General features: G+C 41.4%; 1 protein-coding gene across 1 annotated transcript; it reads left to right on the top strand.

The window, feature by feature from the left end:
• Positions 1 to 15,899: 15,899 nt before the first annotated feature.
• On the top strand, positions 15,900 to 66,925 carry LOC117518366 (phosphatidylinositol 4,5-bisphosphate 3-kinase catalytic subunit alpha isoform-like). The gene is made up of 26 exons (XM_034179476.1): positions 15,900 to 16,231; positions 16,606 to 16,683; positions 20,728 to 20,834; positions 22,227 to 22,395; positions 22,555 to 22,681; positions 23,217 to 23,426; positions 31,572 to 31,666; positions 31,794 to 31,949; positions 38,087 to 38,332; positions 41,749 to 41,834; positions 42,966 to 43,071; positions 51,020 to 51,172; positions 51,319 to 51,453; positions 51,661 to 51,785; positions 52,043 to 52,124; positions 53,159 to 53,323; positions 58,796 to 58,899; positions 59,032 to 59,203; positions 59,597 to 59,703; positions 59,792 to 59,913; positions 63,499 to 63,577; positions 63,678 to 63,848; positions 64,375 to 64,492; positions 64,879 to 65,030; positions 65,325 to 65,487; positions 66,695 to 66,925. Exons 3-26 carry the CDS (start codon positions 20,779 to 20,781, stop codon positions 66,800 to 66,802), a joined length of 3,207 nt encoding a protein of 1,068 aa, XP_034035367.1. The 5' UTR covers positions 15,900 to 16,231; positions 16,606 to 16,683; positions 20,728 to 20,778; the 3' UTR covers positions 66,803 to 66,925.
• The last annotated feature ends 5,164 nt before the right edge of the window (positions 66,926 to 72,089 follow it).

The raw sequence follows: 72,089 nt of genomic DNA, 5'->3' as shown, positions 1-72,089 counted from the left end.
AACTGGTACACGCTATCGTATACGACGGTCCAGAGCATCCCAAACATGCTCAATGGGTGACGTGTCCGGTGAGTATGCCCGGCCATGCAAGAACAGGGACATTTTCAGCTTCCAAGAATTGTGTACAGATCCTTGCAACATGGGGCTGTGCATTATCCTGCTGCAACATGAGGTGATGTTCTTGGATGTATGGCACAACATGGGCCTCAGGATCTTGTCACAGTATCTCTGTGCATTCAAAATGCCATCAATAAAATGCACCTGTGTTCTTCATACCATAACAGACGCCTGTCCATACCATAACCCCACCGCCACCATGGGCCACTCGATCCACAACATTGACATCAGAAAACCGCTCACACCACACGACGCCAACACACGCTGTCTGCCATCTGCCCTGTACAGTGTGAACCGGGATTCATCCATGAAGAGAACACCTCTCCAACGTGCCAACGCCAGCGAATGTGAGCATTTGCCCACTCAAGTCGTTACGACGACGAACTGGAGTCAGGTCGAGACCCCGATGAGGACGACGAGCATGCAGATGAGCTTCCCTGAGATGGTTTCTGACAGTTTGTGCAGAAATTCTTTGGTTATGCAAACCGATTGTTCCAGCAGCTGTCCGAGTAGCTGGTCTCAGACGATCTTGGAGGTGGAACATGCTGGATGTGCAGGTCCTGGGCTGGTTAGTGGTTACCACTGGTTTGCGGTTTGTGAGGCTGGTTGTATGTACTGCCAAATTCTTGGCAGAACGATCATTCTAATCAAGCCATAATAACTTTTTTATATTGTCAGGATCGAATTAGGATTCTAAAATTTGATTTTACTTACTTGATTGTTTTGTGACACATTTTTTAATTAATCAAATGGTTTTCCTTCCACTCTAAAACACGGTGAATAATTAAATTACCGGGGGATCCTCTTGATGGAATCTGGTCTCCTATGTGACGGTTTGGATTCTGGATTAGTTTTGGTTACTCTGATTGACATAAATGCCAACTCCCCCCCCCCAACTGCCGCAATAATTTGATCAATTTCTCAATATGTTTTCACCTGATCTCCACAAAGGCTTGTGGAATTATCAGTCTTACTTAGAGGTAGAACCAAATAAATACTGGTATTGATCAGGATCCAGGTGTGGTTATGGATCATTTTTTGATACGCTTATTTATATTGATGGGCCTTTTTTTTGCATCTAACTTTTTGATCAGTTTCTGAAAAAGTTTTCTGCTGATCTCCACAAAACCTGGTGGAACGACCAATCTTACTGACAGGCAGAACCACATAAATGCTGCTTTGGATCGGGATCTGGATATGGAGATGTAAATTATGGGTCTTCTTATTTTTGATAACCAGACATGCTGAGGTGGGCTATACATACAGGTGCATCTCAGAAAAATTTAATATCTTGAATAAAATTCAATATTTTTGTCAGCTATTTCAAAAATTGGATATTTTGCATATTCTAAACTCTACATATAACTAAATGTTTCAAGCATTTTTTTTTTAATTTTGATCATTATGGCCACAGCTCTATTAACATTTTTTTAAAAACAAGTAGGAAAAAACCCATATCTTATAATATTACAATATTGTCTGTTTATGGGGCTGTAGACCACAATTATCCAAATTAAATATATAAAAAAAAAAAAAAATGCTTGAAACATTTTAGTTTATATATAATGAGTCTAGGCCCTGTGATAGGCTGGCGTCCTGTCCAGGGTGTAGCCCGCCTCACGCCCTATGACTGCTGGTATAGGCTCCACCCCCCACCCCGTGACCCTTAATTAGTGTAAGCGGGTATAGAAAATGGATGATAATGAGGCTTAGTGCTCTGCACTGTTGTCTCACAAGAAGGTTCTGGGTCCCTTCCCACCTGATCCTTCCTGTGTGGTGTTTGCGTTGGTTCCCTCCGTGTGCTCTGGCTTCCTCCTGCTTCCAAACACATGCAGGTTAAATGAATTGGTGACTTTAAATAGACTGTGAATGTGTTTGTCTGTCTATATGTGGCCCTGCGTCAGATTAACAGTCTGTCCAGGGTGTACCCCGTCTCTCCTCTTGTGACTGCTGGGGTATGCTCCAGCAGCCCTTTGACCCACTTGGAATACGTGGGTATAAAAAAAAGAATATCTAGAACAAATATAATTTTCACTTTCTGAAATACCTGAAAATTAGTGAACTTTTTCAGCGATATTTAAATTTGTTTTAGATGCACTTGTTTATTTCGAGGGCAGCATGGTGGCTGTTGGTGGTCACTGTTGTCTCACAGCGAGAAGGTCATGGGATTGATTCCCACCTCTGGTCTTTCTGTGTGGCGTTTGCGTATTCTCCCCGTGTTTGCGTGGGTTCCTCCGGGGTGCTCCGGCTTCCTCCCACATCCAAAGACATGCAGGTTAAGTGGACTGGAACAATTTAAATTGTCTGCGGTGTGTGTGTGGGTTTTGAGTGTGTTTGTTTGTTTATGTGAATCCTGTGACCCTATGACAGACTGGCGTCCTGTCCTGCTCACGCCCTATGACTGCTGGGATAGGCTCCTGCAACTTGATCTTGGATTTAATTCAACCAATTTCTTAAAATTACACTGATCATACTTTACTTTCATTTACCTGAAACCCGTTTGTGAAATAAGTGGCAATCCCCTCGGTGGTGAGGAAACGTTTCTTGGTCAATTCCCGGACAGGATTCTGCATCCAAGGCTGATCCCGAGACAACTGTGCATGGATTTGTTTACTGTGGGAAAAAACGTTGCCCAACAACAAATACATTGCCCTTGACAGATCCTTAGCCTGTCCGATGCCTGGGAAATTCCAACCGATTGGGGTCTGAGGAGCTGCTGCAGCCTTGGATTACGACCCATCACTTCCTCCACCTGATTCCCCATTGTGAACTTCTTGTTTCACCAGAACGCTGTTAACTGACTCCTGTTCAGGCTTCCTGTTGAGCCTTCGTGGCTACAGTAGTGGCCACGTTGTGGCTGTATATTACCCAAACAGGTACTTGAGCCATTACCTAGGTGTCATAACGCAGACAAGGGGTTGGATTTTGACACGTGAAAAACTCCTATACAGCTTGGGGTGACATAAACTGACATTACATTTAACCCCAGTTCTCTTTTCCCAGGTTTTCTCAGCCTCGGCTAAAGAATATGTGCTCTCTGAGTACCTTTCTAGTTGCCACATGTCATCATCAGCTGTGCAGAAGCAAAAGTTCTTATATCGGTTTCAGGTTGCAGCCCGACCTCTGATCAGACCTCTGTGAGGCGCACAGCTCTCCAGGGTCTCTGATTTGAGTCGCAGCATCTATAAGCTGCAGAATGGAACCTCGATCCTGCTGCTGCTGATGCAGCAGCAAGCAGCAGCACCGGGACAATCGCTCTCCCCTTGTGCAATCTGCAGATATCACTGCCTTAGATTTCTCTCCATCCGTGCGCAACAGAGCGCTGGCAGCCTGCGGGTAGCCTCCTTACCTGGTAAGCGGGTGAGATAATGGCTGCTGTCCCCGTAGCTGATGGGCGCTGAGGCGTAAGTTTCTGCAGAATTCGGCACTGTGATAGTACGCGGCATCCCCGCTCTTCAGCTGCAGCGCCATCATCGCACTTGCATCTCCTTTTTCCAACTCTCCCTCTCCAAAAAAAAAAAAAAAAAGATCCAGGCGGTCAGACGGGATGACAGCCAGCAGCAGTAGCAGCGGCGCCAGCTGAGGGGGTGATTTTACGCACAGGAACGAAACCTACGCAGAAAACCACACCATTAAAGCGCACACATCCCAACTGCAGAATAAAACATAGGCTGGATATCACGTTTTATGCTTACAAAAGAGTGTCCCTGCAGGGGAATTTGAGTTTTTTTTTTTGCGATGTGTTTGCCCCGGTGCAACCTTTTTTTCTGGTTGTGTACGGTCCGTTTTCCGATGCTGCCGCCGCTGATTTGCCTGGGTGGCAAATCATGACACAGTGAATAAATATGTTACACTTCTGTGGCACACTCTGAAGCAGCCGCCTCGGCCCCACGCTTCCGAATGCTGGTCCCGAGAAACAGCTTTGGCAGGCAAATTTCTATCACAATCAGAAGGTAGATGCACCTGCATTGCAGTGGCGGCACCACTGGAGGTGGCGCTCAGGGGCCAGAGCCACCCTAAAGACAAAGTATAGGCGGCCCTGCACCTAATCACTATCTATCTATCTATCTATCTATCTATCTATCTAGCTATCTATCTATCTATCTATCCATCTATCTATCTATCTATCTATCTATCTATCTATCTATCTTTCTTTCTTTCTTTCTTCTTTTCTTTCTTCTTCGTTCTTTCTTTCCTTTCTTTCTTTTCCCATGATAGAGTGTCAATGAAATTATTACACAGGTCACAGAAGTCCAAGAATACAATAGGATAGAATAAATAGCCTTATTGTCATTGTACCAGGGGGGTGCGTACAATGAAATCGGGGGTGTTCTCGTAGAGCGGCTGGTACACCACAAAAGAAACAAGACATCTTATACACCACAAAAAAAATGTTTTAAATATGAACTATGTACTGTTACTATAATATACAGTGAGGAAAATAAGTATTTGAACACCTTGTGATTTTGCAAGTTCTCCCACTTAGGGCCCTGTCCCACTGGCGTTTAGGAGGATTTGCGCATGAATGAGGAGACAAAAGCTGAGCGTCTGCAACAAAGGTGGGCGGAAATGACAAATGTCCCGGGGTGGATCAGCGAATACATGAGGAAGAAAAAGCGGATATAAACAGGGAACAGAAGCGAAGGCGACTGCGGAGGCCGCCCCCATGAGGGGCACAGTGGCCGTGATGCACTCGCTTCATCCGTGCCCACTCTGTCTGCATGTGCGACATACCATTTGCGACCGTGATGTGGCCGTGCTGGGCACGTGTCATATCTGTTTTGCACGCTGTCCCGGTCCGCTGCCAAGCCGCGCCAACCCGTCGGTTGCGGATATCAGTGGATGACAGGGGATATGCGGCACGTTGGTCGTGTATGTCCTGCGTATGTCTCCAGTATGTGTTCAGGCAGTGATGCGGATCTCATCCGCAGCAGGATTTTTGAGGCCGCATCAAAATCCTGGCTGCGGACATTCGTGATACAGATGATCATGGACGTGTTCGGATGGCGGCCGACTCATACAGGAATGTTACACGGTTATTGCGGTTGTTTGGCGGATGTGGGCCACTTTTGTGCGCATTCCATCCGCAAATCCTCCTAAACGCCAGTGGGACAGGGCCCTAAGAAATCATGGAGGGGTCTGAAATTTTCATCTTAGGTGCATGTGCACTGTGAGAGACAATCTAAAAGAAAAAATCCCTAAATCACAATGTATAATTTTTAATAATTATTTGTATGTACTGCTGCAAATAAGTATTTGAACACCTACCAACCAGCAAGAATTCTGGCTCACTCAGACCTGTTAATTTTTCTTTAAGAAGCCCTCTTATTCTGCACTCTTTACGTGTATTAATTGCACCTGTTTGAACTGTTACCTGTATAAGAGACACCTGTTTCACACACTCAATCAATCACACTCCAACCTGTCCACCATAGCTAAGACCAAAGAGCTGTCTAAGGACACCAAGGACAAACTGTAGACCTGCACAAGGCTGGGATGGACTTACAGGACAACAGGCAAGCAGCTTGGTAGAAGACAACAACTGTTATGATATTTACTAGAAAGTGTTAGAAAACACAAGATGACTGTCAGTCTCCCTCGGTCTGGGAATCCATGCAAGATGTCACTTGTGGTATAAGGATGAATTCTGAGAAAGCTCAGAAACTACACAGGAGGACCTGGTCAATGACCTGAAGAGAGCTGGGACCACAGGTCACAAAGATTACATAGTAACACATGATGCTGTCATGGTTTAAAATCCTGCAGGGCAGCAAGGTCCCCCTGCTCAAGGCAGCACATGTCCAGGCCTGTTTGAAGTTCACCCAGTGACCATCTGGATGATCCAGAGGAGGCATGGGAGAAGGTCATATGGTCAGATGAGACCAGAATAGAGCTTTTTGGAATCAACTCGCCCTCTCGGCTGAATTCCTTTGTTTCACATGCTGCTCGAGACGGCGCGCGTTGCTTTATCAACATTTTTTCTGGACCTGTGAGGAATATCCGAGTGGACACTTACAAATGGTTTTCAACACGGAGGTGTTTTTCCTGTCGCGACCCCCCGCGGTCGGGTCCGGCCCGACATGCGACTCTGCCCGCACGTTCTTTCATTACAAAATGTCCGTTAACAATGGAATGTACGAATAAACTCCTCATGCCAACTTCTGCTGAAAGTTCTCTGTTCTCTGATGACTTCCTGGGTCAACAGAGCCTGAAATGTGGAAGTTTTTCAACTTGAAACGGTGAGACGCTGCCGCCTCGAAGCGCAGATCGGCGTCAGGCACCGTGGGCCATCCTTACAGCGACACTACCAGACCAAAATCTCTCATCAGCCGTTAAAATTTTTACTGAAAACTTGCTGAATTTATCGAATGGTGTCCACTCAGTTGTGCCTACAGTTTTGAAAAAAATTTTGATCAAACAAAGCAGCAGTCTGAGCCATTCCTAAACAATGAAAAAATGACGAGAGGGTGGGCCACTCCTCACTCAAAGACTGCCCACAGGCGAATGACGTAACCGACAGGCGTGAAAAAACTCTCGCATGCCCACAAGGGTTCAAGCATGTCTGATGTAATCACACGTGATTCAAATTCATATGGTTTTTGAAAAAAATAATAAGGTCGGATACTTTTCTAATAGACCTCGTATATATATATATATAAATCCCAATTCCAATGAAGTTGGGACGGTTGTGTAAAATGTAAATAAAAACAGAATACAATGATTTGCAAATCCTCTTCAACCTATATTCAATTGAATACACCACAAAGACAAGATATTTAATGTTCAAATTGATAAACTTAATAATAATCTGTAACTTGATAATCTGGTTATTGGCGACTCTGTTTTGAGAAATGTGAAGTTAGCGACACCAGCAACCATAGTCAATTGTCTTCCGGGGTCAGAGCAGGCGGACATTGAAGGAAATTTGAAACTGCTGGCTAAGGCTAAGCGTAAATTTGGTAGATTGTAATTCACGTCGGCAGTATTGACACCCGGTTACGCCAATCGGAGGTCACTAAAATTAACATTAAATCGGTGTGTAACTTTGCAAAAAACAATGTCGGACTCTGTAGTTTCTCTGGGCCCCTCCCCAATCGGACCGGGAGTGACATGTTTAGCCGAATGTTCTCCTTGAATTGCTGGCTGTCTGAGTGGTGTCCAAAAAATGAGGTGGGCTTCATAGATAATTGGCAAAGCTTCTGGAGAAAACCTGGTCTTGTTAGGAGAGACGGCATCCATCCCACTTTGGATGGAGCAGCTCTCATTTCTAGAAATCTGGCCAATTTTCTTAAATCCTCCAAACCGTGACTATCCAGGGTTGGGACCAGGAAGCAGAGTTGTAGTCTTACACACCTCTCTGCAGCTTCTCTCCCCTGCCATCCCCTCATTACCCCATCCCCGTAGAGACGGTGCCTGCTCCCAGACCACCAATAACCAGCAAAAATCTATTAAGCATAAAAATTCAAAAGAAAAATAATATAGCACCTTCAACTGCACCACAGACTAAAACAGTTAAATGTGGTCTATTAAACATAGGTCTCTCTCTTCTAAGTCCCTGTTGGTAAATGATATAATAATTGATCAACATATTGATTTATTCTGCCTTACAGAAACCTGGTTGCAGCAGGATGAATATGTTAGTTTAAATGAGTCAACACCCCCGAGTCACACTGTCAGAACGCTCGTAGCACGGGCCGAGGCAGAGATTACCAGCAATCTTCCATTCCAGCTTATTAATTAATCAAAACCCAGACAGAGCTTTAATTCATTTGAAAGCTTGACTCTTAGTCTTGTCCATCCAAATTGGAAGTCCCAAAAACCAGTTTTATTTGTATTATCTATCGTCCACCTGGTCGTTACTGTGAGTTTCTCTGTGAATTTTCAGACCTTTTGTCTGACTTAGTGCTTAGCTCAGATAAGATAATTATAGTGGGCGATTTTAACATCCACACAGATGCTGAGAATGACAGCCTCAACACTGCATTTAATCTATTATTAGACTGTATTGGCTTTGCTCAAAAAGTAAATGAGTCCACCCACCACTTTAATCATATCTTAGATCTTGTTCTGACTTATGGTATGGAAATAGAAGACTTAACAGTATTCCCTGAAAACTCCCTGCTGTCTGATCATTTCTTAATAACATTTACATTACTCTGATGGACTACCAGCAGTGGGGAATAAGTTTCATTACACTAGAAGTCTTTCAGAAAGCGCTGTAACTAGGTTTAAGGATATGATTCCTTCTTTATGTTCTCTAATGCCATATACCAACACAGTGCAGAGTAGCTACCTAAACTCTGTAAGTGAGATAGAGTATCTCGTCAATAGTTTTACATCCTCATTGAAGACAACTTTGGATGCTGTAGCTCCTCTGAAAAGAGAGCTTTAAATCAGAAGTGCCTGACTCCGTGGTATAACTCACAAACTCGTAGCTTAAAGCAGATAACCCGTAAGTTGGAGAGGAAATGGCGTCTCACTAATTTAGAAGATCTTCACTTAGCCTGGAAAAAGAGTCTGTTGCTCTATAAAAAAAAGCCCTCCGTAAGCTAGGACATCTTTCTACTCATCACTAATTGAAGAAAATAAGAACAACCCCAGGTTTCTTTTCAGCACTGTAGCCAGGCTGACAAAGAGTCAGAGCTCTATTGAGCTGAGTATTCCATTAACTTTAACTAGTAATGACTTCATGACTTTCTTTGCTAACAAATTTTAACTATTAGAGAAAAAATTACTCATAACCATCCCAAAGATGTATCGTTATCTTTGGCTGCTTTCAGTGATGCCGGTATTTGGTTAGACTCATTCTCTCCGATTGTTCTGTCTGAGTTATTTTCATTAGTTACTTCATCCAAACCATCAACATGTTTATTAGACCCCATTCCTACCAGGCTGCTCAAGGAAGCCCTACCATTATTAAGCTTCGATCTTAAATATGATCAATATATCTTTGTTAGTTGGCTATGTACCACAGGCTTTTAAGGTGGCAGTAATTAAACCATTACTTAAAAAGCCATCACTTGACCCAGCTATCTTAGCTAATTATAGGCCAATCTCCAACCTTCCTTTTCTCTCAAAAATTCTTGAAAGGGTAGTTGTAAAACAGCTAACTGATCATCTGCAGAGTAATGGTCTATTTGAAGAGTTTCAGTCAGGTTTTAGAATTCATCATAGTACAGAAACAGCATTAGTGAAGGTTACAAATGATCTTCTTATGGCCTCGGACAGTGGACTCATCTCTGTGCTTGTTCTGTTAGACCTCAGTGCTGCTTTTGATACTGTTGACCATAAAATTTTATTACCGAGATTAGAGCATGCCATAGGTATTAAAGGCACTGCGCTGCGGTGGTTTGAATCATATTTGTCTAATAGATTACAATTTGTTCATGTACATGGGGAATCTTCTTCACAGATTAGGGTTAATTATGGAGTTCCACAAGGTTCTGTGCTAGGACCAATTTTATTCACTTTATACATGCTTCCCTTAGGTAGTATTATTAGACGGTATTGCTTAAATTTTCATTGTTACGCAGATGATACCCAGCTTTATCTATCCATGAAGCCAGAGGACACACACCAATTAGCTAAACTGCAGGATTGTCTTACAGACATAAAGACATGGATGACCTCTAATTTCCTGCTTTTTAAACTCAGATAAAACTGATGTTATTGTACTTGGCCCCACAAATCTTAGAAACATGGTGTCTAACCAGATCCTTACTCTGGATGGCATTGCCCTGGCCTCTAGTAATACTGTGAGAAATCTTGGAGTCATTTTTGATCAGGATATGTCATTCAAAGCGCATATTAAACAAATATGTAGGACTGCTTTTTTGCATTTACGCAATATCTCTAAAATCAGAAAGGTCTTGTCTCAGAGTGATGCTGAAAAAACTAATTCATGCATTATTTCCTCTAGGCTGGACTATTGTAATTCATTATTATCAGGTTGCCCTAAAAGTTCCCTAAAAAGCCTTCAGTTAATTCAAAATGCTGCAGCTAGAGTACTGACGGGGACTAGAAGGAGAGAGCATATCTCACCCATATTGGCCTCTCTTCATTGGCTTCCTGTTAATTCTAGAATAGAATTTAAAATTCTTCTTCTTACTTATAAGGTTTTGAATAATCAGGTCCCATCTTATCTTAGGGACCTCGTAGTACCATATCACCCCAATAGAGCGCTTCGCTCTCAGACTGCAGGCTTACTTGTAGTTCCTAGGGTTTGTAAGAGTAGATTGGGAGGCAGAGCCTTCAGCTTTCAGGCTCCTCTCCTGTGGAACCAGCTCCCAATTCAGATCAGGGAGACAGACACCCTCTCTACTTTTAAGATTAGGCTTAAAACTTTCCTTTTGCTAAAGCTTATAGTTAGGGCTGGATCGGGTGACCCTGAACCATCCCTTAGTTATGCTGCTATAGACGTAGACTGCTGGGGGGTTCCCATGATGCACTGTTTCTTTCTCTTTTTGGCTCTGTATGCACCACTCTGCATTTAATCATTAGTGATCGATCTCTGCTCCCCTCCACAGCATGTGTTTTTCCTGGTTCTCTTCCCTCAGCCCCAACCAGTCCCAGCAGAAGACTGCCCCTCCCTGAGCCTGGTTCTGCTGGAGGTTTCTTCCTGTTAAAAGGGAGTTTTTCCTTCCCACTGTAGCCAAGTGCTTGCTCACAGGGGGTCATTTTGACCGTTGGGGTTTTACATAATTATTGTATGGCCTTGCCTTACAATACAAAGCGCCTTGGGGCAACTGTTTGTTGTGATTTGGCGCTATATAAAAAAAAAATTGATTGATTGATTGATTGATTGATAAACTTCCAGGTTTTGGAGCAACACATTCTGCCATCCAAGCAATGTCTTTTTCAGGGACGTCTCTGCTTATTTCAGAAAGACAATGCCAAGCTACATTCTGCACGTTACAACAGTGTGCCTTCATAGTAAAAGAGTGCAGGTACTAGACTGGCCTGCCTGCAGTCCAGACCTGTCACCCATTGAAAATGTGTGGCGCATTATGAAGCCCAAAATACGACAATGGAGACCCCAGACTGTTGAACAACTGACGTCATACATCAAGCACAAATGGGAAAGAATTCCAACTACAGAGCTTCAACAATTAGTGTCCTCAGTTCCCAAACACTTATTGAGTGTTGTTAGAAGGAAAGGTGATGTAACACAGTGGTAAACATACCACTGTCCCAGGTTTTTTGAAACGTGTTGCAGGCATCCATTTCAAAATGAGCAAATATTTGCACAAAAACATTAAAGTTTATCAATTTGAACATTAAATATCTTGTCTTTGTGGTGTATTCAATTGAATATAGGTTGAAGAGGATTTGCAAATCATTGTATTCTGTTTTTATTTACATTTTACACAACGTCCCAACTTCATTGGAATTGGGATTATATATATATATATATATATATATATATATATATATATATATATACGAGGTCTATTAGAAAAGTATCCGACCTTATTTTTTTCAAAAACCATATGAATTTGAATCACGTGTGATTACATCAGACATGCTTGAACCCTCGTGGGCATGCAAGAGTTTTTTCATGCCTGTCGGTTACGTCATTCGCCTGTGGGCAGTCTTTGAGTGAGGAGTGGCCCACCCTCTCGTCGTTTTTTCATTGTTTAGGAATGGCTCAGAGACTGCTGCTTTGTTTGATCAAAATTTTTTTCAAAACTGTAAGGCACAACTGAGTGGACACCATTCGATAAATTCAGCAAGTTTTCAGTAAAAATTTTAACGGCTGATGAGAGATTTTGGTCTGGTAGTGTCGCTGTAAGGATGGCCCACGGTGCCTGACGGCGATCTGCGCTTCGAGGCGGCAGCGTCTCACCGTTTCAAGTTGAAAACTTCCACATTTCAGGCTCTGTTGATCCAGGAAGTCATCAGAGAACAGAGAACTTTCAGCAGAAGTCGGCATGAGGAGTTTATTCGTACATTCCATTGTTAACGGACATTTTGTAATGAAAGAACGTGCGGACAGAGTCGCATGTCGGGCCGGACCCGACCGCGGGGGTCGCGACAGGAAAAACACCTCCGTGTTGAAAACCATTTTGTAAGTGTCCACTCGGATATTCCTCACAGGTCCAGAAAAAATGTTGATAAAGCAACGCGCGCCGTCTCGAGCAGCATGTGAAACAAAGGAATTCAGCCGAGAGGGCGAGTTGATTCCAAAAAGCTCTATTCTGGTCTCATCTGACCATATGACCTTCTCCCATGCCTCCTCTGGATCATCCAGATGGTCACTGGTGAACTTCAAACGGGCCTGGACATGTGCTGCCCTGCAGGATTTTAAACCATGACAGCATCATGTGTTACTAATGTAATCTTTGTGACTGTGGTCCCAGCTCTCTTCAGGTCATTGACCGGGTCCTCCTGTGTAGTTCTGAGCTTTCTCAGAATCATCCTTACACCACAAAGTGACATCTTGCATGGATTCCCAGACCGAGGGAGACTTACAGTCATCTTGTGTTTCTAACACTTTCTAGTAAATAATCATAACAGTTGTTGTCTTCTACCAAGCTGCTTGCCTGTTGTCCTGTAGTCCATCCCAGCCTTGTGCAGGTCTACAGTTTTGTCCTTGGTGTCCTTAGACAGCTCTTTGGTCTTGGCTATGGTGGACAGGTTGGAGTGTGATTGATTGAGTGTGTGAACAGGTATCTTTTATACAGGTAACAAGTTCAAACAGGTGCAATTAATACACGTAAAGAGTGCAGATGGACCTTTCAGCATTGATGATGCATCACAAATGTGTAAGTTGCCCATGCCATGGGCACTAAGACACCCCCATACCATCACAGATGCTGGCTTTTGAACTTTGCTCTGGTAACAATCTGGATGGTCTTTTCCCTCTTTTGTCTGGAGGACACGACGTCCATAGTAAGTCCCTTCGGCTGCTCCCTTATTTGCACTCGGGGTCGCCACAGCAAATCCAAGGTGGATCTGCATGTTGATTTGGCACAGGTTTTACGCCGGATGCCCTTCCTGACGCAACTCCACATGGCAGGGGTGGGATTTGAACCCAGAACCTTCCGAACTGAAACCAAGTGCATTAACCACTTGGCCACCACCCCTGCAAGGACACGACGTCCATGATTTCCAAAAACAATTCGACATGTGGACTCATCAGACCACAGCACACTTTTCGACTTTGCATCTGTCCATTTCAAATGAGCTCTGGCCCAGAGAAGGCAGCGACGTTTCTGGATGTTGTTGATGTTTGGCTTTCGCTTTGCATGGTAGAGTTTTAACTTGCACTTGTAGACATAGCAACAAACTGTGTTAACTGACAACAGTTTTTCTGAAGTGTTCCTGAGCCCACTCGGTAAGATCTTTTACACAATGATCTCGGTTTTTATGCAATGCCACCTGAGGGATCGAAGGTCATGGGCGTTCAATGTTGGTTTTCGGCCTTGCTGCATACATGTAGAAAGTTCTCCAGATTCTCTGAAACTTCTGATTATATTATGGACTGTAGATGATGGAATCCCTAAATTTCTTCCAATTGAACATTGAGAAACATTGTACTTAAACTGTTGGACTATTTTTTCATGCAGTTGTTCACAAAGTGGTGATCCTCGCCCCATCTTTGCTTGTGAATGGCTGAGACTTTTGGGGATGCTCCTTTTATACCCAATCATGTGTGTCCTCAGTTCCCAAATGCTTATTGAGTGTTGTTAGAAGGAAAGATGATTTAACACAGTGGTAAACATACCACTGTCCCAGCTTTTTTTGAAACGTGTTGCAGGCATCCATTTCAAAATGAGCAAATATTTGCACAAAAACAGTAACGTTTATCAGTTTGAACATTAATACGAGGGCTGTCAATAAAGTATAGGTCCTTTTTATTTTTTTCAAAAACTATATGGATTTCATTCATATGTTTTTACGTCAGACATGCTTGAACCCTCGTGCGCATGCGTGAGTTTTTCCACGCCTGTCGGTGACGTCATTCGCCTGTGAGCACTCCTTGTGGGAGGAGTCGTCCAGCCCCTCGTCGGAATTCCTTTGTCTGAGAAGTTGCTGAGAGACTGGCGCTTTGTTTGATCAAATGAAAGACGTGTGGACGGGTCCGCGCGTCGGGACGCAGCCGGCGCGGTGCGGCGGCACAGGAAAAACACCTCCGTGTTGATAACCATTTGTAAAATCCAGGCGGCTTTTGATGGCTTTCAGTGGAGTGAGTATATGAGAAATTGTCTAACAGCTGGACATGTTCCAACTTGTCCTTAAGGCTTCCAACAGAGGTTTTTCCTGTGGCGGAGCGTCGCAGCGGCTGCGAGCTGATGCTGCAATCCGCCCGCACGTCTTTCATTAAAAAAATCTCCTTTAACAGTGGAATATCCGGATAAAATGCTGAAACCGACTTCTTCTGAAACTTCTCTGTTCTCTCACGATGTCCTGCATCAATAGAGCCTGAAATGTGGAGGTTTTCAGCTTGAAACAGGCTGACGACGGCGCCTGAGAGCGCTGCGCGACGTCCCGCTCTGTGGGAAGTCCTTAAAGCGACAGTATCACCTCAAAATTTCTCATCAGCTGTTAAAATTTTCACCGAAAACCAGCTTAATTTTTCGAACCGTGTCCACTTCGATGTGTCTCACAGGTTTAGAAAAAATTTTGATCAAACAAAGCGCCAGTCTCTCAGCAACTTCTCAGACAAAGGAATTCCGACGAGGGGCTGGACGACTCCTCCCACAAGGAGTGCTCACAGGCGAATGACGTCACCGACAGGCGTGGAAAAACTCATGCATGCGCACGAGGGTTCAAGCATGTCTGACTTAAAAACATATGAATGAAATCCATATAGTTTTTGAAAAAAATAAAAAGGACCTATACTTTGACAGACCTCGTATCTTGTCTTTGTGGTGTATTCAACTCAATATAGGTTGAATTGGATTTGCAAATCATTGTATTCTGTTTTTAATTTATATTTTACACTTTACACAATGTCCCAACTTCACTGGAATTGGGGTTGTGTGTGTGTGTGTGTGTGTGTGTGTGTGTGTGTGTGTGTGTGTGTGTGTGTGTGTGTGTGTGTGTGTGTGTGTGTGTGTGTATATATATGTGTGTGTGTAAGGTTGGGTAGGATTACTTTGAAATATAATCCAAAAGTAATCAGATTACAAGTAATCCAAATGTATGTACATACATGTAATCCACATGTATTCTTTTAAAGTAATCCTACCCAACCTTGTATATATGGAGGTAGATTGGATTGGTTGTTGTACCATGGAGGTGGGGGGGGAGTCCGCTGTGGTAAATAAATAAAAGTAAATAAATATAAGTATTGAGTATAGAAGTAATGGAAGTAATAAAGATACCCGAAAATAAATGTAATAAATGTAACGAAATGTAACTGGAACACAACTTTAATATAAAAGCAGCGAAACCATAACTGAAATAAACAATAACTGAAATAAAGCCATAACTGAAATAAATGGATAAAGCTAAAGTAAAAATAAGTACATTTAAAGTTAAATAAAAGCCTAAGTAACTAAATATAAAGCTAATGAAATAACTGAATTTTCCATTCGTGTTGTAATATAAATTAAAATATTTTTAAGATAATCTGTTTTACTTCAAAACATTACTTATGACATAAAGTGTTTTGTCCAAACTGGATATCCAATTCTTTCTTTTAAGACAGAGGAGGAATAACGCATCAAATCCTTAAATTTGAAAAGCCTTAACCAGAAAATGCTTGTTTGATAAATGACTCGATGGCGATGGTTGGTTATCGAATAATCAATCGTTCGTCTGGAGGCCCAGCCGCAGAGCAGCGTGGCTGCTGCTGCTTTGTCGCAGCCGCTCGGCTGACTGTCTCTCAGTTTGAGCCCCTGACTGGACACGGACACAAACTAATTATCTTTGTCTTCTGCTTGTTAATTACCAACAACACAACGGCAGCGGATAATTTATTGTCGGGTGGAGTAGCGGGTCTGCTGTCAGCGTGAACAGGCGCAGAGACTGTGAGAGCCGAACGAGAAGAACTCGCTCTGCCAGCCGCCGGGAGCCGCCAGCTCCCCGGCCGCTGGCACCGAAGGAGCCGGCTAGCTAGGTAGCTAGCTGGCGGGCTGGTGTTGGACCATCCATTCAGCAAGAAAAGGTCGGATATGTCACATCAGCTCCACTTGTATCTTTTACCACACAAATTTTCGTGAATTTTCAATTTTCAGCATATTAATGACAGGCTGTTAGCAAGCTAACCTGTCCCGAGGATGGCTGGCGAAACAGAACAGAAAATGTAGAATTTATTTTTCATCTTACTTCGTAGTCTAATTATTGGTTTTCGTCACTGCCTTCAAAATCCTCTACGGATTGTTTTTGTATTTGCTATCCCTGAATTGTCATTGCCAAACAGCTAACGTTAGCTAACCTACTGCTAGCCGGTGTGGAGATATAATACACACAAATATATATATATATATATATAATGCACAACAGTGTTTTAATTTTCTGTCACTCTAACACTTATTTCAGTGACTGTGTGAACTGAAGATGGATTGAAACATGGAAGCTGGAACCGTCCCATCAAAATAAGAGAGCTGCTCCTCTCAGGTTAACATTACCAATATTCTCTCTCTCTCTCACAAAGTGCTGCAAATATTATTAAAAAAGTTTTTTTTTAATTCATTGTATAATCAAGAATTAAAAAGACTAATTTGGGCTCACATTGCCACACTGTCCATATTCAAATATACAGTAGTGTTTATCAGAATATGTTGTCTATGCAAACTAAAATATTTTAAAATACTTGTCTTGTTTGGGCACACAAATGATTTCACCTTGGCTATTTTTACCGAGCTGTTCTTTTTAGTGGTTGTTGTTGTTTAAAAATATGTATTTCTTTAAATTTATGGAACCATATTGAACCACCTACATGCTAGTTTTACACAAGTTCTGGTCTTGCATGTGCGTCTTGAGAATTTCTAATTTAGAATGTTTTCATTGTTAAATGAAACAACTGCATTAAATGGTGTCGTACTACCCAGGCAGTGCTATTGAAGAAGCCGATGTTAGCAAACTGACATTAAGCTTGTCTCCCATTAGCAATTTTTTTTGATAGCCAGTTGTCTGTGATTTTAACAAAATAAATAAAAATGGGATAACCCATTGATGCCTGAAATCATGTAATCTGTGCTTAAACTGGGTGGCTGGTCACTAGAGGGTGCACCCTGCCTCCCCCTCAAATTATTGAGAAAAGTAATATACTCACTCACTCATCTTCAACTGCTTACTTAAGGGTCATGGGGGTGGGGGGTGTCGCTGGAACAGAAAAGAAATACTGGACAACATAATTAATAAATAAAAAATAAGTATGTTTTTTCAGAGTATAAATGTGCCTGTCAGTATCAGTATGCATTTAAATGTGTTCCAACCTTCATTGTTTTTATTGATGTCTTTTCATTTTGGTTAACAAGAGTAAAGCCCGCTATCCACCGCGCAAATGAAAGTCTATGGAACGTCGTAAACTTTTCACAATCATGCAACCTGAGACTGATGTGTTTTATTTTATTTTTTTATTTTGACCATATAACTTTCTTTCAGGGGCGCAGCTATATTCGAGATGATAATAATGATAATGAAAATGTGATTTGACAGTGAGTCTCTCAAATAAGAAGTACCTTGTTTTCTGCAGTATTTATCGCTTTGTTTTTTTTATTCCCCCCCCCCAGAGGTTGGGAGGTCTTGCGACTTAGACTTATCCCCTAGTGCTACTTATATCCAGACAAATCATGCATTTATTGTTAATAATAGTAACAATAATTAGAATCACTATTTAAATAGGGCTTTCCCAGGAATCAAAGCACTAACAAAATAAACTGTAATAATAAAAGAATAAGCAGAAATAATAAAGGATTATTAACTGAGCGAGAGGTCTGTATGGGCAAATATCAGACTGAGGTGTAAGTACGGACTGAGCGTTGGTGAGGTCTGTGTGAAAAACACTAAGGTCTGATATCCCCGTACAGACTGAGCAAGCAAGATAAATAGTTTTATTATATGGTTGTTTTATATATATATAAACACACAAACTTACAGTCTCACCTGAATATACTGCTGATGGTGTTGCACTTTCTTCACGTCCATGACTTGCTCACAGATGGTCCGGTTGTTAGCTGGTAAGCTTTCAATATGTGTGTGTTTTTTTTCTGATGCTGTTATTTATGTATCATGTACATGCCCAACTTCGTTTTTCTAATTGTGCTTTTAGCTTCCTGGTTTGTAACAGAAATATGCATTGCGGACAGATTGTCATGGAAACTGGTCCGGATATGGGAAAATATCCGACCGGTAATCAGTCAATCAGTGCGCATAGCATCGCAGCCATATTATCAGTTATCAAGTTCATACACCCTACACCACCGTACACCCTTCGGCCTCGGTGTATGGTTTTAGTCAGGGTGTAAAAAGCCATATTCATTGGTGAACAACTTGATAATGATTTTATCATATACCTATAAATGATAAATGTTGTATGGTTTTCTAAAGGGTGTAAAAAGCCATATTCATTGGTGAACAACTTGATAACGATTTTATCATATACAGTGGTCCTTCATTTATCGCGATAGGCGAAATCTGCGAAGTAGTCAGTGTTATTTTTTACAATTATTATAGATGTTTTAAGGCTGTAACACCCCTCACTACACACTTTATACACTTTTCTCAAACAAGCATTAACATTTTCTCACTTTTCTGTCCTGTGTAACCACTCAAAGTTCAAACGTTAGTAGAAAAAAAGTAGAACGTTTTCCTATAAATAATTATGATGGCTTTTAGAACTAACAAATTTAATTTTAACGATCAACCTACGAGGTTAGACACGTAAGAAATTATGAATAGTGACTCACCAGTATTTCACAGTTCCTCTGACCACGCCTCTTCGTCGTGGCGCCGCTCCGCTCCTGATTGGCTGATTACTCGGGTGGTATGAAAAATATTATCCATCCGCGAAAAGGGTGTATTACTATTTATTCTTTAGTGTTTTATCCAATCTTATTGGCGTATCATTTATAGGTATATGATAAAATAATACAGAGTGCACTTCAACAATAGACAAAAATCCCACATTTAAGAGCTGATGATACAGAAAACAGGTGTGACTTATACTCCACTGCAATTTATCCTCTGGTATGACTTATACCTCAGAAAGTACAGTACTTGTTTCTAGTTGACTAGTCATCTTCGTACAATTGTGAGCATAAGTGTTTGGGATGTTATTTCTTTCTTTCTTTGTTTTTTAGTCATTTTTGATATGTGGCCACTACTGAATTAGGACTGCAACTGATGATTATTTAATTATCAATTAATCTGTAGGTTATTTTCTCTACTGTATTAATCAATTAGTTATTTGGCCCATAAAAAGTCAGAAAATGCTGAAAATGTCTTTCAGATTTTCTCAAAGTCCAAGATGTTGTCTTCAAGTGTCTTGTTATATTCACAAAACAAAGATGTTCAGTTTACTGTACGATAGGTGTTAAGAAACCGAAAAATCCTAGGCAGCTGAGACATCCCCTTATAGTCGAGTTACAATTCTCCTTTCCAGAATTTGTGGCCAGTTTTGGAAATGCACAAGCTTCTGATTTGATTTATCCTTTAATATTGTGTGGTACATGTGGTGGATGTAAACTGACAAAATATATATTTTATTTCGTCAAACACTTGTGGCTCAGTCTTTCAGGTTGACAAACATGGACTAGGCAGGTTTATAGTTAAAAACTACTGTTGATTGATTTTCTGCAAACTAAGGATTTAATTATTTCACCATTGTCTGTATCCTGGTTTTGGAACTAACCATCACAACAAGGTAGTTTTTGTTCTTTGTTTTGATTGATCTTGTAAATTGCTGTGATTATTTTTTGCTCAAATCAATCACTGTTTCATGAGTAAACTTAAAACCACTTTGTCTTGTAATATAGTACAACTGGAAGCATATTGGTTGTTAGTGAGGCCGACGTGGGACTTTGAGGCCTGAGATTTATGGCCTAGTTGTAATTGTTTCAGTTTTCAAAGCAAGCTTGTGTCTCAGCCAGCATCCACCCTCGCCTACTTCCTGTTTTTTGAGGACGCTTCCTCTTTTGTCCAAAAGTGCTTTGCAGCATCCTGATCAGGGTCACAGATTAGAGATCTGCCTCAGTGTGTGCTTTGTTTTAAATTCTTTGTGAGTGAAAATTTTGTTTCCTCCTCATTAATATGACAATAATGCCATACTAATAAAAATAATAATGGCAATAATGAACTAATTAATTGCAATAAAAACACTGAACCCAGAAAAACATTTTCAGCTTGTGGCAAGCTACTTTTTTATGACAAAATAAAGCCAACCAAATGTTTTTGTTTTCGTTTTTAAGTTGATAAATACATACTTCACATTATATCTGTAATACTACTGGGTTGGGTTAAAGTGCAAGTGTACCACAATTGTTACTTTATTCATGTGCTTTTCAGTGAGTGACTCAGTAGCTCGGTGGATTTATTTTTATTTATTTATTTTTTTATTTTTTCTCCTCAGCGGTGCCAACTTCATGCAATGGCAAAAACTACTTATTTTGACTACAGTTCTTTTATTTTACATATGCTGGACCTGTGATTTTCTTTCAGGTTGCACTCTGCAGCTAATCTGTGTGACTGATCAGGGAGACAAACAGGACGATGCCTCCCAGACCGTCCTCAGGGGAGCTATGGGGCATCCACCTGATGCCTCCGAGGTATTTAGTTTAGCATAAATGTACAGTGTGCACTTTTTAAAATTATGTATGCAGTTGGCGATTAGGGGCAGCCTCGCAGCGAGAAGAGCTGGGCTTCAAAGACCACCATGCCTGCTCTCCGTGTCCATCTGGTGTTTGGTATCCAGTGTAAAACCTGTGCCAAAACAATGTCCAGATCCAAGCCAGAGTCACTGTGGCAACTCTGAGCAAAGCGCAACAACCAAAATGAAGAAGACAGATTGAGATGGAGATTATATGTATAGTAGATGTGCACAAGTTTTTATGTTTTATTACATCACCTGAGCTGCTGACATTTCCATGTGGCCAGGCTGTCCTCTAGGCCTGGAAGAGCACCTAATTGCCTATACGAGTATTTTGATTTTAAAAAGTGCACATTTTCTTAGTGTTAATTGCTCAGCCATATGTTTTAATTGTTAGTGTATTTCATTACAATGTCATATTGATTGCAAAACCAACTAGAGCACCACGCTCATAGAGCACAAACCTCCGCCAAGTTTCCAATTCCACAAATTTTTACCTTGGAGAAAAATTTCCAAGTCAAATTCCTGTTAGAAGTGGCTTTTCATAAGCTAAATTAGATGTGATCAAATGTCAGGATTATGTATTTAGTTTATGCACTTGAATCAAAGTTTTTTGTGGTGTTGTCAGGTTTTTTTTATTTTTTACTTTTTCGATATCTCAATTGTTTTTGAGATCATTTTCACAGAACATTGGTTATCTATGCTATGCACAATTTGTCATTGTTTTTTGGCACTTGGTTTACAACTGATAACTGGAAGATGGATGGATGGATGAGCTTTGTCATTGTCATTACAAGTGCAACAACAAGATTACGTCCACACTCAAATTTCCACAGACAGCAATTAATCCACAGTTATTACTTGTTTACTGTAATAATGGCACACATCAGAATTAAGACAACACATATACATTTGACATTGTTTATGTGCACTAAACTTGAAACAGTCCATTTCCGAATTGAGGCGATGTGAGTGTGTGGTAGCCGCTGCAACAGGAGTTGCCAGCTTGGGGGGCTGGAGTCCCAAGCTTGTTCAACAAACTGGCATAAAATTGGAACCTCCATCCAATTTGGTGGCATAGGTTAACCCATAACAAAAAAATGAGTGATTGAGGTACTTTTGATTGAGATAAACTAAGTAAAAATTTCATAATGATATATGAGAAATCGTGGGTTACAGGCTGTTCACAAACAAACAAACAAATAGGGACATAAACAAAGTCTTCTCCAACTTTGTTGGCGGAGGTAACTAGTTTAAATAGAAAATGCTACAAAGAGGCATATTATGTTCAAATAAATAAAGTAAAAGCAAGTTGGACATGCCATTGCATACTGATAGTCTGTGTCTGCAGGATCCTGGTGGACTGTCTGCTGCCCAATGGGATGATCCTGACCCTGGAGTGTCTCCGTGAGGCTACATTAATCACCATCAAACACGACCTCTTCAAAGAGGCCCGGAAATACCCTCTCCATCACCTGCTCCAAGAGGAGACTTCCTACATTTTTGTCAGTGTGACACAGGTAAAGGGATTCTATATTAATTATTAATCTGAACATGTCGATTATTTGGAGTGTGATAGAATGTTAAAAAGAATCCCCACCCCATCAGCGTTCATAAAAACAAAGTGGTACAGTGTAAAAGGTGTTCTTTTATACCCCCCCCCCCCCTTCCTTTTACAGGAAGCAGAACGAGAAGAATTCTACGATGAGACCCGCAGGCTGTGTGATCTCCGACTTTTCCAGCCCTTTCTCAAAGTCATTGAGCCGGTTGGCAACAGAGAGGAAAAGATCCTTAACAGGGAGATTGGTGAGGGCTTCATCCCTTATTTTTTTGGTGCTGGTTGTGTTGCAGTTGTATTTGCTTGTTTCTCCATTTTTTTGAGGTAAATTTCTGGGCCTGTGGGCCACGTTTGGCTTGCTCTCCCTTAGTTTTGACCTGATTCGGTAAGATCCCTTTGAGTTACTGATTTTAAATGTGTTTTAAAAGATAAAATGGGGTGCCTGCGCATCCAGAGATCTGCCAGTGATAAGGACAGTGTTAAAACAAAGCAAAAGTGTATAAAATGCATAATCAAAGTAAAAGTTAGAAATAATTGTAATCTTTATTTGGAGAAATATCACCCAGTCTCAATGTCAGATGTTAAAGGTTTTTCAGAACTCTCGATACTTAAATTTGGAACAGCAGGAATATAGCTCATTATCCGCATGGAGAAATGGAAAATGTACAGTACTCCGGGTCCTGTGTACCAGGATTGGGAACCACTCTTTTAGGGAATGGTGTGAGTGGGGGGAAAATCATTGACCAGTCAAAAACCTGTTGACTTTGTCTTGTACTGTGTCAGGCTTTGCAATTGGTATGCCAGTGTGTGAGTTTGATCTGGTGAAGGACCCTGAGGTTCAAGACTTCAGGCGAAACATCCTGAATGTTTGCAAAGACTCTGTGGAGCTGAGAGATGCCAGCGGGCCTCATAGCAGAGCACTGTATGTTTACCCACCCAATGTGGAATCCACACAGGAACTCCCAAAACACATCTACAGCAAACTTGACAAAGGTAAGTGATTACATCTCATTAAGTGCTGCAGCTCATTTTTCAAATGTCGAGTGTCAAAATAGAAGTTCAGCTTTTGTTACTTGTTGTTTAAGCAGGTCAGCTAAGTAGGAAGGTGCTAGTCCATGAATAATTTTATAGACCAGTAGCAGAACCTTAAAATCTGATCTCACAGGGACAGGAAGCCAGTGAAGAGATGCCAAAATGGGAGTAATGTGGTCAGTCTTTCTGGATGATGTCAAAAGTCTGGCTGCAGCATTTTGAACCAATTGGAGAGTCCTAATGCTGGACTGCGTTAAAACAGAAAATAGAACATTGCAGTAGTGCGGTCTAGAAGAAACAAACGCATGAATCAGGGTCTCAGCATCAGCCATATACAGGATGAGATGAATCTTCACTATATTTCGCAGGTGGAAGAAAGCAGTCCTTGTAATATTTCTAATGTGGAGGTCAAAGGACAACGTAGGATCAAAAATTACCCCAAGGTTCCTCACTCTGTCATTTATGAGAGGACAGTCCATTGAGTTTATCCTCTGATTGATTAAAATTGCTCTTTGTAGTTTGCAGATATTGCCATGTACAGTAGTGTTCAGAATAATAGTAGTGCTATGTGACTAAAAAGATTAATCCAGGTTTTGAGTATATTTCTTATTGTTACATGGGAAACAAGGTACCAGTAGATTCAGTAGATTCTCACAAATCCAACAAGACTAAGCATTCATGATATGCACACTCTTAAGGCTATGAAATTGGGCTGTTAGTAAAAAAAAAGTAGAAAAGGAGGTGTTCACAATAATAGTAGTGTGGCATTCAGTCAGTGAGTTCATCACTTTGCGGTATTGTATCACTTCCTGTTCCGGAGCACAGCGGTGTTTTTCTGTATCTGTTAGCTGTTTAATCTGCGCAGTTAGATTGATCTAGTTATCTAGATTACGATTTGTTTCCCAGTGTAATCTTCACGTGCCTTAACTAAAGCACTCCTTCTGCTGAATCACCTCTAAATTATTTACACATTATTCACTTTGCGTGTTTTTAGGAATCCGCTAGCTTAGCGCAGCTACTAGCTCTTAGCCGATTTAGCATGGCGGCTTCTCCTGTCTCTCCCGCACTTTTCTGCTCTGGGTGTGAAATGTTTAGTTATTCCTCGGCCTCCTTTAGCAGTAACGGTACTTGTAATAAGTGTAGCTTATTCGTAGCTTTGGAGGCCAGGCTGGGCGAATTGGAGACTCGGCTCCGCACCGTGGAAAATTCTACAGCTAGCCAGGCCCCTGTAGTCGGTGCGGACCAAGGTAGCTTAGCCGCCGTTAGTTCCCCTCTGGCAGATCCCGAGCAGCCGGGAAAGCAGGCCGACTGGGTGACTGAGGAGGAGGCATAGTTCTAAACAGAAGCCCCGTGTACACCGCCAACCCGTTCACATTTCTAACTGTTTTTCCCCACTCGACGACACACCCGCCGAGGATCAAACTCTGGTTATTGGCGACTCTGTTTTGAGAAATGTGAAGTTAGCGACACCAGCAACCATAGTCAATTGTCTTCCGGGGGCCAGAGCAGGCAACATTGAAGGAAATTTGAAACTGCTGGCTAAGCCTAAGCGTAAATTTGGTAAGATTGTAATTCACGTCGGCAGTAATGACACCCGGTTACGCCAATCGGAGGTCACTAAAATTAACATTGAATCGGTGTGTAACTTTGCAAAAACAATGTCGGACTCTGCAGTTTTCTCTGGGCCCCTCCCCAATCGGACCGGGAGTGACATGTTTAGCCGCATGTTCTCCTTGAATTGCTGGCTGTCTGAGTGGTGTCCAAAAAATGAGATGGGCTTCATAGATAATTGGCAAAGCTTCTGGGGAAAACCTGGTCTTGTTAGGAGAGACGGCATCCATCCCACTTTGGATGGAGCAGCTCTCATTTCTAGAAATCTGGCCAATTTTCTTAAATCCTCCAAACCGTGACTATCCAGGGTTGGGACCAGGAAGCAGAGTTGTAGTCTTATTTGTTATTATCTATCGTCCACCTGGTCGTTACTGTGAGTTTCTCTGTGAATTTTCAGACTTTTTGTCTGACTTAGTGCTTAGCTCAGATAAGATAATTATAGTGGGCGATTTTAACATCCACACAGATGCTGAGAATGACAGCCTCAACACTGCATTTAATCTATTATTAGACTCTATTGGCTTTGCTCAAAATGTAAATGAGTCCACCCACCACTTTAATCATATCTTAAGTCTTCTATTTCCATACCATAAGTCAGAACAAGATCTAACAGTATTCCCTGAAAACTCCCTTCTGTCTGATCATTTCTTAATAACATTTACATTTACCCTGATGGACTACCCAGCAGTGGGGAATAAGTTTCATTACACTAGAAGTCTTTCAGAAAGCACTGTAACTAGGTTTAAGGATATGATTCCTTCTTTATGTTCTCTAATGCCATATACCAACACAGTGCAGAGTAGCTACCTAAACTCTGTAAGTGAGATAGAGTATCTCGTCAATAGTTTTACATCCTCATTGAAGACAACTTTGGATGCTGTAGCTCCTCTGAAAAAGAGAGCTTTAAATCAGAAGTGCCTGACTCCGTGGTATAACTCACAAACTCGTAGCTTAAAGCAGATAACCCGTGTTAGTTGGCTATGTACCACAGGCTTTTAAGGTGGCAGTAATTAAACCATTACTTAAAAAGCCATCACTTGACCCAGCTATCTTAGCTAATTATAGGCCAATCTCCAACCTTCCTTTTCTCTCAAAAATTCTTGAAAGGGTAGTTGTAAAACAGCTAACTGATCATCTGCAGAGGAATGGTCTATTTGAAGAGTTTCAGTCAGGTTTTAGAATTCATCATAGTACAGAAACAGCATTAGTGAAGGTTACAAATGATCTTCTTATGGCCTCGGACAGTGGACTCATCTCTGTGCTTGTTCTGTTAGACCTCAGTGCTGCTTTTGATACTGTTGACCATAAAATTTTATTACAGAGATTAGAGCATGCCATAGGTATTAAAGGCACTGCGCTGCGGTGGTTTGAATCATATTTGTCTAATAGATTACAATTTGTTCATGTAAATGGGGAATCTTCTTCACAGACGAAAGTTAATTATGGAGTTCCACATGGTTCTGTGCTAGGACCAATTTTATTCACTTTATACATGCTTCCCTTAGGCAGTATTATTAGACGGTATTGCTTAAATTTTCATTGTTACGCAGATGATACCCAGCTTTATCTATCCATGAAGCCAGAGGACACACACCAATTAGCTAAACTGCAGGATTGTCTTACAGACATAAAGACATGGATGACCTCTAATTTCCTGCTTTTAAACTCAGATAAAACTGAAGTTATTGTACTTGGCCCCACAAATCTTAGAAACATGGTGTCTAACCAGATCCTTACTCTGGATGGCATTACCCTGAGCTCTAGTAATACTGTGAGAAATCTTGGAGTCATTTTTGATCAGGATATGTCATTCAAAGCGCATATTAAACAAATATGTAGGACTGCTTTTTTGCATTTACGCAATATCTCTAAAATTAGAAAGGTCTTGTCTCAGAGTGATGCTGAAAAACTAATTCATGCATTTATTTCCTCTAGGCTGGACTATTGTAATTCATTATTATCAGGTTGTCCTAAAAGTTCCCTAAAAAGCCTTCAGTTAATTCAAAATGCTGCAGGTAGAGTACTAACGGGGACTAGAAGGAGAGAGCATATTTCACCCATATTGGCCTCTCTTCATTGGCTTCCTGTTAATTCTAGAATAGAATTTAAAATTCTTCTTCTTACTTATAAGGTTTTGAATAATCAGGTCCCATCTTATCTTAGGGACCTCGTAGTACCATATCACCCCAATAGAGTGCTTCACTCTCAGACTGCAGGCTTACTTGTAGTTCCTAGGGTTTGTAAGAGTAGAATGGGAGGCAGAGCCTTCAGCTTTCAGGCTCCTCTCCTGTGGAACCAGCTCCCAATTCAGATCAGGGAGACAGACACCCTCTCTACTTTTAAGATTAGGCTTAAAACTTTCCTTTTTTGCTAAAGCTTATAGTTAGGGCTGGATCAGGTGACCCTGAACCATCCCTTAGTTATGCTGCTATAGACGTAGACTGCTGGGGGGTTCCCATGATGCACTGTTTCTTTCTCTTTTTGCTCTGTATGCACCACACTGCATTTAATCATTAGTGATCGATCTCTGCTCCCCTCCACAGCATGTCTTTTTCCTGGTTCTCTCCCTCAGCCCCAACCAGTCCCAGCATTAGACTGCCCCTCCCTGAGCCTGGTTCTGCTGGAGGTTTCTTCCTGTTAAAAGGGAGTTTTTCCTTCCCACTGTAGCCAAGTGCTTGCTCACAGGGGGTCGTTTTGACCGTTGGGGTTTTACATAATTATTGTATGGCCTTGCCTTACAATATAAGGCGCCTTGGGGCAACTGTTTGTTGTGATTTGGCGCTATATAAAAAAAAAAATTGATTGATCAATTTTGTGGAACAAACAGGTGTGAATCAGGTGTCCCCTATTTAAGGATGAAGCCAGCACCTGTTGAACATGCTTTTCTCTTTGAAAGCCTGAGGAAAATGGGATGTTCAAGACATTGTTCAGAAGAACAGCATAGTTTGATTAAAAAGTTGATTGGAGAGGGGAAAACGTATACCTAGGTGCAAAAAATTATAGGCTGTTCATCTGCAATGATCTCCAATGCTTTAAAATGGACAAAAAAACCAGAGACGTGTGGAAGAAAACAGAAAACAACCATCAAAATGGATAGAAGAATAACCAGAATGGCAAAGGCTCACCCATTGATCAGCTCCAGGATGATCAAAGACAGTCTGGAGTTACCTGTAAGTGCTGTGACAGTTAGAAGATGCCTGTGTGAAGCTAATTTATTTGCAAGAATCCCCCGCAAAGTCCCTCTGTTAAATAAAAGACGTGCAGAAGAGGTTACAATTTGCCAAAGAACACATCAACTGGCCTAAAGAGAAATGGAGGAAATATTTTGTGGACTGATGAGAGTAAAATTGTTCTTTATGGGTCCAAGGGCCGCAGACAGTTTGTGAGACGACCCCCAAACTCTGAATTCAAGCCACAGTTCACAGTGAAGACAGTGAAGCATGGTGGTGCAAGCATCATGATATGGGCATGTTTCTCCTACTATGGTGTTGGGCCTATATATCACATACCAGGTATCATGGATCAGTTTGAATATGTCAAAATACTTGAAGAGGTCATGTTGCCTTTTGCTGAAGAGGACATGCCCTTGAAATGGGTGTTTCAACAAGACAGTGACCCCAAGCACACTAGTAAATGAGCAAAATCTTGGTTCCAAACCAACAAAATTAATGCCTCGCAGATGTGAAGAAATTAAAAAACTGTGGTTATACAACTAAATACTAGTTTAGTGATTCACAGGATTGCTAAAAAAGCAGTTTGAACATAATAGTTTTGAGTTTGTAGCATCAACAGCAGATGCTACTATTACTGTGAACACCCCCTTTTCTACTTTTTTTTTTACTAATAGCCCAATTTCATAGCCTTAAGAGTGTGCATATCATGAATGCTTGGTCCTGTAGGATTTGTGAGAATCTACTGGTACCTTATTTCCCATGTAACAATAAGAAATACACTCAAAACCTGGATTAATCTTTTTAGTCACATAGCACTACTATTTTTCTGAACACTACTGAATGTTACTAGATCAGTGGTTCCCAAACTTTTTCTGCCAGGCCCCCCTTTGGCCAATCAAAATTGTTACAGGCTCCCCCTACCCCTGACCGTATGCATCAACATGTAAATGTATGACAAACACACTCGGTCACAAACTGCTATTGTTTATAGAATAAACCTCGATGAAACTTTGAACTTTTGTAGAAATAATAACGACCACAGCTTTTAACTGTTTTTTTAAATTCTGAATGTCTGAGGATGAAGAATTCCCTGTGAATAAAACATTGAATATCTTGAATATGTTTTCTTCCAGCCCTGCAATAAGGCTTGTTTTGTGTCACAGATCTTCCCCAGTCTTGGGTGCAGCTGTGAGACAGCTACCCTCAGTTCATTTTCAATGTCAAGTTTTGATCTATACTTTGTCTTGATGGAGGCAACAGCAGAAAAACCTATCTCACACAGGTAGGTTGTGGCAAAAGGGAGGAGTGTAGTCAAGGCTCTCCTGTCCAGCAGTGGGTACTCCTTCTCTACCCCAACCCAAAATGCAGACAATATCTTGGACTTGAACTCCAGTCGCGTCCTTGAATCTGAGGTGACATCAATGAACTGCTCTTCCTCTGCTGTGCTAAAGTCATCAGGTGGAGTTGCACTGAAGGGGTCTCTGATCCAGTCATATTTTGATGAACCTTGCACTGGAAAATACTTTTGGAAATGTGTTCTAAGGGCAGAGATGTGATTTTTCATGCATGGGATCACTGTGTTCTGCAGCTTGTTCAAATCAGTGAATGACTTCAAGCTTTCAAATGTCTATATTCCCCCCGTAACTCGCTGCTCCCACATCCCTAATTTTCTTGTGAATGTGATTTTATCTGCCAGCTATGGGAGGTGTGTCTTAGTGCCCTGCATCTGCAGATTAAGTTCATTAAGTTTTTGAAACATGTCACTCAGGTATGCAGGCTTCATGAGGAAGTTATCTTTAAACTTGTGGGCAAGCTCACTACCCTCCTCCTCCAGGAAGATTTTGATCTCATCCCGCAATTCAAACACCCTGGACAAAACCTGCCACCGGGACTCGCTGTGGAACAGTACAGCTGCGTGGTCGGACCCCATGTCCTCACACAATGCAGAGAAAATCCGGGCTTTGGCAAGTTGTGTTTTGATGAAGTTTACCGTGGCAGTAACATCGGTCATAACATCATTCAGCTCAGGACTCAGCTGTTTGGAAGTGAGCGCCTCTCGGTGTATCATGCAGTGTGTCCACTGCACATCCGGGGAGACGCACTTGATGAGCGCCTGCAGCCCTCCCCATCTCCCAGCCATTGCTTGAGCGCCGTCTGTGCAGATTCCCACACAGTCCTCCCATTTTAAATCATCTTTCAAGTAAGTGTCAGTGATATTAAACAACTCATTGGCCCTGTATTTTACAGGTTTACAGAAAAGCAAATCCTCACTATGGATGAATCTGACATATGTTATTAATGAACAGTCCTTGTTGCTATCCATGGCTTTGTCCACCTGCAGAGCAAAACAGTTGTCTCGTAACTTGTCGTTGAGCTGCTCCTCCATATCTTTTGACGTCATAGATGTGCCTTGCAGTGGTATTGTTTGATAGAGGTATAGTCTTTAGTTTATCGGCAGTTGTTTCATCAGTCATTGTGGAAACCATATCAATAGCTGCAGGCAATATTAATTCCTCAGCGATGGTGTGTGTTTTTTTTTATATTTTACAACTCTGTAGACTACTTTATAAGAGGCAAGTTGCGCATTTGATGTAGAAACCGCTGTGTTTGTAAACGTATTCTGTTGTGCACGACAGCTGAGAAGTTTCTTCCTGAAGAACTCCACAGGCTTGTGTGTGTGTGTGTGCAGGATGTAAGGTCTCTAAGCTTGTTTGGCTTCATGCTGTCCGAAGCTAGCACTTTGAGGCACAGCACACACTGTGGTCTCGCTTCATCACCCACCGTTGTACGGGTGAAGCCGAGGGCGAGATATTGTCTGTTGCGGTGTCATTGTTGCCCTTATGTTTCCCTGGAGGTCCGCTGACGTTTGCCATGGTTTGTTAGCTGTCCAACACAAAGTATATTGTTTGTATTTAGCCTTGTCGCCGCCGCTCCCCCCCCCCCCGCAATGGTGCCGCGCCTCCCCAAGGGGGCGCACGGCCCACTTTGGGAACCACTGTAGATGATGTCTAATTTGACCTTGACACGACCTGTGTTGTAAGAGCACAGTCCACTCAGTTTATTCACCAAGACTGATCAGAATTGCTCTTTGCATATTGAAGATATCACCACAGACAGATTGTTTCCACTTTGCAAAAGTGTTTTAAAAAAGTCACAGTTGGTAAAGTAATCGGATAGCGAAACGTTCCAGAAGTGTGTAAAACTGCTTAAAAAAACAAACAAAAAAACACAGCACTTGGAAAAGAAAAGCAGGACTAAACATTGTAATGAGAGTTTTATGTTGATTAAAATTTAGTTAGAATCTTCTCTGCCTTTTTTTTAGGTCAAATTATTGTTGTGATTTGGGTGATTGTATCGCCTAACAATGACAAGCAAAAATACACACTGAAGATCAATCATGACTGCGTGCCTGAACAGGTGAGAACAACATACCATGGGAAAAGACTGAAAATTGAATAAAAACTTTTCCCATTCTTTTAATTCTCACTTTTTTAGAAAAATGAATTATCTGCAAGAGCCTAAGTTGTCATGTTTTGTGGTAAAGGTGATTGCAGAGGCCATTCGTAAGAAGACACGCAGCATGCTGTTGTCCCCAGAGCAGCTAAAGATGTGTGTTCAGGAATACCAGGGAAAATACATCCTCAAGGTTTGTGGCTGTGAAGAGTACCTGCTGGATAAGGACCCCATCAGCCAGTATAAGGTACGAGACAAGCAAATGCATTCTTGGGTCCTTAAAGCAGAGAATCAATCTGTAAATCACACATAGCAAATACTAGGCAGTGTATTTGGAATTTCACTAATATTTTATAAAACACAGGAATCACTTTGTCCTTATAAAGCAGTCTCACTATAAAAATCTAACACGCCCCAAACTAGCCTCTGGAGTAAAAAGTAACTTTCTTTAGCCACAGTCACATTAGCGGCAGAATGAGCCAGAATGCCGTTGGAATGAAAATTCCACATACATTCCGGAACAGTCGAGGTGCATTCCAAACTGTTGGAGCCATTCCTGTGTCCTGCCTGAATGTTTAGGTACCTTGACACTTGTGAGTCCAGCGGAACACAGCGGGTTGCATTGGCACGACGAATTGAGTGGCAGTGCAGGGGTTAAATGCGTGCAAGTGTCAAGGTGCCTTTTTGTCATGCTCAAAACATCTGAGGTGCAGAAATACCGAATGCCATTTGAAGTGTATTCTGACTGCATTCCAAATATTCCTACATCATCCCAGCAGCATTCTAAACATTCTGATCGCGTTCGAGGGTGACAACGAAGAGGTTAGCCACGCCAAATCCAGCTAGAATGGTCCTTTGCCACAGCGCACTGTAGTACAATTACTAATAGCTACAGACTAATGATTTTCATCACATCATGACATCTTCACAAATGCCACAAATTACTGCCCTTATATCAGCAGGTGACACAATATGTATGTTGAGGAATATATTGTGTTTTCAAATCCATATATGTGAGATAGGAGTATTATATGTCCATAATTTAACCATTACTTAAAAAGCCAAATATGATCAATCTATCTTTATTAGTTGGCTATGTACCACAGGCTTTTAAGGTGGCAGTAATTAAACCATTACTTAAAAAGCCATCACTTGACCCAGCTATCTTAGCTAATTATAGGCCAATCTCCAACCTTCCTTTTCTCTCAGAAATTCTTGAAAGGGTAGTTGTAAAACAGCTAACTGATCATCTGCAGAGGAATGGTCTATTTGAAGAGTTTCAGTCAGGTTTTAGAATTCATCATAGTACAGAAACAGCATTAGTGAAGGTTACAAATTATCTTCTTATGGCCTTAGACAGTGGACTCATCTCTGTGCTTGTTCTGTTAGACCTCAGTGCTGCTTTTGATACTGTTGACCATAAAATTTTATTACAGAGATTAGAGCATGCCATAGGTATTAAAGGCACTGCGCTGCGGTGGTTTGAATCATATTTATCTAATAGATTACAATTTGTTCATGTAAATGGGGAATCTTCTTCACAGATTAAGGTTAATTATGGAGTTCCACAAGGTTCTGTGCTAGGACCAATTTTATTCACTTTATACATGCTTCCCTTAGGCAGTATTATTAGACGGCATTGCTTAAATTTTCATTGTTACGCAGATGATACCCAGCTTTATCTATCCATGAAGCCAGAGGATACACACCAATTAGCTAAACTGCAGGATTGTCTTACAGACATAAGGACATGGATGACCTCTAATTTCCTGCTTTTAAACTCAGATAAAACTGAAGTTATTGTACTTGGCCCCACAAATCTTAGAAACATGGTGTCTAACCAGATCCTTACTCTGGATGGCATTACCTTGACCTCTAGTAATACTGTGAGAAATCTTGGAGTCATTTTTGATCAGGATATGTCATTCAAAGCGCATATTAAACAAATATGTATGACTGCTTTTTTGCATTTACGCAATATCTCTAAAATTAGAAAGGTCTTGTCTCAGAGTGATGCTGAAAAACTAATTCATGCATTTATTTCCTCTAGGCTGGACTATTTTAATTCATTATTATCAGGTTGTCCTAAAAGTTCCCTGAAAAGCCTTCAGTTAATTCAAAATGCTGCAGCTAGAGTACTGACGGGGACTAGAAGGAGAGAGCATATCTCACCCATATTGGCCTCTCTTCATTGGCTTCCTGTTAATTCTAGAATATAATTTAAAATTCTTCTTCTTACTTATAAGGTTTTGAATAATCAGGTCCCTTCTTATCTTAGGGACCTCATAGTACCATATCACCCCAATAGACCACTTCGCTCTCAGACTGCAGGCTTACTTGTAGTTCCTAGGGTTTGTAAGAGTAGAATGGGAGGCAGAGCCTTCAGCTTTCAGGCTCCTCTCCTGTGGAACCAGCTCCCAATTCAGATCAGGGAGACAGACACCCTCTCTACTTTTAAGATTAGGCTTAAAACTTTCCTTTTTGCCAAAGCTTATAGTTAGGGCTGGATCAGGTGACCCTGAACCATCCCTTAGTTATGCTGCTATAGACTTAGACTGCTGGGGGGTTCCCATAATGCACTGAGTGTTTCTTTCTCTTTTTGCTCTGTATGCACCACTCTGCATTTAATCATTAGTGATTGATCTCTCCTCCCCTTCACAGCATGTCTTTTTCCTGGTTCTCTCCCTCAGCCCCAACCAGTCCCAGCAGAAGACTGCCCCTCCCTGTGCCTGGTTCTGCTGGAGGTTTCTTCCTGTTAAAAGGGAATTTTTCCTTCCCACTGTCGCCAAGTGCTTGCTCACAGGGGTCGTTTTGACCTTTGGGGTTTTTACGTAATTATTGTATGGCTTGCCTTACAATATAAAGCGCCTTGGGGCAACTGTTTGTTGTGATTTGGCGCTATATAAATAAAATTGAATTGAATTGAATAATTCCGTAAGGATTGCCATCACAGCTGTTGATCGAATATTTATAATGTTGAAAGAAAAAGGTACATCTATTTGTATGACCTCGCTTTTGCAGCCAAATACTCATTAATGGGTATTTATACAGGAACCTCACAACATTCACACAGAGTACTGCGGCTACCTGAGGTGAACCGGACGTTGGGTGGTATTTGAGCGGCAATCGCACCACACTCGCACGGCATTCAAGGTGCATTCTTAATATACTTACTGCCTTCTAACAGCGTTCTAAGTATTTCTGCTGTGTTCCAACTACATTTAAACTGCATTCGGGAAGACACACGGAATGTGCAATAACCATTCAAGGTGGGTTCGGTGCACATTCTAAAGGTGCCTTGACACTTGCACGCATTTAACCCCTGCACTGCCGCACAACTCGTTGTGCCAATGCCACCCACTGTGTTCCCAGCTAAATGAAACACCTCTAATCGCTTCCGGAATCACAGAGGAATCTACAGCTACAGGTTTTTTTTTTTTTCCCCTCTCTCTCGTGCGCTTTTTGAAGTGGAGAATGTATTTGGAATAGTCTAAAAGGTAATTATTTGTAATATTTATATTGTAATGGCTTGGTAAAACAGTTGCATGTTCATTCCTTCTTATGAGTATCTGTAAACTTATGTTTATGATAGATTTAACATCTCGCTATAATCGTTCAGATGAGGTGCGCTGTGGTGTGGTGCGCTGACACAATGACTCGCCGTGACACTCTGTTTTTTAATTGCGCATTGTTCACGTGAAGTTCACATAATTAATGCGTGCCAGAGATTTTGAACATTTCAGAATTTTCTTTGCACACTTGCATGAAGCCACGCATGCTTACCTGTGCATGGATAAAATTTGTTCAAGTGTCAAGGTACCTTTTTAAGTATTCGAACGATATTCTTACCAGGGCTGTAGGATTTGTCTGTCTGTTTGAATCTCCCTCCCGAATATGGTGTGAATGTTGATTTTTGTGTGACGGGGGTTTTTTACTTTCTGACAAACTCACTTCTGGGACTTCACTGTAAGTCAACAGTTGACTCTTAGGATATGATTGATGGGTCAGTGGCCCAATCAACTTTTATTTAGCCATGGCAATAACCATCATTTGCTGTGCATACATTATGCATCATTGTGCAGATTTTGGGGGGGGGACTTGTTTCTGTGTAGGCTCTCAGTTGTCCAGGTGGTTTCCATAGTAGAGAAGCTTGAATCTTCGACTGGACTGGGTTGCTTGACGCGAGGACATTTCGCTTCAAATCGCAGAAGCTTCCTCAGCTAAAATTCTTGCTCTGGAAGTCTGACTTCTGTCTGACTCTTGTAGAGACGAATAAAACAGAAGCCAACAAAAGCTTGAGTTTTAAACCTAACCAGACCCCTCCTACTGAGAAGCAGACTGCTATAGGCTAGTGACTAAACAATAGCTCTAATTAGCAACGATTGTGCTCTAGTTAGCACTCTCCTAATGACAGGACAGCTGTCCCTCTAATGATGGGATGGATGCCTTTCTGATGGCTCCCTTGCTGACTCTCATGATGATGTGAATGACTCATTACCATGAACAAAAGACTGAAACTCCTTTGACCAGAGTACCCCATTGTAAACAGGGGATAAAGCGTGTCTCAGACCCCCTCCCTGGTTAACGCTGGGTTTCAAGCGTTTCACAGAGAATGCCTCCTTGACCCCTCTCGAACAACATTTCTTCTCTCTGGCTAATATTTTAACTTCCTTGTTCTCAAACGTGTGGTTAGTGTCTTTTAAGGTGGAGATGAACTGCAGACTGAGGTCCACTGGCACCCTCTCTGCGGTGCTGGTATAGCCTTTTGTGTAAAGGTTGCTTAGTCTCACCTATATAGTGTTCATTACAGTTTTCCTGACATCTGATAGAATACACTACATTGCTCTGTTTGTAACTAGGGATCATGTCCTTAGGGTGAACTAATCAGCCAGCAAGGGAGTCAGCAAGGGAGCCATCAGAAAGGCATCCATCCCATCATTAGAGGGACAGCTGTCCTGTCATTAGGAGAGTGCAAACTAGAGCACAATAGTTGCTAATTAGAGCTATTGTTTAGTCACTAGCCTATAGCAGTCTGCTTCTCAGTAGGAGGGGTCTGGTTAGGTTTAAAACTCCAGCTTTTGTTGGCTTCTGTTTTATTCATCTCTACAAGAGTCAGACAGAAGTCAGACTTCCAGAGCAAGAATTTTAGCTGAGGAAGCTTCTGCGATTTGAAGCGAAACGTCCTCGCGTCAAGCAACCCAGTCCAGTTGAAGATTCAAGCTTCTCTACTGGGGGGGGAAACTGATGAGAAATCTTTTTTCTTTCTTTTTAATGTGGTGAAAACAGTGTACTTTTTATGGGGTGGTGGTGGGGGGTGATATTGCCTGCACTTGTTTAACCTCTGGAGCGCCTTAATGACCTTTAAATGAGCATGCATGATTCAGCACACAGTGACATACTTTTCAAACATAAAATGGTGTAAAACCTATGAATCAGGAATTTTTTCATCCAGGTTTTAACTTTCAGGGGCCAGATTTGAAAATAATTAGATTAAACTCTTTTGCAAAAAAGATGATTATTAAAATTGTCATATAGTGTAAAACCAGTGTTAACCTACTTTTTTCTCTTTTCATGTATTTGACATTTAAATCAAATTTCAAATTTATTAATTTATATAGCGCCAATTCACGACGGGGTCGCCTCAAGGCGCTTCACACAACACAAATTGAAAAAGTAGAACAAAATGAATTAAAAGAATAAAAACATAAAAAGTAAAAAGAATAATAGAAAACATGCAATAACAAAATACTAGTGATAAAAGAGGGAAAGATGTGTCTTCAATCTAGATTTAAAAATCTCCACAGAATCCAACTGCCGTATCTGTGCAGGGAGATCGTTCCACAGAGCTGGGGCACGATAAGAAAAAGCTCTGTGACCCGCACTCTTTTTATTCACCCTAGGAACACAGAGCAGTCATGCACCCTGTGAACGCAAGGCCTGAGCCGGTACGTAGGGGTTAACCAGGTCAGCCAGGTAGGGAGGTGCCAGTCCGTGAACAATTTTATTTTATTTCATTGGCCAGTAACAGCACCTTTAAAGTCCGATCTTAGAGAGACAGGAAGCCAGTGAGGGGATGTCAGAATGAGTGTAATGTGGTCAAACCTTCTGCTTTTTGCCATTTAATGTTAAATATCTCCAAGCTCTTTGAAATGCAGAGTTTTGTGATCGAGTGGACTGTGGAAAAAGTCCCCTGTGAGGTGGATAAGAGTAGAAGATGCTTATAGTGTTACTGTTTTCTCTGCTGGAAAAGCACCAGTTGACATCATTTGGCAACACTTGCCAAATGATGTAACTCCAGTGTAACTCCAGTGCCTCTGTGCTGACTTTTTTTTTTTTTTTTTTTTTTTTTTTTTTTTTTTTACTGTTCCATGTGTCTCCCTCTAGTATATCCGGAGTTGCATCATGCTGGGCAGGATGCCAAACCTTATGCTAATGACGAAGGACAGCCTGTACACCCAGTTGCCTACAGACAGCTTTGTCATGCCTTCATATTCTCGCCGCATCTCCACAGCAACATCGTACATGAATGGTGAGGCGGCAGCCAAGTCGTTGTGGACCATCAATGGAACGCTACGAATACGAATCCTCTGTGCCACCTATGTCAACGTCAATATACGGGACATAGACAAGGTTGGGAAGTCTGACGTGTAGACAAAAAAAAAAAAATCATCAGATATGCTTTGTTTGGCTAAAACTGTAAGATTTATTTTTTTGGAATCAACATTTCATGTAACCTTTACCAAAGGAAAGCAAATCTGTCAGCACATATTGTAGCGAGGGCAGCAACTAATCAGTTTTGTAGTCAATCTGTTTTTTTTTTTTTTCTGTTAATTTAATGATTTTTTTTTTTTAGTTTATTATTTTCTGCTTCATTGATTATCCTTTAGTTGATTTAACAGTAAATCATAACCATAAACTCTGTCAGTAACCGTTAAACTTGCCTTCAAATATTTTTGTCAGGTTTTTTTTAACAGATTTTCAAAATCTGAAAATATAAAGCATTTAAAATACTAAAACTAAAAAAAAAAACAGTCATGTAAAAACATGAAAATGGTATTTGAGTGTCTCACACAGCATGGTGATGACATAGCGAAGAAAGAGCAGTTTTACAAACATATTTTAAACTTTTCTTTCAAAGTCTGCTATGAGTGGCGCTGTGCATGTCCTTGCTGCAGTTAAACCAAAACCACAGCTGCAGACCCTCATCCCATTAACAACAAACACTAACGCTTTAAAAAACAAAATACACCTTAAATCTCTTTCTGAGGATGACTTGACGTAAAATATGCTCCAAAGCCTTCTTACCTCTCAATCTGGTTGAGCTTTCCCCATAAATACACAAATTCTTGATTGTTCCTGCTCAGAGACTGCAAACCAGCGGCACATCCAGATGGAAAGAGGGTGATGTGGGGGGGGAACGTGCCCTCCACAATACTTCTTGATTAAAGGTCCATTTTTGAAGGCATTTTCATACTGTACGACGGCATTTTAGGGCCACGTTGAATTTTTATGTAGACTTTGAGAATAAAGTCATAATATTACGAGAAAAAACTCGTAATTGTGAAAGAGAGAAAAAAGCTTGATTCCGGAAATGAAACATTGACAGCACACAAAACAGCCTCTGTGACTCCTCTCTGTTGCGCTGCATCCATGCCAAACATTTATAAAACGGTTTTGCTTGTTCATAAACCCAAGTTTGAGGCACTGGTTAGTTAACTACTTCTAAGGCCGTTTCCAAAAAAAACCTAAGGCTGCTTTCACATGATAGCGTTAGTTTATGTTAGCTGTGCTGATGTGTGTCGACCAGGAAACTTGTTTTTTCTCATAAAAATACAACTTTATTCTTGTGAAATTATGACTTTATTCTCGTAATATCACGACTTTATCCTCGATGTCTAAAAAAAAAAAATTTGCTGTGGCCCTTAAATGTCGTCGTATCATACTACTACTACTGATGATGATGATGATGATAATTAATTTTAACAACTAACAACGTTTTACTATAGTTCTGGACTAAGTTTGACTGAGCTATATAAGGATAAGTTTAGTTAATTTAACTTTTCTGCATAATTAAAGTGGGATGTGAAGCAATATCTTTTTTAAATGTAATTTAATGTCTAAGATCAGCATTACTGGGTCTGTTTGGAGTTCTAGTCTTAAAATCAGGTTAGTTAGGATGAGGGAAGCCAAAAATATGAAAATGATTACGGATCTCCTGGTCAGTAATCTTATCGAACAAACATGTAGGTTATCAATTTTGGTTAATGACAAAGAAAAGGTGAAAATGTACAAAAGAAAATACAAATACTGTATTAAGCAGTACAACTTTAAAAATCCTCCAGAATGCATCCCTGGACATCAAAACCCCAAAATTTTCAGTCCCCTGGTGACAAAAGTCCACTTCCACCAAAAAAGAGCCCCTCTGCCACCACCACCATTTCAGGTCCTGGCTACAGATTAGATTAGATAGAACTTTATTGATCCCTTGGGAGACTCCCTCAGGTCTGAGATTTTAATTGCTATTGGATAAGGTAAAAGCTGTGGAAACGCTGTCTCCTTAAAATGTATTTATCCTGAAGTATTTAAATAATGTGTAGCTGAAAGTCTTTCTATAATATGATGCTGCATTAGAAAAGAAATATAATCTTGTTCGGCAGAAGAACAATTTGCTGTTTTCTTAGCTGTCTCCACCTTGTTTTACTTTAAACTCTAGGACGAGATCGCAAAAGGGTTTCTTTGAAAAGGTAGATGGTGAACATCTTATGATTTGGCTGTGAAAAACAAAATTCAGTCTTTTTTTTTTTTTCTTCCCATTAATCCCTGCATTAGTTGGTTGGACCATAAAATGTTGAAAAATCAATCAATCAATCAGTTTTTTATATAGCGCCAAATCACAACAAACAGTTGCCCCAAGGCGCTTTATATTATAAGGCAAGGCCATACAATAATTATGTAAAACCCCAACGGTCAAACGACCCCCTGTGAGCAAGCACTTGGCTACAGTGGGAAGGGAAAACTCCCTTTTAACAGGAAGAAACCTCCAGCAGAACCAGGCTCAGGGAGGGGCAGTCTTCTGCTGGGACTGGTTGGGGCTGAGGGAGAGAACCAGGAAAAAGACATGCTGTGGAGGGGAGCAGAGATCGATCACTAATGATTAAATGCAGAGTGGTGCATACAGAGCAAAAAGAGAAAGAAACAGTGCATCATGGGAACCCCCCCAGCAGTCTACGTCTATAGCAGCATAACTAAGGGATGGTTCAGGGTCACCTGATCCAGCCCTAACTATAAACTTTAGCAAAACGGAAAGTTTTAAGCCTAATCTTAAAAGTAGAGAGGGTGTCTGTCTCCCTGATCTGAATTGGGAGCTGGTTCCACAGGAGAGGAGCCTGAAAGCTGAAGGCTCTGCCTCCCATTCTACTCTTACAAACCCTAGGAACTACAAGTAAGCCTGCAGTCTGAGAGCGAAGCGCTCTATTGGGGTGATATGGTACTACGAGGTCCCTAAGATAAGATGGGACCTGATTATTCAAAACCTTATAAGTAAGAAGAAGAATTTTAAATTCTATTCTAGAATTAACAGGAAGCCAATGAAGAGAGGCCAATATGGGTGAGATATGCTCTCTCCTTCTAGTCCCCGTTAGTACTCTAGCTGCAGCATTTTGAATTAACTGAAGGCTTTTTAGGGAACTTTTAGGACAACCTGATAATAATGAATTACAATAGTCCAGCCTAGAGGAAATAAATGCATGAATATTGATCAGTGTTTTTCAAAGCCCAAGTTGACGTCCACGAATGTCCATAACCCAAAGATACTCAGCTTATTGTCAGAGAGGAAGGAATGAAACGAGAGAATATTCACATTTAAGAAGTCTGACATCTGAGAATTAGGACAATAAATCATTGATTACAAAAATATTTGCAAATTAATATAATTGATTAATCTTTGCAGCCCTAATTGTAGTGCATGCTGTCTTGAATTATTTTATATAATAGTGCATGATCTTTATAATTACTAAGCTTGATGCATTTTGTTTTTGTCCTTGTAGATTTATGTGAGGACTGGTATTTACCACGGAGGTGAACAGATGTGTGACAATGTCAACACCCAGCGAGTACCCTGCTCAAATCCCAGGTACCTGACCCGCTTTCATAAAGACACCTTCTTTAATTGACTTTCACTTGAATAAAATATTACTCGAGATTATCTGCACTGCTAATTTAAGTAGTTGTAGAGAGTTAGGCTACGTTAACAGTTTAGTGCTGGCTAGTAACACTAAACAGTACTATTAAATTACCACATATCTTCAACTCCTGGGTGTCCTTTTTTTTCTCGAGCTGGAGTCATTGTAACACATCAGCAGTTCTTCCTCTTGAAATTCAATTTGCTTAATGTCACTTTATGAAAATACATTTTGTTAAATGTGCTTCTTGAGTAAACACAGTGGAGTAGGAGTTGATGTAATATTGCACAACATTTGCTTTTCTACCAGGAGGTTATAAAAGGAAGCAATGGAGTGACGTATCTTGAATTGGAATTCATTTGGTATTTCATGTGTGATTTGCTCTAGCAGATTATACAGCCCCACGGTGGGGCGGAACAGAGAATGGATTTTATTCAAAAGAAGACCTGACATGTCAACTATAGTTTGTCAAATAGCACACTGGAGAATCCAGTTTAGATTTCATGTCTTTCTTGGATGAAAACCCTCCTGTGTGCCACACCACCATGAAGCTGAATGCAATGGACTAAATTTACAGTATGCACAGTTTCACAGTCACAGAAGCCTGTAACTCCTTCAGAGTTGTCATGTTTGTTGTGTCTTGATGGCAACTCCAGACAGATTTACCAAGCTGTGCTATACTAGTTTGTTTTTCTTGATGATTGATTTAAAAGAAGTCCAAGACATATTGAGTGAATCGTAAATGTTCTTGTAGCCATCTCCTGACTTGTTGAAGGAAAACTGGCTGGAAAAGTGACGATTTATTCTTTTATAATTGTTAGTTTGACCAATTCCGGATGGTGAAAATAGGACCATGTATAAAAATGGTTGTAATTCCATAATGATAAAGCTGAAATTTTTTGTTAAATCCCTTGAATTAAAGCTGAAAGTTAACAATACAAGCACATGTTGATTGTTTCATTTCACACCATTATTTTGATGGTCAGAGGCAAAATGATTTAAAAAGACATCACTATCCAAATACATACGCTCCTGACTGTATATGTGACACCACTGTTGTTTTGCTCTTCATTCTTTTTCAGGTGGAATGAGTGGCTGACGTATGACATGTACATCCCAGACATCCCTCGTGCTGCCAGACTCTGCCTGTCAATCTGCTCTGTCAAGGGTAGAAAAGGAGCAAAAGAGGTGAGAAACGTGGACTCGACCTCTGTGCACCTTTATTTCTGGGGTTACATTTTCACTTTGATTGCGCTTTGCTGCAAACAGCATCCAAAAAAAAAATGAAAGGCCCTTTTCAGTCAAGTTAAAAGTTGTTTTATCACAGTTTTTATGCATGAATATAGCAGCCAACATATTTGTGTGTGTGTTGTGAAGATTTAGTATCAATGGCAACATCAGCATGCGGAATGATCCGACTGAAGTCTGACTAGTTCGGATGCTAAATGGAGTGGCAGTTTTCATTCACGTCAGCTACTAACGCTGTGCCGATGTTAGCACACGATCTCACTCACATCTGTGTCAGCCTGTCTGAGTATGTGTCCAGCTTGAATGGGAGCTGTGGTGTCGTCTTTGGGTCTGTTTAATTACTAATCAGCTGTGGTGGCTGAAGACGTCAGTGGAAATGAGCACCTTAAGGGATTTTTTTTTTTTCATCCATGATTGACTAAACAGTGATACAGGTGGTAGCCAAGCGGTTAAGTGCGCTTTATTCCAGTATGGAAGGTTCCTGTTTCAAGGTCACCCCTGCCCATTCTCTGTGTAATATGGAGTTGTGTCAGGAAGTGCATCCGGCATAAAATGTGTGCTAAATCATCACCCAGATCCACCTTGGATCTGCAGTGGTGACCCAGAGTGAAACAAGGGAGAAGCTGAAGGGACTTGAGTACTAATGTTGCAGTGACGTATTTTGGAGAAAACGCCCCCGCATCACTTTCGTGTATTAAAGGATTGGAATTGAGAACTGGCTTCACTTGAGAACCAAGCTGGAGGATGTTTGCACTTGTTCCGCCACCAACAAGAAGAAAAAAAAAAACATTTTAAAAGCAGAAAGTGTTTTCTGTAGTTAATTCATTGATGTTACAACAGTCCCTTTATTCACACCGGCATTCATCGAAGCCATTCTTTGTCTTTCTGCTACCGTACTTTATAAGCAATAGATGCCGGTATGCTCAGTGAGAAAATGCATTATTAAAATAAAAAACAAAATATTTTTTTCCTTGTTGTTATGTGACATCTTGCAGCCGCTTCTGAGGTCGGAGAGGTGGGTCTATGACATGTTGAAACTTCACAAGATGACACCTCTTTCATGACATTTCATAGGAAAAGAATTAGGGATGCACCGAGCCACAATTTTTCACTTCCGAGCCAATCCCGATACCTGAATTTGGATATCTGCCGATACTGACACTTTTCTGATCTGATACCAGAGCTGTTTGCTTTAATATTATTATTACTATCATCATTATTGTTGATTTTATATGAGGGTTTTCTTAAAAAGGAGACTTCAGAGTTGAGCTACAATTTGCCAGAAGGTGCATGTTGTATGGCTGGGGGGACCTGGCTGCATTTTTGTTTGTCTTTTGTCCTGTCTTTTGTTTTTCCTTCCAGGTGGCTTGCATTTGGGACTGAGTGGCTGTGTAGCTGAGTTTATCAGGACCTCACCCTGATCACCTGAGGCTGATCACCTGCGGCTCGTCAGGACTCACAGCTGTGGTGCATCTACATGGATTGGAACATGGTGGCATTTAAGACTGGAGTACACAGTGTGTATTTGCCAGACACGACCTTGTGACCAGACGGGTGAGATCGTCGTCTTGGGAGCCATCTCATCATCAGTGGATGCAGAGAACGTCCAGGTTTGATGCATGGTCTGTGAAAGAGGAGGGAGTGAGGTCTCACGCTCGTCAGCACACTTCCTGCGGTACGTTAGATTTTGTGACTAACATTTATACAGTCAGTAAATGTGGTGTCCCTTACACCTTATTATATTGAGCTGTATGTTGGTCGTGTAATCAGCTTCCACTGCAGTGGAGTTTTGTGAACTGGGTGTTCCATGCCTGCAGGGTGGGAAGCTGATTAGTAATTAAGCCAGGAAGTGTTTGCTGTTTGTGCACCTTTGAGCGTTCTCTCTGTGTGTTGAGTGTGGACTCACATAATGATTCCTTCTTTCACAGACTCGGTTTGTCGCGGCCACCTGGGGGGTGTCGGCGGGGTCCTTGGGTCCGAATTGGTTCTGGCTGTGGACCGTTAGCGCTGCTGGGAGCGCACCGCAAAACCACCACGCCAGACCGCGCACTTTATTCACAGCACTGTTATCCTTTGTACCGTGCTCTGCTTATTTTATACTGGGTCCTTCAAACGCTGGACGGTTCTCCGGGCTGCGTCCGACACATAACAGTGCATCTAAGATGAAAGCCTAGATTTGATGTTTTTAAGAATTAAGCACTTTTTTTTATATAGACTTAAAGAGAAAAGACAGCTCTCTCTGACTGTCTGTCTCCTTCTCAGTTTTCAATTTCAGTGGAGTTTTATTGATATGGGAGACATATGTTTACAACCCCTGGCAAAAATTATGGAATCACCGGCCTCGGAGGATGTTCATTCAGTTGTTTAATTTTGTAGAAAAAAAGCAGATCACAGACATGACACAAAACTAAAGTCATTTCAAATGGCAACTTTCTGGCTTTAAGAAACACTATAAGAAATCAGGAAAAAAAATTGTGGCAGTCAGTAACGGTTACTTTTTAGACAAAGCAGAGGGAAAAAATATGGACTCACTCAATTCTGAGGAATAAATTATGGAATCACCCTGTAAATTTTCATCCCCAAAACTAACACCTGCATCAAATCAGATCTGCTCGTTAGTCTGCATCTGAAAAGGAGTGATCACACCTTGGAGAGCTGTTGCACCAAGTGGACTGACATGAATCATGGCTCCAACACGAGAGATGTTAATTGAAACAAAGGAGAGGATTATCAAACTCTTAAAAGAGGGTAAATCATCACGCAATGTTGCAAAAGATGTTGGTTGCTCAGTCAACTGTGTCTAACCTCTGGACCAAATACAAACAACATGGGAAGGTTGTTAAAGGCAAACATACTGGTAGACCAAGGAAGACATCAAAGCGTCAAGACAGAAAACTTAAAGCAGTATGTCTCAAAAATCGAAAAATGCACAACAAAACAAATGAGGAACGAATGGGAGGAAACTGGAGTCAACGTCTGTGATCGAACAGTAAGAAACCGCCTAAAGGAAATGGGATTTACATACAGAAAAGCTAAACGAAAGCCATCATTAACGCCTAAACAGAAAAAAAACAAGGTTACAATGGGCTAAGGAAAAGCAATCGTGGACTGTGGATGACCGGATGAAAGTCATATTCAGTGATGAATCTCGAATATGCATTGGGCAAGGTGATGATGCTGGAACTTTTGTTTGGTGCCGTTCCAATGAGATTTATAAAGATGACTGCCTGAAGAGAACATGTAAATTTCCACAGTCATTGATGATATGGGGCTGCATGTCAGGTAAAGGCACCGGGGAGATGGCTGTCATTACATCATCAATAAATGCACAAGTTTACGTTGATATTTTGGACACTTTTCTTATCCCATCAATTGAAAGGATGTTTGGGGATGATGAAATCATTTTTGAAGATGATAATGCATCTTGCCATAGAGCAAAAACTGTGAAAACATTCCTTGCAAAAAGACACATAGGGTCAATGTCATGGCCTGCAAATAGTCCGGATCTTAATCCAATTGAAAATCTTTGGAAGTTGAAGAAAATGGTCCATGACAAGGCTCCAACCTGCAAAGCTGATCTGGCAACAGCAATCAGAGAAAGTTGGAGCCAGATTGATAAAGAGTACTGTTTGTCACTCATTAAGTCCATGCCTCAGAGACTGCAAGCTGTTATAAAAGCCAGAGGTGGTGCAACAAAATACTAGTGATGTGTTGGAGTGTTCTTTTGTTTTTCATGATTCCATAATTTTTTTTTCCTCAGGATTCAGTGATTCCATTTTTTTTTTTCCCTCTGCTTGCTCTAGACAAGTAACCGTTACTGACTGCCACAATTTTTTTTTTCCTGATTTCTTATAGTGTTTCTTAAAGCCAGAAAGTTGCCATTTGAAATGACTTTAGTTTTGTGTCATGTATGATCTGCTTTTTTTCTACAAAATTAAACAACTGAATGAACATCCTCCGAGGCCGGTGATTCCATAATTTATGCCAGGGGTTGTACATTGTCAAAGCAAGTGTTACAGAGTAAAAGTCCTTTGTCTGTCTCGCTCTCTCTGTCTCCCTCTTTGGCTCTCTCGTTTGCTCTCTCTATCTCTCTTTCTGTCTGCCTCCTCTCTCTCTCACTCGCTTTCACTCTCCCTCTATCTCTCTCTCTTTTTCTTTCTCTCTCGCTGTGTTTGTGCTGTGCAAACTTTGAACTTTTGGAAACACGAAGCCTTTCAACTGTAAAATTAGTGTATCATCGTTGACGGTCACGTGCAGGATTTTACTGGAGACTTTTTTCCTTTTTCAGCGAACAGAATCTCTGTTCAGCTCCTCCTCGGCTGCACGCTAAGCTGGATTTTCATAGCGTTTTACAGCCTCTGGACAGTGAAGCAGATAACTTTTTAAGCACACATTTTCGGCAACAATTCAGTTAATTTTTCGGAAAATCCATGCTCAGAAAACAGACAATTTGAATCCGAGAGCCGGGCAGAAATTTTCCACTACTTGCAGCTCGAGGCAAAATTACATTCTGTGTTTTTACAGTGAGAGGCCTAGAAAACCAACATATGGAATTAAACATTTGTGTTTCTGGCGATAAATTATGTTTGTTCATTTATCTTAAGTCATATTGTCATTACAATTTTGAACATTGTCGGTTTTCCTCATATCATACAGGCATAGTCTACATTTTCAATTGTCTGCCTCAGACATAATCAGTTCCTCTGATCAGTGCAGGCATATTTTTCTGACAGTTCCCTTTTGCAAGCGTATGTGTCATAATGTCACATCAAACATCTTCACGCCAAATTCTGTGTCTAGCCACCAGGAAACCAGCTGCATTGATGCAGAAAACCTATTGCGCGGTGACACTGAATGACCGTTGTTCCATTTAATACGGGTGGAAATGCCGGGCACGACCGGTGTGAGTGTGGGGGATGTATGTAGACATGGATATTGTAACGGACACCCGGGCTGAGTGTCATCCTGTGTGGCACATGCTGAGTCCAGGTTAGGTTATCTGATGCTCTTTCAGGACCCACTTGAATTAAAGATAAACACTTCTCTTCAGCAGCTTTTTGTTCTAGCACATATACTATAAGTGTGTGTGTGTGTGTGTTGACTGGCCGTCAGCCTGTAATTCTGTCTGCCTTTTCCTTTATCATCTGCTTCCACCACTGCTTGTTAGTGACAACTCATTCTGAGGAAAAAAAAAAAAAAGATATCAAACATTTTTGCTTCTTTTTGGGGACCTCTTTCACCCCGCCCCGCCCCACACTCACACACAAATCTTCATCTGAGTCATGGGTTGTTGAGTGTCTGCTGATCTTGAGTCCCCATCTAAAACTGTATTTTCTTAGATTAGACACAAGATACACAAAAAGTACATTAAAGTCAGTCCAATGCATACGCTTGACAATTCGGCAACTCTGCAACATAGAGGATAAACATGCTGATTATGTTACCGGTCTGATGTTGAGGTCAAATCAGAGGTCGTTGGCTAAAATACACAGATGGCCATAACTCAGGAACTAGATGAGATAGTGAAATGTGATTTTTCTGCATAAATGTTTGCTCTCCTGGGGCAAATGCATGAATCAGACCTTTTTAGATATCAATGACGTTGCTTGATGCTGTCAGATTAAATTTAAAAAATTATATGGCAGTGACGTAGCACTACCGTTGACTTGTTTCGTAATACGGTACATTCATTTTCAGGTCACTGCCATGGCTTAGCTGATGTTTACTCTAGTTTCTAATCAGTTTCTTTCCAGATTTTTTTTTTTTCTTTTATCTCTTCTGAGTGCATCTGGTTGACCAGTCTCAATTCAAATATGACATTTTCAGCACACAATGGCATTTGATTTGTGAATTGTTATGTCATATGGAATATTTTATCATGAAAATTCAGTAAGGTATGTCTTCTATAAGGTAGAACTCTACTAGTATATACTAAGGTATATCTTAAAAAAAAAAAGTAGAATAGAGTAGAGTAGAGCCACTTAGGTGCCTGGTCTTGAGAACCAGGGATGGTAAGTTGAAAAGCTTTTTTATATCCCATGGGAACTCTCCCTACCCACCCAAGTGGCTCAAGAAAAAGGACATCATGTATATAAATGATATTTACAAAAAAAAGGGTAATAAACAACATACGTTGTATACAAGAAATATAGTTACTGCATAATATTATAGGAGTTAGCTTCTAAAAACTTAAATATTCATACAGGAGAAGATTGTAGTATACGTCTACCTAGTCTGTAAACTTGTCTTAAAACTAAATTATAGCTAGTAGGCTAAGCTATAAATATGTTTTATATTATTGTAGAAACAGAAGCTATGATGTAATATGTTTTAGGGATCTATCTAAAGTGCACCCTGCTAGCTTACTATAGGAAGACAAAATACATATTCTATATGCTATCTAATGGAAACCCCAAACTTAGATACTATATGTTGATATCTATTAAAGAACCCATAAAATGAAGAATATTAAAAATCTACACCATGTAAAATAAAAATGTAAATCATGAAAATAAGCTAACTATAGCTAGATGAGCTACCGTTAAATTAGCAGTTAATAAGCCAACCGTACCTGGCTATCCAACAAGGATAAACAAAGCCGGTAACTAGCATATAAAGTACAATAGCATAGTTTAACCTAACAACGGTATTAACAAATACATATAACAACAAATGTAAATAAAACTATGTATTAACGTTAGCTTCCCAAACAGAAAATAACCGACTATATTGTTAGCTATGATAAACGGTACAGCCAGCTAGATAAGCTAACGTTCGCTGTTAGGTTTAACGAATTGTACCCCACTCCTACATTTTTATCACTAATATAATATTACAAAAAGAAAAAGTTAAAGCCTGCTGAAATGTATATGGAGACCTGATTTATGTATATTAACAAGTTGCCCAGTGACAAAGTCTGATTTATAGTATCAGTGTTTCGCCTAAAAAAAAAAAAAAAAATTCACACTCTGGTATTCACTGACTCGCTCACTTGATTTTTCATTTTTGTTTTGTTTTTTTGTCCAAAATCTGTTTCGTAGATGTCATATTCTGACACCTTCTGTTGAAAGCTATGACTGCAGCGGGAGCTTTTAGTGTTGCACTGCAGTCAGCTGACCACCAGTAAGATTTAAAAAACAAAACCAACCAATAATTAGAATGTTAGCATGCTGTCTGATCACTACAAAAATTCTATTTACTCCACTGTTTGTGTGAGAGACTGCCCGAATCAGATGGCTCAGGATACGCTGAAATGATTACCGGTATTCACATCCACATTCATGCTTCTTTGGTCCTATTTTTTTTTTTTTTTTTTTTTTTTTGGTGTTATGAACAAAATATTTCTGGCCTGGTGGGGGTTCTTGCTAGCCGGGCAGCCTGCCAAATTAGCTTACTTGTCACTCTGTTTTGTTCTTTAAATTTACTAAGTCATTGGAATTGGGGTTTTTCTTTCAGACTGTCGGGGGCAATGTGGTGGCCAAGTAGGTCCAGAGGGAAAGGATCTCAGTTCAAGAGCACTCCTGGCCATTCTCCATGTAATATAGAGTTGCATGAGGAAGGGCATCCGGCATAAACCAAACGGCAAATCAACATCAGATCTGCTGTGGTGACCCCAAAAAATAAAAAAAGGAGACGCTAAAAGAACTTACTTACTACGTGGTTGTTAGGACTATAACTATCTATATTAGCTGGGAAAACTTTTTTTCTTTTAAAAGAAAAAGAAACATTGTATTTGCATCAAGTAGCTTTTCTACCAGTCTTCATGAGACCAAAAAAAAAAAAAAACAAAATTTGAAAGAATGCATTTGTGGATATTTTGTGTTCCTCTGCAGGATTAATGTAGGTGAGATTTCTTTCTCTTCCTGCCTGTGTCCCTGTGTTTCTTTAGGAACACTGCCCACTCGCCTGGGGTAACGTCAACTTGTTTGACTACACTCACACTTTGGTGGCAAACAAGATGGCTCTAAACCTTTGGCCTGTACCTCATGGACTTGAAGATCTCCTCAATCCCATTGGGATCACGGGGTCCAACCCCAACAAGGTATCCGTTTATGCACTATGTCTGTCCGTGTTTAGAACTCCAAATGCTTCTGCAGTGGTATTTTTAGTTCTTATTTTCCTCATGAAAAAATTTTTTTCCCCCCAACACGTTGCTAATCGACAGTTATTCTGTTCACCTCTGCTCAGGAAACGCCATGTCTAGAACTAGAGTTTGATCATTTTAGTAGTTCAGTCAAATATCCAGATATGAACGCTGTGGAGGATCATGCAAACTGGACCATTTCAAGGGAACTGGGCTTCAACTACAACCTCTCTGGACAGGTAAGGATCTACATAGCAGCCCTTAAACTGTGCACTAATAAGCTGTCACAATAGCTTGAATACAAAGGTTAATGCCTAATACGAAGGTTATTAGTTCACTAGAACAAACTAAATGGACTTTGTTCAGAGACGAGTCATGAGTAGACATGCTGATTTGAGTTATTATGAAAAAAAGTGTTTTATTGAAGTCCCTTCTTGTGTGTTCAGAGTAATCGTGTGGCCAGAGATCACGCCCTGACAGAGAGCGATACAGAGCAGCTCAAACAGCTGAGTAACAGAGACCCTCTGTCAGAAATTACTGAGCAGGAGAAAGACTTTCTCTGGAGGCACAGGTGACGTCCCATTTTACAGTATATTGGTCCATCCAAAAGTCACATTTTGATCACAGGTTTTGTACATTTAAACTGTACTTTGGGATTTTTTTTTTTTTTTTTTTTTTTAGCTGGAGTACAGAAATGCGTACACACATGCTTCACATGCTCTGGGTCTACAGTGTTTATTGTACTTTTTTGTGTGGTAACACTTTTTTTTTTTTTAATCTTATAATCAGGAGTATGTCCTTCAGCCTAACTAAATTATTGTCTCTCAGGCACTACTGCATGAACATCCCTGAAATTCTTCCCAAAATCCTCTTGGCAGTCAAATGGAACTCCAGAGATGAAGTAGCACAGGTACAGTTACCGGGGGTTTCATTAAGGAAGGAAATAGAAGTTGGGGTTGGGGTGGGGGGTTCTGAGAAAATTGTCTGTACATATCTTCTACTCTTTTCAGATCAAAAATAATAATGAATGTCATACTTCACTTATGAATTGCAGTAATATTTGTTGTTGTTGTTGTTGTTGTTGTTGCTTGTATTACCAAGAATGTAGAGCTGTAATTTTTATTTTTTTTTAAACCTGATTTAAATGTACCTTTTTAACCTATGGCTAAAGGTGCATGAATAAAATTATTTTAAACATATCTATGGAGAGTTTGAAAGTGAAACATTTAATTATGACTTGAACTAAAATGTTGGAGATTAATTACTAGCTTTAATCCACACTCAAAAAAGACATAAATCTGACATCAGTGCACTTTATTTCATCAGTATTTATGAATAAATCTGAAACCCATTCAGTGGTTTGCCTTTGACAATTTTATTGAAGAACTGTGGAAAACATTTGAACAGAATCTGTCTTCTTGAGGTTCAATCACCTCAAACATTCAGTCTGATAACTCTGACCATTTATAAATTATAGGTTTTAGATAATTTATAATAGATTATTAATTTAGTGTTTTAAAGCTGCACTTTGCCCGAAATACATTTGGATAATTTTCCTCTTTATGCATGTTCCTACAGAGGTGCTGTAGCAAGACTGAAATAACTTTATTAATATACCAGAGTCAGGATACCTTAGTACTCCAGTACTCAGTGGACTTCCATTCACAGATCAGTGCTTCTAATCCACTACCAACCCTTCACACAAGATGGCATGAAGAAGACGTCTGAATATTTTCACTGCCACATTGTTAATTTCTGATATTTTGGAGTGAATATTTCCATTCTTAGAATCATAGCATGCGTCAAACCCCAGGCTGCTTTGAGACTGTCTACTTCATTCATAAGATGGACTTTATTGAACAGTTTGAATGTTTTGCATCTATTGATCTGTTATTTTTTTTCTGTTATCAATACATATATCCGTTTTATGTGTTTGCTTCCCAGATGTACTGTCTGCTGAAGGAGTGGCCATCTATTCGTCCTGAGCAGGCCATGGAGCTGTTAGACTGCAACTATCCAGATCCCATTGTCAGGCACTTTGCTGTACGATGTATTGACAAGTACTTGACTGATGACAAACTGTCCCAGTACCTCATTCAGCTTGTTCAGGTAGGTCTAACAGAGTTCAGTGGACCACATGATTCAGCCCATATAGACACTTAAACAGAAGTAATAACATGTTAGACACTGCTTGGCTTTTGACGGGCAAAAAAAACACTCAGGCAGACTACTGGTCCGTACTTAAATCCTGAGAGCCCCCCCCCCCCCCCCCCCCCCGACTTTCACAGTGCATAGATTGACTTCTTACTTGAAGAAATGACGGCAGTTGTAGTGATATAAGTTTTTACTGTTCATTTTTGTATGATGTTGTAAGAGTAATATTGCATGCGTAACACATAATGCATTGTCTTGAATTTCAGAGGCAGCAGTCAGAACCAGTGAAAAATGGTCCAAACACATAGTTAAGAGAATAATTCAAGGTTTTTTGTTCCAGTCCTAATGATCGCTTACTTCTCAGCAACTCGAGCATGCAGAGGGTTGTGTAAGTGCAAGCGAAATGCCCTGACTTGCACCAAATTATGTGCTTGTGAAGGAGGATGTGCACAGTAGATGAATATACACTCAACAAAAATATAAATGCAACACTTTTGGTTTTGCTCCCATTTTGTATGAGATGAACTCAAAGATCTAAAACTTTTTCCACATACACAATATCACCATTTCCCTCAAATATTGTTCACAAACCAGTCTAAATCTGTGGTAGTGAGCACTTCTCCTTTGCTGAGATAATCCATCCCACCTCACAGGTGTGCCATATCAAGATGCTGATTAGACACCATGATTAGTGCACAGGTGTGCCTTAGACTGTCCACAATAAAAGGCCACTTTGAAAGGTGCAGTTTTATCACACAGCACAATGCCACAGATGTCGCAAGATTTGAGGGAGCGTGCAGTTGGCATGCTGACAGCAGGAATGTCAACCAGAGCTGTTGCTCATGTATTGAATGTTCATTTCTCCACCATGAGCCGTCTCCAAAGGCGTTTCAGAGAATTTGACAGTACATCCAACCAGCCTCACAACCGCAGACCACGTGTAACCACACCAGCCCAGGACCTCCACATCCAGCATGTTCACCTCCAAGATCGTCTGAGACCAGCCACTCGGACAGCTGCTGAAACAATCGGTTTGCATAACCAAAGAATTTCTGCACAAACTGTCAGAAACCGTCTCAGGGAAGCTCATCTGCATGCTCGTCGTCCTCATCGGGGTCTCGACCTGACTCGAGTTCGTCGTCGTAACCGACTTGAGTGGGCAAATGCTCACATTCGCTGGCGTTTGGCACGTTGGAGAGGTGTTCTCTTCACGGATGAATCCCGGTTCACACTGTCCAGGGCAGATGGCAGACAGCGTGTGTGGCATCGTGTGGGTGAGCGGTTTTCTGATGTCAGTGTTGTGGATCGAGTGTCCCATGGTGGCGGTGGGGTTATGGTATGGGCAGGCGTCTGTTATGGACGAAGAACACAGGTGCATTTTATTGATGGCATTTTGAATGCACAGAGATACCGTGATGAGATCCTGAGGCCCATTGTTGTGCCATACATCCAAGAACATCACTTCATGTTGCAGCAGGATAATGCACGGCCCCATGTTGCAAGGATCTGTACATAATTCTTGGAAGCTGAAAATGTCCCAGTTCTTGCATGGCCGGCATACTCACCGGACATGTCACCCATTGAGCATGTTTGGGATGCTATGGACCGGCGTATACGACAGCGTGTACCAGTTCCTGCCAATATCAAGCAACTTCGCACAGCCATTGAAGAGGAGTGGACCAACATTCCACAGGCCACAATCGACAACCTGATCAACTCTATGCGAAGGAGATGTGTTGCACTGCATGAGGCAAATGGTGGTCACACCAGATACTGACTGGTATCCCCCCCCAATAAAACAAAACTGCACCTTTCAGAGTGGCCTTTTATTGTGGACAGTCTAAGGCACACCTGTGCACTAATCATGGTGTCTAATCAGCATCTTGATATGGCACACCTGTGAGGTGGGATGGATTATCTCAGCAAAGGAGAAGTGCTCACTATCACAGATTTAGACTGGTTTGTAAACAATATTTGAGGGAAATGGTAATATTGTGTATGTGGAAAAAGTTTTAGATCTTTGAGTTCATCTCATACAAAATGGGAGTAAAACCAAAAGTGTTGCGTTTATATTTTTGTTGAGTGTAGTTATGTTTATCACCACACAGATGATGAGCCTATTCTATTCCAACATATTATTATGTGTAGTAACACCTTTTTTGTTACTTCTTTTATGAAGAGTGCTTAGGGTACAGACTAGGCAGAAAATGTAACTTTTGGTTACTGGTGCCATCATATATGATTTGTATAATGGCCACGTTATATAAAATTTGTTCAGTTTTTACTGTTACTGGGACCTATGTTGTTTGGGCATTATAGCAATTAGTGAGAAATGTTGATTTTTACAAGTTCAAGCTGTGATATGCAAATAAAGTGTGTTTATCACTCACTCATCTTCAACCGCTTTCCTGGGTTCGGGTCGCGGGGGCAACAGCTCCAGCAGGGGACCCCAGACTTCCCTTTCCCGTGCCACATTGACCACCTCTGAATGGGAGATCCCGAGGCTTTCCCAGGCCAGTGTGGAGATATAATCTCTCCACCTAGTCCTGGGTCTTCCCCGGGGTCTCCTCCCAGATGGACGTGCCTGGAATACCTCCCTTGGGAGGCACCCAGGAGGCACCTCAGCTGGCTCCTTTCAACGTGAAGGAGCAGCGACTCTACTCCGAGCTCCCCATGGATGACCGAACTTCTCACCCTATCTCTAAGGGAGACACCAGCCACCCTCCTGAGGAAGCCAATTTCGGCCGCTTGTACCTGCGATCTAGTTCTTTCGGTCATGACCCAACGCTCATGACCATAGGTGAGAGTAGGAACGAAGATTGACCAGTAGATCGAGAGCTTCACCTTTTGGGTCAGCTCCCTTTTCGTCACCACAGTACGGCAGAGCGAATGCAATACCGCCCCTGCTGCGTCAATTCTCCAGCCAATCTCATGCTCCATCATCCCCTCACTCGTGAACAAGACCCCACGATACTTGAACTCCATCACTTGAGGCAAGGCCGTATTCCCTACCTGGAGTAGGCAATTCACCGGTTTCCTGCTGGGAACCATGGCCTCAGATTTAGAGGTGCTGATCTTCACCCCAGCCGCTTCAAACTCGGCTGCGAACCGATCCAGTGAGTGTGGGAGGTCACCGGCCGATGAAACCAACAGGACCACATCAACTGCAAAAAGCAGTGATGAGACCCTGAGCTCACCAAACTGGAAACCCTCCAACCCCCGACTACGCCTCGATATCCTGTCCATGAATATCACAAACAGGATTGGTGACAAGGCGCAGCCCTGGCAGAGGCCAACCTCCACTGGAAACGAGTCTGACTTACTGCTGAGCACCCGAACACAGCTCTCTCTTTGCGAGTACAAAAATTGGATGGCCCTGAGAAGGGACCCCCCTCACTCCATACTCCCACGGCACCTCCCACAGTATCTCCCGGGGTACCTGATCATACGCCTTCTCCAAGTCCATAAAACACATGTAGACTGGGTGGGCATACTCCCAGACACCCTCCAGGATCCTTGTGAGAGTAAAGAGCTGGTCAGTTGTTCCACAACCGGGACGGAACCCGCATTGTTCCGCTTCAATCCGAGGTTCGACTATCGGCCGAACCCTCCTTTCCAGCACTCTGGAGTAGACTTTACCAGGGAGGCTGAGTAGTGTGATGCCCCTGTAGTTGGCACACACTCTCTGGTCCCCCTTTTTAAATATGGGGACCCCCACTCCTTAGGCACTATCCCAGACCTCAACGCAATGTTGAAGAGACGTCTCATCCAAGACAATCCCTCCACACCCAGAGCCTTCCGCATTTCTGGACGGATCTCATCAACCCCCGGGGCCTTGCCACTGCGGAGTTGTTTGACTACCTCAGTGACTTCCACCAGGGAAATTGATGAAAATCCTCCATCAGCTTTCAGCTCTGCTCCTACTATAGAGGGTCTGATGCAGGAGTTCCTCAGTGTTCCTTCCAGCGCCGGATTACATCCTCAGTTGAGGTCAACAGAGTCCCATCCTTACTGTAGACAGCTTGGATGGTTCCCGTTTTCCCCTCCTGAGGTGCCTTACAGTCCGCCAGAAGCACCTTGGTGCCGCCCGAAAGTGCTTCTCCATGGTTGCTTCGAACTCCTCCCACCCCCGCTGTTTTGCCTCCCCCACAGCAGAGGCTGCTGCCCTTCAGGCCTGTCGGTACCTTGCAACTGCCTCTGGAGTCCTTTGAGATAACATATCCCGGAAGGACTCCTTCTTCAGTCGGACGGCTTCCCTGACCACCGGTGTCCACCACGGTGTTCGAGGGTTGCCACCCATTGAGGCACCTAAGACCTTCAGGCCACAGCTCCCCGCTGCAGCTTCATCAGTGGAAACTTTGAACATTGCCCATTCTGGTTCAGTGCCCCCAACCTCCACAGGGACGCTAGTGAAGCTCTGCCGGAGGTGGGAGTTGAAGATCTGTTGGACAGTGGGCTCCTCCAGACGTTCCCAGTTCACCCGCACTATCCGTTTGAGCGTACCAGGTCTGTCCAAAGTCCTCCCCCACCCTCTGATCCAACTCGCCACCAGATGGTGTTCAGTTGACATCTCTGCCCCTCTCTTCACCCGAGTGTCCAGAATATGCTGCCTCAAATCAGATGACACGATCACAAAATCGATCATCGATCTTCGGCCTAGTGTGCTCTGGTACCATGTACGCTTATGAGCATCCTTATGTTCGAACATGGTGTTCATTATGGACAGTCCGTGACTAGCACAGAAGTCCAATTATGAACGACCATTTGGGTTTAGATCAGGGAGGCCATTCCTCCCAGTCACACCTTTCCAGGTGTCTCTGTCATTGCCCACGTGTGCGTTGAAGTCTCCACCGGAGCCCCATACAGGACTCCATTCAGGGACTCCAAGTTGGCCGAATACTCCAAAATGCTGTTCGGTGCATACACATAAACAGCAGTCAGAGTTTTCCCCTCTGCCACCCGAAGACGCAGGGAGGCGACCCTCTCGTCTACTGGAGTAAACTCTAACGTAGCGGCGCTCAGCCGGGGACTCGTGAGTATCCCCACACACGTCCGGCGCCTCACCCCCTGGGCAAGTCCAGAGAAGAATAAGGTGATGGTTCCTGGAGAGGAACCATCACCAAAGTGCGTTTATCATCTGTATGTATTTATGTTCAGTTTCTTTTGGCGGCCATTTTGAAAATCGCTTGTCATGCCTACTTAATTTGCATATTTCACTGGTGTCCACCTCTTAAATTGTTAATTATAACCTAAAGATTGAGTGGGAGAAGTTTCACGCTTGCTTCAAAGTGAGCAATTGGCCCATTTGTGGCACCTTGTAGCCTGTACTAGAAGATATATATTTTGAAATACACAAGTTATGAAAATATATTTTGAGTCCAGAAACTTTCTTTCCTTCTTTATCTCATTCTCTTCTGCTTGTTGTAGGTATTAAAGTACGAGCAATACCTTGACAATCCTCTTGCCCGATTCCTTCTCAAAAAGGCTCTGACCAATCAAAGGATAGGCCATTTCTTCTTCTGGCATCTCAAGTAAGTCACCAGCTAGGCTTTTCTTCTGCATAATTATGCCTTTATTTTTGTTTGGCTACTACAGACTTAAACACACTATTTTCCAGTCATCCTTGTGATCATTAAAACGCCTTTCTTTGTCACTGCTCGCAGGTCAGAAATGCACAACAAAACGGTAAGCCAGAGGTTTGGGCTTCTGTTAGAGGCTTATTGTAGGGCGTGTGGAATGTATCTGAAACACTTGAGCCGGCAGGTTGAGGCCATGGAGAAACTCATCAACCTCACAGACATCCTTAAACAGGAGAAGAAGGATGAGACGCAAAAGGTAGGAGAGACGGCACATCGCCTGAGTGTCGTCCCAGCATGCAAGTGGCTTAATGCACAGCTGACATTTTGGTACAGGGTTGTTGTTGTTGTTGTTGTTGTTTTTCTGCCTGGAAAAAAAAATGGAGGAATACATGTAATGCTCATTTTCTTGATGCTTTATTCTCTTAACTATTTCTAAGGAACTGGAATTATATGTCTGATTGGCTAACTTTATCAAAAACTGTGTTGGAAATGATCCAATCAGGATCAGTAGGGTACATTTGTCTCCTTTGTGTCATAAAATCACACTGTCTGTTCAGTCAGTTTTAGGAGACGTCTGTGTTCTTGTGTAGCTTTTTGTGTAAACTGGTGTATTTTGTGGTAGTGAACATTGTTGTATTTGTCTGTGGAGGTCCAGATGCGGTTTCTCGTGGACCAGATGAAGAGGCCAGACTACATGGACGCTCTGCAGACTTTCACTTCTCCTCTCAACCCTGCACACCAGCTGGGAAACCTGAGGTTAGACCCGTGTGTGTGTGTGTCTGTGTGTGAACATGGAAGGTTGTGTACACATAATTAAATATCTCTTCATATCATTGCTGCACAGGTTAGATGAATGCAGGATCATGTCGTCAGCAAAGAGGCCGTTATGGCTGAACTGGGAGAATCCTGATATCATGTCAGAGTTGCTCTTCCAGAACAATGAAATCATCTTCAAAAATGGAGATGGTAAACATACACACACATGACACAGAGCCACCTCAGTCCCTGTGGATATCCACTCTAATCATGCCAAAATTCCCCAATATAATAATGCTTATATATTTTAGTCAATTAATGAAGTATATACGTAATATCTCCCATGTAACAACAGCTAACTATTGTATAAGGTTTCTTTATTCATAGTATTTATGAAATATGAATTGATAAATAAAATATACTTTGAACATGCTCCAAGGTTTTTTCTAAATTACATATACATTTAAAGTTGTACGGCCTTTCAAATTTCACAAATTGGACAAAATTTAGTTTCTACTGAAATCCAAGCATTATAATGTCAGTTTATTTTTATAACGTGTTGCAAAATTACAGCTCATTTTAATGACGAGAACATGGTTATCTGGGGGGAATGCCGTAGCGAATATGGTCTTTTCCTTCTAATGCCATCCTGCAGATGAACTGAGGGATGAAGCATGTGTGCGTGCATGTGTGATGTTTTGAGATGACCTGTGACCTGACCCACTTGCTTGATGCATGTTCTCGGGGCATGCATGCTAGCATCCATAAATTGAAGATTGTAAATCACTGCAGAGATGTTATCTGGTTACAAAAACAGGTCTTTTTAAGATTTAGAAGTGTTTCTTTTTCGGTAACTTTTACAAAATATATCAGAAACCATATTAAATTTATACAGAAATAAACTGTTTTGGAGTGTTTTCGGCCATCTTTGTTTACTTTGTTGAAGCGAACAGCCTGCTGACATCATACTGCCTTTCTTTACTCCGGCTGGCAGTTGCTGTGTCCTTCCCAGCATCCTCACACTGCTTTGGGGAAGCACCCATGTGATCTATGGCGTCGCTACCAAATGTAGGTCATGGCATCTGACCGCTTGAATTTCGACCCATCTCGGGTCAAAATTCTAAATGGTTTCCAGACAGCATGAATTTTGAATATATTGGCAATATCATATCATGAATCCCTTATTTAAATGATAAAAATTAAAATTATTATTAACTTGGTGCTAGCATGATATTAGCTGACATTGCACCCAACATTAGCATGGGCTGAGTGCCTCCATTGTGAGCGACTGAATTTATAATGTGCTTTAAAAAGACATATTTGTCTACATACATTTTTAGAGATTTGGGAATGGACTGGTTGTGTGCCTGGGTGGTTGCCATCCAAGATTTCATTCATATGTTTTTACGTCAGACATGCTTGAACCCTCGTGCGCATGCGTGAGTTTTTCCACGCCTGTCGGTGATGTCATTAGCCTGTGAGCACTCCTTTTGGGTGGAGTCGTCCAGCCCCTCGTCGGAATTCCTTTGTCTGAGAAGTTGCTGAGAGACTGGTGCTTTGTTTGATCAAAATTTTTTCTAAACCTGTGAGACACATCGAAGTGGACACGATTAGAAAAATTAAGCTGGTTTTCAGTGAAAATATTAATGGCTGATGAGAGATTTTGAGGTGATACTGTCGCTTTAAGGACTTCCCACGGTGCGAGACGTCGCGCAGCGCTCTCAGGCGCCGTCGTCAGCCTGTTTCAAGCTGAAAACCTCCACATTTCAGGCTCTATTGATCCAGGACGTCGTGAGAGAACAGAGAAGTTTCAGAAGAAGTCGGTTTCAGCATTTTATCCGGATATTCCACTGTTAAAGGAGATTTTTTTTTTTTAATGAAAGACGTGCGGACGGATTGCAGTGTCGGCTCGCAGCCGCCGCGACGCTCCGCCACTGGAAAAACACCTCTGTTGGAAGCCTTAAGGACAAGTTGGAACATGTCCTGCCTGTTAAACAATTTCTCATATACTCACTCCACTGAAAGCCATCAAAAGCCGCCTGGATTTTACAAATGGTTATCAACACGGAGGTGTTTTTCCTGTGCCGCCGCACCGCGCCGGCTGCGTCCTGACGCGCGGACCCGTCCGCACAGACCCGTCCGCACAGACCCGTCCGCACGTCTTTCATTAAAAAAATCTCCTTTAACAGTGGAATATCCGGATAAAATGCTGAAACCGACTTCTTCTGAAACTTCTCTGTTCTCTCACGACATCCTGGATCAATAGAGCCTGAAATGTGGAGGTTTTCAGCTTGAAACAGGCTGACGACGGCGCCTGAGAGCACTGCGCGACGTCTCGCACCGTGGGAAGTCCTTAAAGCGACAGTATCACCTCAAAATCTCTCATCAGCCGTTAAAATTTTCACTGAAAACCAGCTTAATTTTTCGAACTGTGTCCACTTCGATGTGTCTCACAGGTTTAGAAAAAATTTTGATCAAACAAAGCACCAGTCTCTCAGCAACTTCTCAGACAAAGGAATTCCGACGAAGGGCTGGACGACTCCTCCCACAAGGAGCGCTCACAGGCGAATGACGTCACTGACAGGCGTGGAAAAACTCACGCATGCGCACGAGGGTTCAAGCATGTCTGACATATGAATGAAATCCATATAGTTTTTGAAAAAAATAAAAAGGACCTATACTTTATTGACAGCCCTCGTAAATAAGCTACAGTTCATATGATATTTACACAGAAAGATGTTAGAAAGATTTTTTTAACTTTAAATTAAATACGTACCATAAATGCTTTTTTTCCCTGAAGGTGTTACATGTAAATATTGACCAGCATGGCACCCAGCGCATGCACAGTGGTGCGCGGCATCTCCGCGCCACACGGAGAACTGAGTAACTTTAACTTTTTTTTTTCCTTTCTTTGTGGATCATGAGATAATTTATCATGAGATAATTTCATCGCGTACAGCCAGGGTCACCTGGTGTCTGTGGTAAATGAGACGTTAATGAGGCGCTGTGACTTTTTCAACTTATGGTGCAAAGACAGACGCGGTGGGGAAGACAGAAGCTCCGCTGATTGATGTGACAGTGCAGCTGTGGCGCAAAGTGCCAGAGGGACTTTTCTTCAGCCATGACAAGGAATTAAAGTATTTTCAGATGTCTTTTTCCAAAATCAGGAGGCTTTATCTGGACAATTTTTCTTCAGGACGTGTTGATGAGTCCACTAAAACGAACAGGTAAGCCTTTATATTTACTTGATATGTGAATTTAGAACCGCAGCTTTCAGTGAATCATGCACAGCATCAATCGCCATTTTTCAACTTATGAGAGAGCCTGTAAAAATCCATAAATTACCCACATCGTTGTAAAAGCCAGTGTTGAAAGCGTGTGAAAAAAGTAGCGGCTTATAGTCTGGAAATTACGTTATAATGTTCATAACAAACACACTTGTTCACAGTTTTGCTAAGAAAATTCTTATTGCACATTTTCAGGTAATTTTACATGTTGCCTGAAAAAAAAGACGATCTGTGTGTAGTTTTTGAGTTGTTTTTTTTTTCTTTTTTTTGCCAGACAGACTTAATAACACATCTTCATGAGGCCTTACCTTGCTCTGCTAGTCACGGTGAATTACATCCTTTTCCTTACCTACAATCTGAACAGAGGTGCAGATTCTTTTTCCCACTGCTTTTTAAATCATGACAGAATATGATCTGTCAAGCTGAAGCTGCAACTCTTCTGTGTAATGGTCTCTGTTGCCTGCTACAGACTGTATTATCTGTGAAACTGTATTTACCTGTTCTGTAGACCTGCGGCAGGATATGCTGACCCTGCAGATTATTAAAATCATGGAAAATGTTTGGCAGAATCAGGGACTGGACCTACGGTAATACTTATTTTTATCATTAAGTTCTCCCGTTTCTGACTTGTTCTTTCCTCACTTTGCTTACATATGTTTTGAGATACATATGCATGCTTGTTTTCAGGATGCTGCCTTACGGCTGTCTGTCGTTAGGAGACTGCGTGGGCCTCATCGAGGTGGTGCGCAACTCGCACACCATCATGCAGATTCAGTGTAAAGGAGGCTTGAAGGGAGCGCTACAGTTCAACTCAAACACACTGCATCAGTGGCTCAAGGACAAGAACAAAGGCGAGATGTGAGTCGTTTTCTTCTGCACGTCCAGGCTTCTCTGGTATATCCATCTTCACAGGTTCCTTCTGTGCCACAGTTCTTTATCTTACGTCCACTTCTACTAGAAATGTTTCTGTGTACTGGCTGTATGTAATTCTTAAACTGTACCAAGGCAGGGTTTAATACCATTAGATTAGATTGGACTCCCTCAGGGAAATTGAGATTCCAGCAGCATTGTATAGCAGCACACAGAGTATCAAAAGTGAAAGTAAAAAACAAAAACTGTTTATAAATATAAATACCAGACATACTTATCAATTCTGGTTTACTGGTTACTACTGTTCCTCTCATTCACGACCTCTGTCTTCCTGTTACTACTCCTCCCCTCTACAGTGACATCTGCAAAGCTTTTATTGTTAAGGACATCTAGTAAGCATGCAAAATAACAGCAATGGCAACATTAAAAAGTTTCTGTTGTGCATCCTTAGTGTGTGGTGTTCAAAGATGTTACTTGTCTTTATTGTTGAAAATGTTACACTGTGTGTGTGCAGGTATGATATGGCCGTGGATCTGTTTACACGATCTTGCGCTGGCTACTGTGTAGCTACATTTATCCTCGGTATAGGAGACCGGCACAACAGCAATATTATGGTCAAAGATGATGGACAGGTAAATGCATATGTGCACACACAAATGTGACAGACTGTGTGTTCACTGAAGTACAAGCCTTTTTTTTTGTTTTTCTTTTTTGTGCACACATACCACCGGCTACACATGTGCAGATTGCTCATGCTTTCCCCCATGTGTGGTGTTTATGTTCATTAGCTGAAACTGAACAATGCAAATGGTGTGTTCAGGTTTTCTGTCAGTTTAACTCCTCATAATGTTCTGTCACATGTCTGTGATTGCAAAAAACAATTAGAGCTTTGCTGTGTTGGATTAGTCCTTTTTTTGTGGTCATACTGTATCTGGATCACATTTGCATTCACACAGGATGTTTATGAGTGTAGCTGGAGTTGTGCCGAGGCCTGACTCTTTACGCTTCCTGTTTCCAGTTGTTTCATATAGATTTTGGCCATTTCCTGGACCATAAGAAGAAGAAATTTGGCTACAAGAGAGAGCGCGTTCCCTTTGTACTGACACAAGACTTCCTGATTGTGATCAGCAAAGGATCCCAGGAGTGTACAAAGACCAAAGAGTTTGAGAGGTACCGCAACATTTTTTTTTTCCTTCTTTTTTCCTGCTTGTAATGGATGTGATAGAGAGAAGGGTTGTTGACAAGACAGAAAAACAACTAACGGTCATGGTGCAGATCTTAAAAATGCTCTGGAACGCCGGTTTTATTTGACTGTTCTGGACAGTGCAGACGGACAACATCACCACATTTGGTGATGCATCATTTCTCTGTCTATTCCTTGTTGGTGCCTCCATATTGCAGCAGGTTTATCACAATTTACTGTTACACATTTGGGAGGTTTTCACATTTTCCGTCTCCTTCCAGATTCCAGGAGATGTGTTATAAAGCCTACCTGGCCATCCGGCAGCACGCTAACCTGTTCATCAACCTGTTCTCCATGATGCTGGGATCCGGCATGCCCGAGCTGCAGTCATTTGATGACATCGCCTACATCAGGAAGACGCTGGCACTGGAGAAATCGGAGCAGGTAGACACACTCATTCTTGAGATCTGCACTGATTTGCATTAATGAAGGAAGTTATGCTTTTGCTAGAGTTTGATATAAACTCATTTTCACAAATCTTAAACTTTTTTATATATTTAAACATTTTGTGAAATCTGTTCAAGAAATACTTTTTACATTAGCCTCATACTCCTGAAGCAGTTATGCAGTTGTGTTACCAACAAGTATAATCCCTCATGTAATGTGCTGAACTTTCATGGCAACACATGGCAAATCAAGATCAGGCCTGTGATGAGTTGTCCTAATAGTCAACTATGACTAGCTAGGACCTGTACAGATGACTAATTTTGCTAATTCAGATTTTCCTGCACAGCTATCAAAAACAAAACAGGGTCCCCTTGCAGAGATGTTCACCAGTTAAAGTCGGTTTGAAGTTTCGATTTATCCTAATTAGTTTATTGCCTGTGCCTGTATATGATGTTGTTCTTGCATGAAGCCCAGCGCTTTCTTACAAGGTCTTTATGGGATTCATTTCTATGACAACAATAAACAGCCAATGGCTAGCTTCTAAAGCGTATGGTGATAAAAGCACTCACCCTCAGCAGGAATAGTATTTTGGTCCAATCTGCTGTCACAGATGAGGTGTTTTTTGTGTGTCTCTATTGCGATAAATCTGACTGTTGATGGAGACATCTAAAACAAGCTTCTGTTAGGGTGAAAGTTTTGCACCATCTGATTGGTTGCCAGAAATAGCAATGCAGTGATGACACCAGCGCCTTTTGTGAAAAGTTCAAAGTTTTCAAATTCAAGCGCTCAAAGGCAGAGCGCTCTGAAAAAAGACTTTGGGTGCAGAGCTTTTTCTCTTGGTGCCCACATATGCTCCGTTCTCTTTTGGAGCGATTGAATAAAACACACCATGTGGACAAGGGCCCCGAGTCAGTGACTAATGGTACCTAACTAGTTGAGTAATGATTTGCATTAGTTGCCCCAACGCTAATGAAAGACAAGAACATAAAACTGATTACTGATTGTAATACGTTCAAGTTTCCACAGAGGATATCTTATCAGTTCAGTGGATCCATTTTGGAAGATAATTCTTACTGTTTCTTTTTTCATAAATTCTGATCTATAATATGAGGTATCGAGTTTCAGATTTTGGTGGGTGGGATGGTTATGAAGCCCCGCTTACTTTCTTTGTTTCTGAATGTGTTTCTTTTCCCGCTTCACGCAGGAGGCATTGGACTACTTCATGAAACAGATGAATGATGCTCACCATGGAGGGTGGACCACCAAGATGGACTGGATATTTCACACCATCAGACAGCATGCACTAAACTGATCCTCGGAGTAAAAACCCATCAGAGCCGCTGTGGGGCTTTCACGACTATCAGCTGGATGTGGAACTTTATCCAACGCTAAACTATTGGAATTTTGGTATTTTTGTTACTTTTTTTTTTTTTTTTTTTTTTTTTTTTGAGACTCCAGTATTTTGTTCAGATGAACTGAGGTTTTCAGGGTTTTTATTTTTTCTCCTGAGTTTACAAACCAGCTGCCACCCCTTGTCCGGATTGAAGCTCCACCTCCTCCAGCTACTATGATTCCTCCATGTTAGTTTTTTTTTTTTCTTTTTTCAACACCAGACAAAAAAAAAAGTGGGTAAGCAAACGGGAGTTACGCATGTAACTACAGTTCTATGAATTCCGGATGAGCGTTAGAAGCCGATGCTTAGCACCTGATTTATTCCATGTGCGCATGCTCGGAAGGTCGAGCCTTATACCAACAAAGTCATGTTAGTGGGCGTGACCTGGGTGACGTCAGTCAACAGTATATGAGACTGTGTCACCAGGCACTCAATTCTTTTGGAATCTATTGCCAGACTCTAAGTGACAACCAACTCTGGTGGTCATCTGGAATTCATAGAACTGTAGTTACATACGTAACTCTTGTTCTACTTCATTCCTCCTGATCGCCAGAGGGCAGTGCTTAGCACCTGGATGACCTCATACCAGCCAGGTCATGAGGAATCTGCACTTACTGAAGCTCAGTTGCAGTATGAAGAAGCTGATAATGCAGCCGTTGTCACAGGGTGAGGAGCAGCTACATTAACTGATGTCACCTAGGTCACGCCCACTAATGTGACATTGTTGATATAAAACTCAACCTCTGCACATGTGCGTACGGAATAATCCAGGTGCTAAGCACTGCACTCTGGTGTTCAGGAGGAATGAAATTGAATCAATACTTTACATCTTATCCTGCTGCTCAATAAAGAAAAAAAAGCTGTGCCCTTTCCTGCCAATTAGTAGCCAGCATGTAAATCAGACTTCAGGTAATCTGGCATCAGGAAGCCTGCAGAGCGTTTCGTAAACTGACCGGACCATGGAGGCTACCGCTGCACCGTCTTCCACCATCGTTTTTGGGAACGTTGCCTGTGTGAGCTGACTTGGCGTCAGTTTACTTGCATTTACTCCTAATATTGAACATTTTGTGAGGAAAAGTCAAAGCTTAAAAACAAACAAACAAAAAAAAACTGTGCTTGTCACTGAGTTGCTCTGCTCAGATTGACGTAAAAGCGCTCGGCCTTCGACCTTTTGGTGGTGGAGCAGCGTTGGCTGAACTTCAGGTTGACAACGCTTGTCCATCGAAACAGCACTTCTAATTATCAAAGTACTATTTACAGATTTATGATTTTGTACATTTATTTATGTATGTAGTTTTTTTTTGTTTCTACGGTGACAAAACACTAAAGTGACTAATTTTTGTGTAAATATATTAACTACCATGAGTGAAACCTCCTTTCTTTACTTATATTTATAAAATGGCAAGTTTTTGACTTGGAAAGTTTGACATCTCATTTGATTTGTATTAGTAGCACTTACTGTTTTGTTTTTTTGTTTTTGTTTTTTTTGTATGTGTGTCTCGGCTGCAGCCCTGCTTTGAAAATGCATTTTTTGTTTGTTTTTAAAGGGGATGCTAAATGACTAGCGTAAATATGCCAATCTAAAGTTTTATGACTAACGGGACCTATTTTAAAGCCTGTGGCTGTTTGTTTTGTTAGCGAGCGTAGGCCCAGGGGAATGTCGTGTCTTCCTGTAGATAAAATGCCTTGGTGTTGCACCGTAATGCTTCACTGCTCACCACTAACAGAAACCATATTAACACTATCAACATAGCTATGGGAATATTTGGGGTAAAAAGGAAGATTAGTACATCAAATTCTTACCATGCATACCCATTTTTGTTATGTCTTTTTAAAAATTTTGACAGTGCATTTTTATTTTTTTCCCCAGCTCACACCAGTGCAGTATTTTAGACATGGACAGGTGTGCACCCATATTTTTGGTGTTTATACACATTAATGCAGTTATTAGATTTAATCATGAAAGCTAATGCCAAATATCCATTAATGTGGAAATCGGTAATCCTATTGGCGCACTGGTAGTAGTTTTGATCAGCACTGGGGCTGTGATGATCACAGTTCCTGTTTCCTTTTCTGCTGTGTGCCACACAAACTGAAACACATTGACATAATTGGCTATAAAGTCATTTTTACAGGAAGACATAGAAATATTGTGAAACTGTGATTCTGTTGTGTGAGCCAGCAAACTATGCGCTCATGGTAGTTTAAGGCGACGCAAAGTTTAAAGCCCCTTCACACACAGCATGAATGAGGCTGAATGGGCAAAATTTGCAAAGTTCGAGATGCAGACGGGAGGGACAGACATTCAGCCAGCCTTGTGCGAATGCCATACAAATGCTGTTCGAATACTTGGAATATGTGTTGAAGCCGCCCCGAATGATCTGTGCACATTTGGCGTGCAGCAGCACCAGAAGCCAGGTTGTCTGTGCCTAGAACACAGTACAAAACAAGAGGAAATACAAAACTGAGTTCTAAAGCTGAGTTTTTATTTTTATTTCTGTTGTGGTAGCCTGGCCATGCTGTATATGTCACGATAGGTGTATTACAGCTGTCACATCCCTGTCAGGTGTGTTGTGTGGCTGGACCTTTGACACACATCGACTCGCCGTGTTCCAGCAGTGCACTGTGTGCACCTGCACATCGTGTTACAGCTGTGATGATCATGTCTCATGCATTATGTAATCCATGGGAGGGGATGACAATGTATCTGTTGAATTAGGTCCATCATGGACATAACAGCTCATCCAGATGTGCATGCTGCACTGGACAGCTATCGCACTGCACTCCGACTGCCGTTTGAGCTTTTGCCACTTTGACCGCACCTCGACAGTAATGGGCTGTGCTCTACATTCGGGCTGGCCGCGCGATTGGGCCCGGTTGTTGAGAGTGCACTGCGACTGCTGTTGGAGTGCGCCTCGAGCTTGGTCGAGTGTGGGCCGAATAGCTGTTCAGGTGCCGTTTGCCCTCATTTGGTCTCTAGTGTGAAGGCTGCTTCGGTCGGACATTCAGCCAGGATTTCACATGGTTCAACATTTCGTACAGCTCCTCGACTGCAGTCCAAATGGTTTGACTTGCGTACGAATATCGCGGTACGCCTGCAGCTCGACCGCCGTTCGATTCTTTTTCAACGCGAATATGGAGTGCATGTGCTCTGGCCACACGGATGTGCTGACTGCTGTATGAGGCGTTCGAGTGCACCTTGAATTTGCACGACTGTCGTCCAAATCCTCTGTGCACCATTCAGCCTCATTTGTGTTATGTGTGAAGGGGCCTTTAACAATCATTAATCAAACATACTGACATGGATTTGTGAAATATAAAACTGTACAAATCTTTAATTTGTCACATCTTTCATCCAGATTTTAACCTTGAAGGAGCAGAAGTGAAAATTAAAATAGTCTAGATGAAACTCTTGCTGAAATAAGATCATTAGTAAAGACGTCATATACGTAGCAAAAAACCAGCACCGCCTAAAAAGTGAAAAATATATTGATATTAATTTGTAGATTAAGTTACAGACCCTTATGGGTATAAGCTGAATGTAGCAAAAATGTAGAAATGAGACTTGACCCGCTGTGCGCTAGTGTGTTTGGAATTTAAAAAAAAAAATGCACGGTCATCCAACGATTGATTCAAATTGGTTCTTAACTTTAAAGATCAATCCAGTTAGATTTCAATTGATAAATTTTTCATTTTTTCTCGTGTCTCACCACTGTGAGTGGGTGATGTAAAAACTTGCTAAATAGCCTGTAAATTTGCACCAATCATTCCAGCATACATGACTCAAGAACAAGCGACTTCATACTTGCGGCGTGTGTGGGGTTTGCAAGCACAAAATTTCAAATGAAGTTCTCGGATGTCTAAGACATGGTGGGATGTAAAGCGCTTCATGAGCTTCTTGTACTAATTGGGATATTAATTGAAGCGACAGTGAGACAACTATAGCGGTAGGAAATGATACCAAAACTCCTTCAGCTCTAATCTTCCTATTTTAGATTGCAAAAAACAGAATTATTCAAAACAATGAAGGTGTGCATGCTTCAGTATTGATACATTGTAAGCAGTAAAGGTTGGGAGTCGCTGCTGTAAGAGAAGACAAAACAATCACTCGTATGCTGTGCTGAGGAGATACTAGTTTATTAAAAAAAAATAAATGGTGCATCAGTGCAGCTTTGCAAGCCCACAGCACCACACTGTGTATTGACTAAGATGTTCCAAAGTGCACGTCTCCAGAGTATTTACCTCGAAATCCAGTCTGAAAGTGGAGACGAACATCTGCACGTTCCCAGAGTAACTTTTGATTATATTGACAAAACCAAAAGTTGGGGTGTGTTTTGCTGTGACACACACGTGACGTCACATTCTCCCAGCATTAACACCTAGAATGTATTTAAATGCTAACATGGACCTTTTTTTTTTTCTTTTTCTTTCCACATTTGTGTTCGTGTCACACTGAAGGTCCACTACACGTAACGCGTTACTGAGCAGAGAGCCGCTCTCTTTCGTGAAGGCAAACATGAGAAATGCATCATGCAGTATAAGTCAAACTGAGACTTTAAGAAGAAAAAGGGTGGGTTATGCACTCAACAGTCCAGATCTCAATGCCTTTTTATCCAAGAGGACGTTCTAGAACGTTAGTGCAGTATGCATGTCTTTGAAGAAGCGTAATCACTACGTATGTACAGTTGCCGTCTCTAAGCTCTTTTTCTATGGTAGACATTTAGTGTGATAAACTTAGATTGTTGCTAGCCTTATTTTTAATATCTTCCTGTGTAGGGGAGACTGGGGACGCTTGTTACACTCCTGTGGGATTGGGGATTAATTTACCATGTTGACATCAGGGCTAGCTGTTTCATGTCCATTTCAAAATGTGCAAAGAAAAAAAAATACTCATTTATAAGAATGAATGCCAAAATAAGGTGCAAGTTATACTGTGGAAAATACAGTGTATTATTTAAGTGATAGGTTTAATCACTACTGACTAACAAGTAAAAAATAAAAATCAAAGGTAAATGTTTAGTTGGTAAGCCTTAGCTTGTAATCTTAATCAGTGACTAAAATGAGATAAAAGAAGAAAGTATACCTTGAACTTAGATTTTTTTTTCTCCCACTTTTGCTTTAGAAATGGAATGATTGTGTCAAATGCCACAATTGTGACATTGAATGCCATGAAGTGCTTAGAAATGATCAACCTGGCAACAAGTTG

This window comes from Thalassophryne amazonica, chromosome 10 (assembly GCF_902500255.1).
Source record: "Thalassophryne amazonica chromosome 10, fThaAma1.1, whole genome shotgun sequence".
Taxonomy (NCBI): Eukaryota; Metazoa; Chordata; class Actinopteri; order Batrachoidiformes; family Batrachoididae; genus Thalassophryne; species Thalassophryne amazonica.
Note: the sequence above shows the minus strand (reverse complement) of the source record. Positions and strands in the feature narration are given on the sequence as shown.

Excerpts from the sequence above, each read along its gene's own strand:
- LOC117518366 (XM_034179476.1), top strand. The coding sequence starts at position 20,779 with ATGCCTCCCAGACCGTCCTCAGGGGAGCTATGGGGCATCCACCTGATG. Across the intron at positions 22,396-22,554 it reads TTTTTGTCAGTGTGACACAG|GAAGCAGAACGAGAAGAATT; the intron begins GTAAAGGGATTC and ends TTCCTTTTACAG. Across the intron at positions 31,950-38,086 it reads ACCCCATCAGCCAGTATAAG|TATATCCGGAGTTGCATCAT; the intron begins GTACGAGACAAG and ends GTCTCCCTCTAG.